Here is a 72,089-nt window from a genome sequence, read left to right as displayed (position 1 = left end):
GAAATAATGTACAACAAGTGTAGAAAACTTATACCAACAGCAACTGTAGTTAAAATAATGAATCTAAGCGAAGGCAGCAAATTTATGAATTTTAAATTTCATCCCATGCTTTCTTGTTTATGTTTTCGATCAGGTCCACTGTCGTTGACCTGATAGGAACCACAAACGAGATTGAAAGGCAAATAGAGTATCATTTCTTCCTTAGTAATATGGTTATAATTGATTGTGTTTTCTTGCCTTGACATGCTTTCAACATTCCTTGGAGAAGATTAGATGCTTGCTACAGTATGTGAATCCCGATAATTTTCAAGCTTACCTCCAGCTTGTTGATTCTGTATTCAAGCTGGTCATTGTCATCTTCGAAGTTGGTAAGGATTTCCTCGTCTCTTGTGAGCTCGATCAGGAACACTACCTTCAAACTTGTGGCATTCTAGAAGCCCTTCAGAAGCCTTAAAGGATACATGGAGGGTAACTGTGTTTGTTTTAGGTCAAAATATGTTGATGCACGTTGAAGATGTGGTACCAACAGTTGAATAACAAACTTTTATCGAGCGTTGCTCCATGCATCTTGCTTAACTAATTTGATAAATTAGTAAGCATGGAGTTATGTAGCGTGTGATCTAAATCAGCTCTACCAAGCCTATCAAATATCACGTAACTCTAAACTCATTACTCTATCAAAAAAATATGATCGAGTTAGTGCACAAATCAAACGAGCTCAATCTCTCAGCCTTTTTGCTGATCGCTCTTCTCCAATATAGATGACAAGATATCTACTATGCAAAAGTCTACACCATCGCCAGACATGTTTGCCTGGGAGCAATTCTTCTTCTGAAGATATTTGTTGATGTCTTCTAAAGAATTGCTCCCAAACAAGCATGTCTAGAGATGGTGTAGAATTTTGTATAGTAGATATCTCGTCATCTATATTGGAGAAGAGTGATCAGCAGAAAGGCTGACAGATTGGGCTTTTTTTAGTTGTGCACTAACTCGGGCATATTGTTTTGATAGGGTAATGAGCTCAGAGTTACGTAACACTTGATAGGCTTGGTAGAGCAGATTTAAATCATATTCTACGTAATTCCATGCTTACTAATTTATCAAATTGGTTGAGCAAGATGCATAGAGCAACGCACGATAAAAGTGTGTTGTTCAACTGTTGGGACCACATTTTCAACGTGCATCAACACATTTTGACCTAAAACAAACACAGCGACCCTCCATGTATCCTTTAAGGCTTCTGAAGAAAGTGTTCTTAAGGGCTTCTAGAATGCCACAACTTTGAATGTAGTGTTCCTGATCGAGCTCACAAGAGATGAGGAACTCCGTACCAACTATGAGGACAGCAACGACCAGCTTGAATACAGAATCAACAAGCTGGAGGCAAGCTTGAAAATTATTGGGATTCATATACTACAGCAAGCATCTGATCTTCTCCAAGGAATGTTGAAAGCATGCTAAGGCAAGAAAATACAATCAATTAATCCATACTGTTAAGGAAGTAATTATACGCTATTTGCCTTCAATCTCGTTTGTGATTTCGATCAGGTCAACGGCAGTGGACCTGATCGAAAACACAAACAAGAAGGCATGGGATGAAATTTAAAATTCAGAAATTGCCACCTTCGCTTAGTTTCCTTATTTTAACTACAGTTGTTGTTGGCGTAAGTTTTCTAGACTTAATACTATTTCTACCCTCGATGCCCGTGAGGCTGCTTTGTTAGTCTTCTCCTATTTTTTACCTAGGTGATAATCCCGACCATGTAGCTCCCTAGCAAAGTGTCCATCTGTATTGTTTTTCTTTCAGAGGCACAACAGATGAAATAACATTACCGGATACACTTTCATATTTGCACTTGATTCAGATTTCGCATCTGTTAAGATAATTCGATCGTCCAGATTTGTTAGAAGTTACTTTCTACCCTATGTCTCTTCTTCAATTAGCTCTCAGATGATAGTCTTCCATCAACCACCCGTTTTCCCTCGAAAGCATTCTTCTACCGCACCTTCTGGCATATAATCATCACCCCGAGCGAGCAACCCAACCATATAAATTTTGGCTAGGGCAATAACTATATTGGTTTTTCATTTTTGTTTGATGCAGTGCAAGGCTTAAAGGGCCCTCTAAGGGTCTAATTCACACTTAAAGTTAAGTCCAATCGCTATTGGTTCTCTGCAGTGACGACAAATATTGATCCCTTGTTAAAACTTGACACACATAAACACGAGCACCAACCGTCAGTAATTCGTAATAGGGTATCTGCACTATCTTCATGAGGTTCGCAGCCTTACCAATTTCGAACTCATCAAACTTAACGATACAATGCAGGATCTTGTTTGAATGATCAATGCCTAATCGGTTAAAAACTGCATTCACAATAACATTGTACTTTGTATGTGTTGCCCCGGTAACCTTATCAGTAATACATACTTAACTCCCACGCATATGATAGTGGATCCATCTGCACGGACCTTATTCTTTCTAGCCCATCTATGACTCCCGGTAACCTTATCAGTAATATATACTTAACTCCCACACATATGATAGTAGATCCATCTGCACGCACCTTATTCTTTCTAGCCCATCTATGACTTAAATTGAATAAACAGATGACTAGCTTGTTGCAACAGATGACACATCTGTTTATATTGTCAAATAATTGGAGACATCTGTAACGACAGTTGATCAACCTGTTGAAAAAATCAAACAGATATATTCATCTGTTGCAAAAGATTGTCAGTATGTTGTAAGTCATCTAACAGAAAGAATATATTTTGTAACAGATTACCCATCTGTTACATTTATTTTAAAGCAATTTTCTTTTCTTTTTGAGATACAATAATTTATAAATAGGTCCCTCCTTACAAATATGGATGATCCAGATTCGTACAAGAATATTCATATCAAGTCCTTGGGTGAACATCAAAGGTAGTTTGATGAACTCCAGAGAGATTTTATTGACAATAATAATAATAATAGTAGTAATGATAATTAGGTAATGTTTTTTATTTTAGTGATTATTTTTCTCCTTTTGTATATCAAATCTACCCAAGGGATTCAAAAATTATGAACATTCATTTCATTTTATTGTCGACTTTGAATTTTTAATTCTTATTTAGTATTTAATAATAATCATTCTGTTTATTCATTGTTCTCAACATGTCGACGGTTGGTGGTAAGGATTGAGCAGCAATTTGTGTCAACAGTTAGAGGTTAATCTGCTACGACAGATCGATCATATGTTGCACCTGACAGTTATTAATAAAAAGGGTTATTGTTATTGAGAGGGTGAAAATAAAAAGACATGACTTTCCATTCCGATAATTCAATATGAAAAATGTTTCGTAAATAAATAATAAGGAAATAAATGATAAATACAATTTATAACCAAAATTTTAATAACTGATAGTGACTTTTCACCATTTTTGTTTTTGAATTTATTTTTTTAAAATATTTATTATATAATAAAATAGTTATTATTTTATTAAGGAATTTGAAAAGGTATTTTTTTTATTTATAAAATAAAAAAGTAAGCAAATTTGGATTAATGATATGATGATAGTTATTATTTTTTTAAAAAAAAGTAGATTATATGTTGCAACAATTAAATTAGCTGATGCAACAGGTTCACTATGGTTGCAACAGATGATATATCTGTTGTCACAGATGATTTATCTGATGCAACCTATATCGAGTCACAACTCAATCAAAGTGGTTTTTGGAAAGAACTAATTAATAATAATAATCTGAAAAGTCATGACTTATCACAATATTTCTTAATTTAATTAATTTATTACTTTTCACATTAATAAAAAATGTAATTAATAAATGGAGGTGAACAGTTAGATTATATGTTGCAACAGATATGTTATCTGATGCAACATATTTTATATTTGTTGCAATAGATAATATATCTGTTGTCACAGATGTGTTATCTGATGTAACAGATATAGAATCTGTTGCCACAACTCAATAAAAACGGTTCTTCGAAAGAACTAATGAATAATAATAATCTGAAAAGTTATGACTTATATCACAATATTTATTTTCTTAATTTAATAAAAAATGTAATTAATGTATGGAGGTGAATAGTCGCGTCTTTTTGCCTCTCATTCAAATTCAATCCTCTATAAATAGGTCCCTCCTTACTCAATCATTCATTCAAATACACTTTATTTATTTATTGCATCTCGTCTTTCATATTACACTCTAGAAGATAAGATTATGGTTGACCCAGACGTTGTTTTTCTGCAAGACGCCATGAATGAACTTCGGAATCAAATTCATGATCTACAATGGGAGCTAGAAGGAGTTACATCAAGAATGCTCCGCGAGATACGCAGGCTGAGGAGGGCCTTGCTACTTCCAATTGAAGATTGGCCGGCTGGCAATGATGATGCTGATGATAATAATAATAATAATAATAATAATAATAATAATAATAATAATAATAATAATAATAATAATAATAATAATAATAATAATAATAATAATAATTAGACTATTATTTTTCTTTTAATCTATTATATGTATTTTTATTTGTTTTTATTTAATAAATAAATTATGTTTGATATTTGATGTTTTAATCCATATTTAATTTTCATTCTGTCTATTATCTTCTCAACAAACATGTCAACGATTCGACGTAAAAAGGAATAATTTAGAATCCAGTAGCAACAACAAGATTTATCTGTTAGGTTTGTGGCAGGGGTTGATGTGTTGTTCAAAATAGATTACTCATGTTGCAACATATAAGAAGTTGATGCAACAGATAAATAGTCTGTTTCAACAAATGACTAGTTTGTTGCTTTGTTTGGATCTAACGTTTTAATTCGTACTCCCTCCGTGTCAAATTATCCATCCCAAATTGAGATGCCACATTGATTAAGAAAAATAATTAATAACATGTGTAGTTTACCATAACCCACTGATCAGTTGTTGGGACATTAGACGTGTTTGAAATAACCATTGTTTGCTATTCAATCAAATTTCATAAGAGAAGAAAGCTTTTAACGTCGATCGGCGTATAGTCCCCCTATTAAATGATGTTTCAATTTTAATTTGAAGAAAAAGTTATTAATGCAAAGGGTAAACATGAATTTTTTTTAATCTTTTCTTGATTAATGAAAATAACAAGTAAAATGAGAAATTGAATTAGGAAATTTGGGATGGGTAATTGGAGTAAGGAAAATTTTAATCCAGTAGCAATAGCAAGTGTAGAAAACATATTGGTTATCTGTTGGGTTTGTGGCAGGGGTTGATTTGTGTTGTTTCAAACAGATTAATCATTTGTTGCAACAGATAATTAGTCTGGTGCAACAGATAATTAGTCTAGTGCAACAGATAATACGATGATGCAACAGATAAATCTTCTCATGCAACAGATTACTCATCTGATGCATCAGATGATTGATCTGTTTAAATTATGGGCACTTATACTGGATTCATAATTGGGTTTCTATCCATTGTTGGAAAAATAGAAGTGTACCCAGATGACAAATACGAATAAAAATCATAATTTTACTTACCAAAGTAATCTATGAAGTAATGCCAAAGTGGAAAGTGATGTAGTAAATAAAATTTGACCTAAGAAATTGGTTAGATCGCAGCAGTAGCGTTGTACCCACAACAACAACAACAACAACAAATGGTCGACAAGGAAAAGATGAAGATGATAATGAAGTAGAAAATGATGAATAAAGCAGCAGAAACAGAAACAATTAACAACAAAAATCGCTAAGAGAGAGAAAACAACAATGGGTGAGAAGAGAGAGAAAGACATCTTTTTTCCCTCCATTTTCCGTTATTTTAGGTATACATTGGGATCAAAGTGTAAATTTAAAAACTTGTAGATTATTTTCAAACTTCCCCAACTTTCTTAATCCATAATAAAGTAATTATCACCTCCAACTAATAATTAAGACTTGTGTCACCTACACCTCATTTTAAAACTCTTGTCACCTGTGGCCCAAATCCCCTACATTAATCTCTGTGCAATTTACTGATAGTAAATTGTTAGGCGTTCTTAGTACAAACTGCTCAGAAATCCTACAGTATGTATCTGAGACCAAATATAGATTAACATGCTTATATAGTGTTTATTGTCGTAATAGATTAAAAATTATTTTTAAACCAAATCACACTGTGTTTTCCCAAAATATTAATGATAGTTCACATTAAAATTTTTATTTAGTATTAGAACGTTGGGCGCTTCATATTTAATGATTTGTTGGATTAGTATAGTATAGTTCAACTTCTACTAGAATTAGACTTGGATATTTAATTTGGTTCAATTCTCTATTTTGGACGAGTACATTGAAACTGCCGCAAAATTGAAACATAAAATTATGTAGATGTGTGCTTTTCTTAGTTTTGAGCAGGATTTTCATCTCTGTTGACATAGAGTTGCTTACTGGTAATGGTAATTTTACTCACTTATAATAGCGTCTATCCCTTTGCAATTTGCTAATATTAAATAGTTGACTGTTCTTAATACAAAGTCCTCGAAAATTCTGTAATTGATATCTGAAAGCAAATATAGATTAATATGTTTATATGGTGTTTATTGTAATGATAGATTAAGAATTGTCTTTGAGCAAACTCACACTCTTTCTATTTTTCAAATTGTTATTCAAAATTTTCTTTAAAATCTTTATTTAGTATTGAAATATTGGGACATTTACTTTTTTTTTTTTCAAATTGTTATTCAAAATTTCCTTTAAAATCTTTATTTAGTACTGAAATATTGGGACATTTACTTTTGATGATATGTTAGATTAGTATATTATAATTCAGTTTCTGCTAGAATTTAATTTTAATATTCTGGTTCAATTCTCCATTTTAGATAGAAGTACATTATTAAGAACGGTAATAAAACCTATTGTACATCGATCTTTTGTTTATGGAGATTGAAATTTCATGCTCTTTTTATTTCAAGCTTTATTTGTTATAATGCCATGTTTCATTGCTTGGGCTAAAAATTATTTTTGATTAATAATTATATTTACAAAGTTCAAGATATAGATGCTTTATATTTTCAGCTTAACATATGTTTTTTTTTAACTCACTATCTCACATTTTGCATAAAATCGTTGTTGGTGAAGAGGTGATATAAATAAATAATTATCTCACTTTTTTGTTATTATCAATATTTGTATATCATTATTGAATATAATTTTCTTTTTAAAAATATAATATAAATACCAAATACCATTTCTTCTTTTTATACAGGAAAAAACCCACCAAACTCACACTCTGGACAAATTTTATCGATCATGATGGAAGCAAAATTTTGGAAATACTCTATAAATTTTCAATCATTCTCGCGAGAAAAATTGCAAAATCAAAATCAGGTACACATACATAGGTATTTGATATCGTTAACAAACATTAAACTACAAAATTAAAACTAACTATTTCAATACACGCAGGTTCAACAAGTAGATTCGGCACAATGATTCAGATCAATCCTTCGTACCCACAGGTTGCTGCGCTCAGAGCATGGTATCCTTCTCAACAAAAAAAGTTCACTTTTACATAACACAAATGTGCAAAAAAAAAAAATAATTCTTTATGTTTTTAATTTCTAGGATCAAAGCAAATGAGCAATTGTTAATGGATTATAAAAGAAAGACTACAACTGCAACAGGATCTCTTCGATTCATTCCCTTTCAAGATGAGATCACATCCATCACTCTTTCACAACCCCTCGGTAAAAATAATCATAAATTTTATAAATAATTTTACTAAACTTTTATTAAATTTTAAATTACAAAATAAAATTTCTACCGTTCAAATCTTTTAGGGTCAGATCTTTTATATAGAAGCTGCACTTTCGTTGCCAAATGAAAACCAAGAATTTGTTGTTATGAATTGCTCAGACTGTAAGCGTGTCTTCTTCAGAATTCATTCCTGCAGAGCATTTTACTGTGCAACTTGTTGTCAATCTACAAATCTTGTTCCAAAGTATAACAAATAACCTAAAAAAATTTCACATAGAATTTATAATATAAGATTTTCATTCATTTAATGAACACTTTCTTGATCTTTCTTATAATAGATGTCAATTTGAAGTCACTATGGAGACGATAGTGGTTCTGCAACGACACTTATAGATGATGAAGCGGCCGAAGCAATGTTGCAGCTCACTTCAGATGAAGTATATGATATTTGTTGTGCCAAGGTTTCTTTATAACTTTAGTGAATTTACTTCACAAAGTAAGTGTGTTCATATATTTAGCAAAACATTATTAATGAATATAATTCTTCTTTCAAAAAACATGACAACTTACCATTTTAGTAGTATAATTCTTTTCAATTCTAAAAAGGGAAAAATCATAGAAAATTATTCTTTGTTGTTTGCATTTTATAGAGGCAAATGCTACTTGTTGAAAATGCGACTACACTAATGACTGAAAAAATATTCAGTATCCAGGTCAAAAAATCATTTCCAAAATCCACTGATGTAAGTTCTGGAAAGTTAATCATTACATCTTTCGAAGAGAAGGAGACTTCAGTCAGTGCTCAACTTTCAGCTGTTGCAATGGACATTGAAGGAGGTGGTAAAAGAAAAATTGAAGATCATGACATAAATACAGAAGACACCCAGAGTACATCAACTCAAACAAGTTCTTCTCATACCAGACCTCCACCCCTGAAAAACTACCAGAAGGTATCTCACTTACTTTGAAATTATTATCGCAACAAAATTCATTGCAATCTATTTCCCTGATTAACTTCACTTTACCTTACTGTTATACCTTAATTTGATCAACAGTGAAACGTTTTTGGCTTGCTACTTTTGGGTTACAATTGGAGCCACTTTTTGATGCATCCTAAGGAGTATGTCTTTAACACCACAACATACAAATCTTTTGTATATAGAAGAAGACTGTTGTTCTTAGTTTCTAATGTACATGTATGTTTTCAACTGCTACCTTCTTCTAATAATAAGATTAGAATTTTGAACCCAGTAACACATTCTTGGATCATTGCAACATCTAAATAAATGATCTGAAATTGATTTTTAATAAATAACTCTTTCACAAAGAAATTGATTCTTAATAAATAACCCTTTCACAAACTCTATAAAAAAATTACAATTTTTTTTGTGTGTGCTTATATGTATTTTTCTGGGATTTTGTATATACAAGATACTACTCCAGTTTCATTATTAAGTTTTGATTTGGCATGTCAATAGCCGGATTATCAGATAAAATTGATGGGTCAAGTCTGAAAATCGTAGGAATACCAGAAAAAATATTGAACCATGAGCCTTTCTTTAATTGCTTACGTTGTTTGAAACATTTTTTGAAGATTAGCACTGCACAGTTCGATACGCACAACGCCTAGTATCCATCATTTATGGCTAGGACTACTGGGGTATCTAATCCCATTCGCTCCTCTAGCTTTCGTCTCTCAGTGTCGGCCCAGCTGATTGCTTTCGCCGTTGGTGTTCTTTCCGATCTCTACGCATTTCACGGCTCCACCGAAAATTCCCTCTGCCCCTACCTTACTCCAGCTTGGTAGTTTCCACCGCCTGTCCAGGGTTAAGCCCTGAGATTTGATTGAATAGTTGACCCAACCCTTTGTTGTTTGAAGAAACCCTCCACTTTAATTGGTATTTTTTTATGAAAAGCAGACATGAGATAAGAAATTCAGTGTTTCACTAAGATTTCGAATAGTGGTCCCGAATTCAAATTGATTCTATTTTGACTCTTCCTCAGAGAAAGACGACCAAACAATTCCTAATCATGGCCCTTGCGGATTGAATAATCCATATAATATACAAAAAAAACTTTAGATATTTGAGATCTCTCTCTTTGAATAAGATCTCAATTCCAGCGACGGTTTCATTAGATATCTTACAACTAGAATCCCTCTTTTTTCCGATCCAGTTCCTTCAGAACCAACCAAACTAACCTAGTGGATAAATCAGAAATACAGAAACAAAAACAGCAATTGGACCAGAGAATGGGATTGCATTATAAGGTAAATGTAGGTAAATATCCTCTCTTTCTTTTTCTATAATGTAAACAAAAAAGTATATGTAGGTAAAATACTAGTAAATTACTAAATAAAATAAAAAGAAAATGATTATTGCTCCCTTATTTTCAAAACCTCCTATAGACTAGGCTGGATATCTTATAAAAACGCCACATAACTTTCAAGATGGAAGTTATCCTATAGATGTTGTATTCATGCCTGTTCGAAACGCGAATCATAGTATTCATTCTTATGGAAATGAAAATGAAAAACAAGAGATACTTTTTATCGAAATATGGACAAATGGAAGTTTAACTCTGAAAGAAGCACTTCATGAAGCATCCCAAAATTTAATTGATTTATTTATTCCCTTTTTACATATAAAGGAAGGCAATTTATATTTACAGGACAATCAACACACGGTTCCTTTACCCCCTTTTACCATTCATGATAAATTGGCTAAACTCATAAAAAAAATAGCATTGAAATCGATTTTTATTGACTAATCAGAATTGCCTTCTAGGATATATACATACATACATATATACATATATATATATATATATATATATATATATATATATATATTATTGGACCTTTTGAATAACAACCAAGAAGATCTTAGATTGCATATAGCTTTGCAGTCCTCATCTTCAGATTGCCTTTTTGCAGTTCTTTAGAAGAGCGCCTACTTGCAATTATCGAAGGTGATAAATAGACTTAGTTTCACCTCTTGTTATTCTAACTTTTTTATTTTCTATTGATATGACATTTTCATATTCTTTACCACAGGTTTTTGTGTACTCTTATGGCTTTGCAGCTCTCATCTTCATATTGTCTTTTCGCTCTTCTTTAAAAGAACGCCTGCTTACAGCTACCGAAGGTGACAAATAGACATAATTTCACCTCTTGCTTTTTCTTTTACTCATTTATTAACTACTATCGTTGCACTTTTCCATTTGCAACTTTCTTTGTTAATTTGATCCTTAAATCATCTCAATGATATCAAATTACCAATTACAACACAAAGTAAACTGATTGAAAAAAGAAACAACTAAAATCGTAACTATGACTTTATCCATTTTAAAACATCATTTGTAATTGTTTAAGTTTCATACTCCTGAATAAATGTTCGCTCTGTGATATCATTCTATGATACTATGCGCTTTAGCTTCTCTGATATCTTGCGTTGTCTCCAATGTCATTATCTTTGACATTTTCTCTCTAACTCAAATGAAAGAGTTGCAACTATTTCCTCAGTCTGATTTTCGTGATATGTACTACTGCTATCGTGATCAACTTTATTTTTACTGCGTGAATACATTCAGATCTATTGATGTAATGAACATTTTTTTTATTTAACCGCTTGAAAACTAACTGAATAATAAATCTATGACTATCTGCATGTTTTGAAAAACTTTTGCTGAATTTTTAATAGCTATTTGTATGCTTGTTATGATGGAGAACGTTTGAAAACTGCTTTCCTTATTGAGTGTGTTGTGAGTTTGTAAAGAAAATAATTGGTTAAAACTTAGTTGATAAATATTGATGCAAAATCTTTTAGTTGTTGAAATTGATAATAATGCTCGAAATATTTCTTTTGTTTAATATATCTTGTGCTAACCTTAATTTTAAATTGTTTATTTTATGCACCAAGATTCAGTCTCAGACTCATGTTTGGGAATCTAAATTTGACGATGCATCAAATGTCATCTTATGTACATAAAAACAACGTTCAGAATCATTTTGTAAAACTTGGCTCCTTAACGTTTTATTAATATATTATATAATATGTGTGCATCTCTGTGTGTGTAATATTTTCTTAAGATTTGCATTATTTAGGTGAATTATTCATGATTACTATTGAATATAATAAAATTATATTAATTAGGATAAAATTATGTTAATTTTTGTAGGATTAATATAATTAATCACTCTTAATTAATTATTATGATTCATTTAGATATTAAGAAAATAAATAATATTTGATAAAAAATTAAAAATATAAAATACTTGACTCACTTTTGAAATTATATTATTGTCACTTAAATTAAAATAGAATAAAAAATATCATAAATCATAATAATTAAAAACTTAAATTATTTTAATAATTATTTTTTTAAATTTTATTTACATCACATAAATTAAAATAAAATATATATTGGGCCGTGGTACACGGGTCGTGTTCATCTAGTTACTCTATAATAGAAGCGGTAATGCTGAGCAGCTTGGGATCGTCCTGGCTACTCCAGCTGCCTATTTCAGCTGCTTCAAACGTAATTTTATTATATCACCTTTAATTAATTATTATAAATTATTTCATTTAAGTATTATAATATTAATAATATTTAATAAAAGGGTAGTTTTCAAAATGACTACTAAATTCTTCAAAGTTTCACTTATTATTATTTGGAAAAAAAAAATTAGCTACTTTAATCGTAATTTTAATGTATCACCTCTAATTAATTATTATGAGTTATTTACGTATTAAAAATTAATAATATTTAATAAAAAAAGACAACATTTTTGACATGTCTGCTTTGGTTGGTTCGACGTAATTTTATTACATCACCCCTAATTAATTATTATGAGTCATCTAAGTATTAAAAATTAATATTAAAAAATTATTATAAAGTCATTTAAGTTTTAAAAAATTAATAATATTTAATATTAAATTAATAATGTTACTTCTAATTAGTAGAATAGAAAAAAAATATTATAAATCGCAATAATTAAGAACTTAAATTATTTAAAAAATATAATTGACTGTCAATGTCACAAAAGTTTTAACAACTTAAAATATCGTTATGCAAATTTCATCAATCTAAATATAATATTATATGTCTAACTTAAAATTTATCAACCAAACAAATAAAGCTTTTAATTAAATGATAGAATTATACATAACGTAAAATTTTTAAAGATCAACATTGGGCCGTGCGTAGCACGGCGTAAGCTAGCTAGTATATATATAAGTGAGACTTCTTGGTACGACGAAGGGTACTTTTGGAATACTGAAATTATTTTATGGACATTTTAGGGCCCGTTTGGCCATGGATATTTTTTCTTTTTTTCCTGAAATTTTTTTCGAAGTTGATAATTATGGTGTTTGACCATAAAAATTTGGAAAATAATTTCGGAATTAAATTTCGAAAAGGGAAAACAACTTTTTGTTGTTTTTCTTTTTTTCCACTTCCAATTTTTATTATTATTACATATAACCCAATCTTTAAATTTTTACACAAAACCCTCTTATTAACTAAATTCTGTAATTTTTTTAGAAAGACCAAATTCAATAAAATAATTAATTCAAGTGAAAATAATTAAGAATTTTCATCAATAAATTTAAGAATATATAAAATATATTTGTATCTATCAATCATATTTATCAAAATATATTTTTTCTCTATTAAGAATTTATCAAAATATATTTTTTCTCTATTCAAGTAATATTATTTACAGTACATATTTATAATATGCTCTTTATGCGCTATTTCTATAACGTCTTTCTGCGTTTTATGTTTAGACTTAAAAATATTATATTTTGGTTATATTTTATCTTTGTTATTTAAAAGTTAGAAGATTAAAAAGAAATATGATTTAAAATTTTTATTTTTAAAAAATAGCAATTATGTCAGGAAGTAAGAGAGGAGGAAAATGTTGAAAGATTAAAAAAGAAATCATGTTTTAAACTTTTGTTAGAAAATAGTAATCATGTTTTAAACTTTTTTTATATATTTCTATATACTAGTTTATGAGAACGTGTCATGCACGTTTATCCCTCATTACTTAGTATAAAATTTATTTTCTAAATAATGTTTTAAAATGATTTATATATTTTACCAATACTAAATATTATAATTTTTTTATCTAGATCAAAATACCATCTATTTAAGAAATTCTTAATTTTTAAATTATATTTTTCTCTTCTCATATAATTTAGGACTCGACATATTATTTTGATCTTTTTAGACATATCAAAATATATTTTTTTCTATTCAATCGATTATGGTTAGATAAATTTATTTAGCTCGTGCTTGTGATATTTTTATTTAAATTTTAGAAGAATAACTATCATAATAATTAGTTTGTTGTTAATTATTTTATCAATTGAAGACATATAAATTATTTTCTCAACATCATTTGATTGTATGTATATTAGTAAATAAATTAGTAGTTAGATGATTTTGATAATTTTAAAAAGTTGAGGACATAAAATCCTATTTTAAAAAGTTTTTTTAAAAAGTCTTAAATTTATCTTTTTTATAAAAATAATTAAACACAACTCCAATTCTAACTTCATTTAACTCCAACTCCTCGGGAGAAAAGTAATTTGAATGGCCAAACCGCTGCTTAGTATTTCTTCTATATATTTCACTTCAACCTTCTAATCTTCATTTTTATTACACTGTTTTGATATGTGAGACAGCTGGCTTCAACTTCTACATGTCTTCACTTTCCCCCTAATTTTTACTATTTTCTGTCTTCTTCATTCCTCATTCTTCTACGGATGTGCATATATTTTTATACCCCTAAAATTCATCGGTGAGTTTTTCCCGTACAATTTTTGTCGTTTTGTTTTTTAATTCCTTCCTTGCTTTTGTATTTGAGTGATTGACATATATGTGTATGTAGTTCTCCAAGTTTCTTTTTTCCTTTGTGTTCAAAGGATTATATTTTGGCATGTTTGCTCTTATTTCTTGATGCATGTTGGCTTTGTTGTTTAATCATATATCCTTTTTCTGGGAAAAATTTTGGGTGTTAATTTTTTTTTTTAAAAAAATGATTACGAAAGGTGAAAACTTTGTGCAACAAAGGTATTTGACAGTATGTCTGAGAATATTCAATAACTTTTTAATGGGGGTTCTGTAATAGTTTAAAGAATAATCCCAAATTAGTTTAAATCAAACTTTAGTAGTTAACATATTTTTCTATGATCTTTTAGTTTGTATGAATCAAACATCCAGTTAAGTGCTAATTTTTACTTAAGTACGTGTTCAAATATTTAAGTATTGTTCAAAACGTAATTCAACAAGCTTTGCAGTCTTGCTCACCTTCATTTTCATGATTGTTTTGTTAATGTAAATGAATTCGTTATTTAATTCTTGTTTGTTATTTTTTATAAGAAAAAAGTTAATTTTTTTTTTTAAATATTTTTTTTTCTTTTTAGGGAAGGGAGGGGAGGGGTGGTTCGTGGGATTTTGGGTTGGGGGTAGGAGGTGGAGTTAAATAATAAATATAGGGTAAAGGGTAAAATAGGATTATATAATGTTAAATAAGAGCATAATTGAAAAAACAAAAATGAGCAAATCATGGGATACCACCAAACCGGTGGTTATAAAATAAGGGTTTTCATGGTTTCCAAACCATGAAATTAAACCATACCATACTATTCATTTTAAGAAACAATCAAAACAAACATGGTTCTCTTAGTAACCATACCATACTATGCCATGGAAAACCATCATCTAAACAGTACAATTAGTTTTTGAAGGATCAGGAGGTCTTATGTATATGTTCATACGTAGTCCTACTCTGTCTTTTATAAACAACTTGGTACTGCAGCTAATCATGTTTGATTCGTAACCGCTGAATAAGTAAAGCCTATGGCGTGCTGCAACTAAACCTGCTTGATTCATTAAGTGCTGATATGTAGTGTCATCAAGAAAGCTCATGAGTCAGTTGTGCAACTTCCTAAGCGGTTTTAGCTCCTTCTCTGGTCTTGCCGCCCTCTCTTCTTTTTCGCTGCCATGTAATATATAGCTGGTTGTTCATCAGCTTTGATTAGGACATTAGTTGTCCGAGCTGGTCCCACCATAAGAACCGACATTGTGAAGGGTTTAACATAAGAGGCATCTGCTCCAAGGACTGTAAATTTGTAGTTGGCCATAGTGAAGAAAAGTTGCTGGCTCATTCCAACGTTGATAACTCGAAGAAGGTTGGAACTTAGTGAAACTCACTTGATGGTGATCGGAATCTTATCAGCGACGTTCCTTCGGAGTAAGTTATTATGCTACAACATTTTATGTTAAACATCTAAAATTAGAAGACAATATTATAATTTGTAATTGCATTCACTCATTGTTCTATTTGGATGTTACAGAGGCAATTGTACATTATTGGGAAATATTACAACTCCTTTGATAGCATGATTTGGACACAGAGAGAGATATGTTTACTGGTGCAATACATGCTTCTGCTCTTAAACACTTTGCTATTCTAATATTCTGTGTCATTGTTCTTTGACTATATGAAAACTTAAAGATGGTCACAATCATACCATCTTCTTTTGCAAAAAGAGGTATATTTGGCATTCGCAATGCAAAATTGTTCTATCTAGGTACGATCGAACAATAGCTACGTCATTATTATTGGGCCCGCGCTAGCGCAGGCTTCACCATCTAGTATATATATATATGCATGCTTGTATGTATGTATGTATATATAAGTACTTATATATAAGTAAGTAATAAGTAATTGTAACTCCCCGAGTCTAGTACCCCAGACGCTACACGGTGTTAACAATCTCGAAGGACCACTAGCAAACCCATGACTGGTACCTGCTGTAATAACTGTATAATAATATGAAATATGCGAAAAATGAGCTGAAATGCCATAAGGTTCAAAATTGAATAATAAAAATAATAATTTTGAATGTGGTATAACAATACCAAAACAACTGAAATAACTGAAGATACTGAAGTCTGAATATCTAGTCTGAATACTCTAAATTGTTTGAATAGAGAGTTGATGGGACATGTCCCTAACTAACTCCAACTGCTGAAATAGACTAAGTACTAAAATACTGAAATGATAAAGCATCCTCGAATGATGAGGACTCACTGCTAGTCTACTGCTGCTGACTGAAACTTGAAGCTGCCTATGCACAGTCGGGAACCTGAGCGTCCGAACCTATGGTATAAAACACCATAGCACAAAAGAAAAGTATGCGTCAGTACGTGTGAATGTATTGGTACGCAAAGTGAGGTATGACTGAATGCATGGGGTTCATATGTATGAACTATAATTGACTAATACATAAATATGACTGCGTGAGGATACATGCATGAAAACATGACTGTAACTGAAACATGGGGATTCTGAATACTGAATATACTGATAACATATATCATAGATTACTGATAACTGATATAACTGATACTGGATGACTGTTTCTGACGGTCTTGATTCTGATGGAACTAGCTGAGTTCCGTACTGAGCTGAGTGACTGTATTTGACAGTCTTGAAATCTATAAAGCTATCTGAGTTCTATTCTGAAGATTGAGACTGAGACTGTGGGAGGTAGTTATCTAACCGGCATGCCCCGAATAAAGCAATATAGCTGAGTTGGGGTCCAATCTGTAACCCCAATTGGAAAGGTATCAATACCGCGCCACTGGTAAGGACAAGCTGTGAGTGACCCTCATCTGGCAGGTACTCTAAGGAGAACAGTGGTACCTTCATCTGACAGGTGAAGCCACCTCATCTACCCTTATCTGACAGGTTTTGATGTCTTAACCTACGTTGGCTTTGTAGTTCTGGAATGCAAGGACTGCTTCTAAGAATCACAGCCTCTGCTGGCAGGTGAGTCCCATCCTTGGGTTCACTCGGTGCTAAATTCTACTCCCAACTGAATAGATATTGAACTGATTATACTGAGTTGAACTAGACTGAGTTCACTGAATTCCGTTGACTGACGGAATACTACTGAGTTCTGTTTAACTAACTGAGTTTACTGAGATTACTGAGTTGGACTGGATTGATACTGAATTTACTGAGTTTTCCGAGTCATGTGACTGACTGACTGAATGCTACTGATCATGGCTTGACTGAGAAACATCTTGAAAACTGACACTGGCCCTAGGCACACAGCTAAATTGTCGGGTACGAATGAAATTGACAAGACATGACACTTCTTGGCACATGACCATAGTCAACAATTCATAGTTCAATCATTGGGGATTTTCATGAAGCATTTGATATTCATAATCTTGTACATGTAGAAGAATACATATAAACATGCCATAATTGCATAACTCTAATATCATGATTATTTCATCAAAACAATTACAACACACATCAATAGCATGGGAGTCATTTTTTAGCATAAGGGTAAAGCATGAATTCATCATTTAGGCCCTATGGAGTCATAAATGCGTAATTCTTGTTCTCTTAGGCATTTTATCAAACACCTTGCATGCATAACTTTAGGCTTAGGCATGAACATTAGATCAATAGATCATGATTACATTAATTAACACAATTTCATAGATTTCAACCCACATGCTAACCTAATTTCATGAATTCACATTAAAGGTTCCAACTTGGGATCATACAACAACATCAACATGGTTAAAATCAATTCGCAACATGAATATCACAATTTATAATTTAAAATTGGATTCTTGAGCTCCAAGGATGAAAGGGATCCTTGGATGAACACTTTACATACCTTAGTGGATGATTTCTTGAAGATTGATGGAGGAAAGTTTGAATTCTTGCCTTGAAATTATCCACCTAGGGTTTCTTGTTCTTGAGGAATAGAGAAATAATGAATGTATTTAGCCAAAAGAGGGCTAAATTTCGTGTTATGAGGGCTGAAGATTGGGGAAAAATGACCTAATTACCCTTAAGGATGCGGACATTTAATGACTGGAAACTGGGCATCGACGCAATTGGCGACGCGGCGCGTTGATGGCATCGACGCGATACCCGATGCGTCGCGCCATGATCGCGCCAAGCCTCAGTAGTTTACCATGCTGCAAGCTCTTATGGTCTGAATAAATATCCACATGCACCCCATACAGATAATGACGCTAGATTTTCAAAGCAAAGATCACAATTGCCAACTCTAAATCATGAGTCGGGTAATTCCTCTCATGACCTTAAGCTGCCTCGAAGCATAGGCTACAACCTTATCATGCTGCATCAAAACACAATCTAGTCCCAAACGGGACGCATCACAATACAGGACAAGCCCATTAGTTCCTTTGGGTAGGATCAAAACAGGTGCAAAAGTCAACTTATTCTTCAACTTCTCAAAACTACCTTCACAAGCATCGGACCACAAAAACTTAATTTTTTTCTGAGTTAACTTCGTCAGCGGAGCAACGATAGATGAGAAACTCTTCACAAACCTTCTATAATACCCAATCAAGCCCAAGAAGCTCTTAATGTCGGTTGGAGTCGTGGGTCTAGGTCACTTCTTAACTGCCTCAACTTTTTGTGGATCCACCTTGATCCCTTCACTAGAAACAACATACCCGAGAAAAGTCACAACACTTGGCCAAAATTCACACTTGGGAAAATTTAGCATATAATTTCTGGTCCTTAAGAGTTTGCAACACAATTCGGAGATGATTGACATAATCCTCCTCACTTTTAGAGTGCACCAAGATGTCATCAATGAAGACTATAACAAACAAATCCAAAAACTGCCTAAACACCCGATTCATAAGATATATGAATGCAGCCGAAAAATTAGTCAATCCAACTGACATAACCAAAAACGCATAATGGCTATATCGTGTTCGGAAAACAGTCTTGGGAATATCAACCTCCTTAATTTTCAACTGGTGATAGCTCGAATGGAGATCCATTTTTGAGAAACACCTAGCACCCTCAAGTTGGTCGAAAGGACCATGAATCCTAGGAAGAGGGTATTTATTTTTTACTGTAATCTTATTCAACTGACAATAGTCTATACATATTTGAAGAGATCCATCTTTTTTTCGCACAAAAAGAACAGGAGCACCCCATGGAGAAACACTAGGACGGATGAAACCATTATTAAGAAGATTCTTTAACTGCTCCTTTAGTTCTTTTAGTTTAGCCGGAGCCATTCTATAAGGAGAAATGGAAATGGGATGAATTCCAGGAAGATCATCAGGAAAAACTTCAGGAAATTCATTAACCAAAATGGAACAGATTGCAAAAAAAGACTCTCAGAGTTAGAATTCTTAAGCCGAACTAGATGATACAGACACCTCTTGGAGATCAACTTCTGAGCTCTAAGATAGGAAATAAACCTCCATCGGTTCATTAGGAAAATGAAAACTGACCTTTCAGGTGCTACAATCCAACAATCCAGAGAAACATAGCATGAATGGAGCTAATCCATCCCCAAGATTACATCAAAATCTACCATGTCAAGTTCTATCAAATCCACCAATGTGTCCCTAGGGAGAATGGACATCATACAACCCTTATAGATTTTTCTAGCAACAATAGTCATCCACTGAGTAGAAACAAAGAAGGTGTCGAAAATAATTTTAGGACCAAAACCAAAGTGTACAACTACATAAGGGGTCATATAAGACGGGGTAGAACCCGGATCAAGCAAACAGTAAACATTACGGGAAAAGAGCTGTAACATACCAGTAACAACATCTGGGGATGCCTCATACTCCTGGCGAGTAGCAAATGCATAAAGGCGATACCTAATGTAGCGCCCTTAGGTGCAAGAGCTTAAGAAGTGGCGACCGAGACTTTATTAGCTTTAGTGGTAACATTAGCTATAGGATAATTCCGCTGCAGGTAATTATGCAGGTAATTAGGCTGACCACAATTAAAACACAAATTCCTCCTCTCTTCACAATACCTACAATGAAGCTGTCCACAAAATCGACAAGGAGGATAGGGTAGGCCTGACTGAGCTCTACTGACGTGAGACTAGGCACCCTGTGCCTTAAGACCACTACTAGCATGAAAACGATGATCACCCGAAGGGTTAAGATAAGGAGCTCTGGCTGACGAATAAGAATTTCTCCAATTTTTTTTCTTAGTCCACTGCCTATCATTTCTCCCACTGTTCTACTGACCTATACCCTGCTCCGTATATCTAAACTTCTTGTTTTGCCTTTCTTCCATCTCTACTTGCTTCTTTTTCTCATCCTTCACCTGCTGCATATAAACAGTCATCCTGGATATGTCCTTATCATTATTCAACATAGCAGCCTTGCACACTAACACCAAGTCACGGGATAAACCAAAAGCAAACTTCCTCATTCAGGACCTCGTATTAGACACCAATTCCGGAGAATAACAGGGCAACTGTTGGAGCTTCAGTGCGTACTCTTTAACACTCATCTTACCTTGCTTCAAGTTCACAAAATCTTCACCGGCTCAGCACCATCCCGTCATCTCTTCCCACTCCTCGTAACACTGGTAAGCTACCTCCTTTAATTGATAAGCAACAAACTCCACACCTTCTGAATCAGTAGCATGCATCACCCTAAAGATCTTCTCCATCTCTTCAATAAACCCCCGAGGATCTTCCTCAACCTTAGAGCTTATAAAGGTTGGGGGATTCAACCTCATAAACTAGCCAAATACGGGTAACCTCAGATGAATTAGCAACAAGACCAACATAATCAGATCGACGAGACTGTGATGCCACCAGTTGGGCAAACATATGGATAGACTGACGGAACTCTGCATTAGAGATCTCCCTGAGGCGACTGAGCATAAGTATCACCAGTCTGAGAAGTTCGAGGAGGACTAGTAGGGACCAGTGGAACCCCAGGTGGAGCGGCACAGTCAGGAACAAGACCCTGGATCGGGTCTGCACTCCATAAGTAGGGCGAATTCCCTCCACATTTTCCCCAGGTGGGACAGAGGTTTCAACAGAGTTTCTATGATCGTTAGATCTCCAGGGAGACATGATTTGAAACGTGAGTAATTAAGGAGTTAGAGAAGTTCCATAGCAACTAAACTCTATAGCCCGAAATAGAACACAAGAAAGGGAAACACTCCTAAATGTCTTGTAGCCTACCCCTTATAAGTGTGGCGCGCTACACACCTATAAAAAGAATGTTACTTAACATGGTTTTGTAGACATCCAGAGACCTTAAACCTGGCTTTGATACCAAGCTTGTCACGATTCGAAATCGGGCTTGGCGGTGACGGGTAATCTCAAGCCCACCATGGCCAGAGATACCCTCCTTAGCCTTACCTCAAGAGCACATAAATGTAAACAACGGAAGTCACACAAGTTTATAAAGGATATATTAATCCAAAAGAAAGATAAAGAGTCAAAACAAAACATCTATGTCATCCCCAAAACTGTCCACAAAAGCCTCTAAATCAAAAATACCAACTGACATGCCCTCAACTATGACAAAGAGAATCCAAAAAGAAATACTAAGGCAATAATAAAACCAATGAAAGGACCAGGCATTCCGAAAGATGGAGGCTCACTACTTCACAATAGACCAATAGACGTACCGAACCACCTAACGCTGCACAGGAGCTACAGAATAGTCCTCTAAACCTACATCATGAAATGATGCAGCGTCCTGGGGTGGTCAATGGGGCGAGCACTGACATATAACTCGAGGGAAAGTGATAAAATAGTGTATTTATCAAAAACTAGTTGAAACCACATGCACAACATTTATATAGATGTATATAGGATGCCGGGATAGGGGTAAGGGCCCATTACCATGATAGTTTAAATCATTAGCCTGAACTACGTAGCTCGCTCCGTCCTAAAGGCACCCACGGGCTATATGGGTTTGGCTCCCCTGCCGAAAGGGCCTCAGTCCATGTTAGCCACATATACTGAGGAAATGGTAAAGACACCAAGGTGATAACCATCCAAAATATAATGTGTATCCACACACATGGTCATATAGACTCCCAAAGTCGGCAAACGTTGTTTCCAGTGTTGCTTCCTCGGGCTACACCTTCATGGTGAACTACACAATTTCCTTTAAGCCTAAAGTTAAACAGTTTACACATAAACCCAACCATTAACCAAAAGTCTTTATTAAGGCATTTTCCAACATGATATCGTCATACCAATATGCTTGTAAGCTAATTCAATTATGTCAAACCAATCCATTTAACCTTTAGACTTCTAAGTTCCATTTAAAATCCAAAATCATGGCCACCAAGGTCATCCCAAAATTATTGTTATTCATTTATCCTTTAATGCAATGCAATGTTTTCAAAGGATAAGTTAAACTATATGAATATTCATATTAAAAACCTAGATTGTAAAGTGGATTAAGGTTAATGTCATTATTAAGCTAAGATTTCATCAATTTGGGAAAACCCTTGTCCCCCATTCCAATTATTATAATTATGCACCAATTCAGTCTCCAAAACAATCAATTATAGCATGAATAACATATTTAAAACATGGAAAAAACAATTCACGTAATAACTATCAAAATCCCTCAACCTAATTTCAAACCCAACAATTTAAATCACGAATGTTCAATAAATTGATGCCACAATGTAAAATTCAAGTTAAAGACAGAGAAACATGCCTGAAATACCAAAGAATTTGAAGAGAAATCAAAGTTTGGAACCTGAAGTGGTGATTTCTTGTGAAACCCTTGAACTTTCTTGGGTCGAGAGTTAAGAAGGAAAAGAATGGTGTTTGATCGTGATAACTGAAGGGAAAAAGGTCAATTTGGTGTTTTAAAGTCGTTTAAGGGGGTAAAAGACCAAAAAGCCCCTCACCTCAATTGAAAAATAAAAAACTAGACGAAAAATATATAGCAGTGTGGCGCGCCGCAAGAGCGGAGGGTAGCCAACGTGCCACGCTCTTTTCGCGAAGCTAAGTGGCGTGGCACGCCACTATTGCTGACCCCGCCCTTGGGTCCCAAAATGGCCTCGAACCCCTTCCAAAAATTTTGAAACTTTTTCCAGACATTCTTTTAACATCCCTTAACATAATTCAAGTCAAAAATATATGTTACGTACACGGGAAGTTCAAAAATAAAATGGTTGAAATTTTACGAGGTCGTACACACACAATTTCCCTTTACGTCAAGAGTCACATGATAATCTCTAAAGCAAAGTGCAATGTTATGAACAAGATCATTCCAACTAAAGACTTTACTCAATGCACTAGCTATCTCCAAGAATGAGATTACTTGCAAATCATCACTGGGGTCAAATAAGAAAGTATCCCCTATTGAAGTTAACAAACATATTGCATTTAAGCTCATAATGTTTTTTCCTTCAAAACATTCCATGTTCACATAAGATGTTGATTCAACACCATTATGAATAACATCATAAGCAAAAAGGTAATACAGAAAGGTATCACATAAATAGAATTCATCCATGGTGTTTTCAAGACAAGACTCACTCTCCGGCCTACAAGTAATAAAACTTTGTTCAAGATTGGAAACACACAATGGAGAATTCTTTTGGTTTTTTCCATTGCTCTTCTTCTTTAAAGAACATTCATCTTTGTTGGAGATCTTTCCCTTACACAACTTTGGTCTTTCAAGTGGATTAGAAATCCTCAAGAAAGATTCTCCGTCATAGAGAATAGTACAGACAACTCTATCCAAACCTTGCTTATCATCTTGACCAAGCACCAAGTGGGTTGGCTTACAACCACCACATTCCAATGGGTCACCGGGGTCAAATGGGTAGAGTGGCCATAGACATGGGTTTAGAAACCACCATTTTTCCTCAAAGGTGCCACCAACACAAAAAGATATACTCTCTTCACAAGCATAAGTGTTTTCATAGACAAATAGAGAGTAAAAAAAAGGTGTCAAGCAAATTGATTTCATCTAAGGTGTCCTCTAGTGCATGGTCACTACTATGTTCAAAAACTTTTTCAAGAATATGCTCATTGGAACACTTGAAGAAGAATAAACAATTGGTATACAAAAATCACTTTTAACTTCCTCAAAATCCTTTCCTATAGAGTATTCTTATCTTCTAAGAAGAGATTTTCATTTTTAGGAGGAATGTTGTCATCATAGTGGGTTGTTATTGAAGTTTAACCCTTAAGAAGAGCTACATCATTAACATGATCTACACCACTAGTTAGTTCAGTAGGAGTGATTTTATCATCCTTAAATAAGAAATTGTACCTAAAGAGAGAAGGATCAATCCAAGAAGGTGAATTGGAACATGTAAGTTCACTCTCAAGAAAACAATTATCAAATTTCGAAGAAGTTTCAAACACATGATCATCTAAATGAGCCAAGCAAGTAATAGTATTTTCACTAGAAGGTATGCTCAAAGGGTCACTCTTATTCAAAGTATAAATATTATCAACATCATCACTAACTTGAGGTTCACTAACCACATCACAAACACTCTCAAGTAGTGGACTAGATTCACAAGTAAGTTGATCAATACCATTTTCATAAGAAATGTACTATCATTCAACACAACGGCTTCAACACTATATGGACTCAAATCGACCTTACAAGAAGAATCAATTCGGTCATTAATAGGATCAACTAGTGTATCCACACCCTCAACATGTACATTATCAACACATGCAAATAATCATTAGGCTCACATATAGATAAACTATCACTCAAAGTCAATTGGCTACTAGCCATACAATGATCTTTCACATTTACTAAAGTTCAAGAGTTAGCTTTTTTACCTTGAAGTTCTTGAGAAGATTCTTCTTTACCTTGGTGCAAGGTTCCTTTTCAAAGTGTTGGAACATGCTTCAAGCCGTTCCTTGAAAGAGTCCACCCTTTGCCTAGTTTGGTTAAGAAACTCATCACTCCATCAAAGTTAATCTTCTCTTTGGGAGTTGGTGCTTCTCCATTTGCCATCGTTGTACCTACACATATATCCTTACTAAGAGAAGGACAAACAAAGTTAGATTGGGTTTGTGGTAACCCTTTCACTTCACTCCTCACAACCTCTCCTTTTTCAACTGTTGGGTTACCACTTTGTACTCACTTACTCCTCTCAATCTTGTCTCTCAGTTTGGTTGGGTGTGGAGTAAGTGCCATTTCCTTGACGATTGGGAAGGGCAGGTGGAAATAGATGATTTCTCCATTGGTCCACAACGATCTTAGGCCAATTTTACTCATTTGGAATTCCATATCTTGCAAACCCGTTGGCACCCAAACATAAATGACTAGAGTTTATGGGAAGTACATCACATCAAACCACCTCGTAATACCCTTTACAAGTGAAAGAGACCTTCACATTCTCGGTGACCTTATATCCATCCATGATATATGGTTGACGGTTTGACACTTATGGCATTCTCAAGTATTCTACCGTATAATGAGTGATGTAATTTTCATAACACCAATCATCTAAAGCAAGATCAAATCTTGGAATTCCACGAAAAGCAACTTTAAGGTTAAGAGTTTGTCTTCTCGAGTTAGCATTGTAAAGCTTCATGTATCCTTTCGGAACATATTAGCTTCTAAGGAATCCCTTGAAGTCTTTCCATGGCACTCTCTTTATATAACCATATACTAAACATAGAGTCACACTATAGATTTTCCACTAAGCGGAAACACTCCCTTTAAGGTGTTCAACATCATATTGGGTCTTCTCTTTCTCGTTTTCGTTCAAGTTATGGTCTTGGAAAACCAACTTACATTGCCATTCCCGATTGAGATAAGTCTCGGAATCACACTCTCTTTTTAAAATAGGAAGAGTGACCTTGATAGCTTCAAGACCTATATCAACTCTTTCTAGCTAGCCTTTGGTTCCTACATCCCGAAATTGGTGCATTGGAGCGAGGAGTATAGGATGTAGTTTCCCTTGATCTCGGAGGTGTACACTCTCTTTCTTCCCATTTGACGACTTCTACTAAAGGTAGTATAACGACTCATAATTCAACTTTGATAAGAAGTTCCATAAGGTAAGGCATATGAATCTTCGAAATCCTCATGCATGTTCTCACTATGATTCTTATAAGGTGCATAAGAGAAAGCGTTATACCTTACATCACCTTCATTCCTGGAGTGGGAAGTGAAACTCTTCATATGCTCCATTGTCATAAAAAAAACCATCACAAGGCTCTTCGTCCTCTCCATAAGAGCTAAACTCATTATTGGCCTCATATCCTTCTCCGGGATAGTTGCTCGTATTCCCAGACGACTCTTGATGATGGCTATATTTATAGCCTCCATAATCTCCATCTTTGTCATAGCCGTAGCCTTCCTCTAAGTTGCTTGGTCTCTTCAAAAATGTCTATGGGTGCATGTCGGATCCTCTAACAATAGTGTATTTATGAAGGATTTGACACGGGTGTGGCAACATTTTTGGAGAATCCAAGCAACTTGGCGTTCCTCACCACAATTATAGTATATCCTATGTTGTGGTCACAAGTATCCGAAGTTACCGACGATATACTTCCTTATAACTCCTTGTACCTACAAAATGAACAAAGTAGTAAAAGCTCCTCGCCACGCTCGTAAGATTCTTACCGTTGTCTTCCTTACAATAGGAGTCGCGTTGAAAGATCGTTTCCACTTCAATGGAAGACGTGGTGTCAATTGCTAATCGTGGTCGGAATGGATTCTTGTTTTGAAGAAGAATATATGACTCAAACAAACAACCACAGACTTGAATAAATAAATAACAACGAAACAAAAACGAGAAAAGCATAAAAGAAATGGGACTCGAGACTTAATCAACCGAGTAGATGAATTACTAATTGTTAACTAGTTTAGGAATTAAAAAATGAAATAAGGAATCAAGAAGTGAGACTAAGATCTTGGAACCTGAGCAAAATGGAATTTGAGATGGTTGAAGTGCGTTTTGGAGGTGTGCAGATGCATGTCATGACTTGCGAGCTCAGGTGGAGGTTGCATGTCAAAACAAGTTGCTGGAGTGACCTGCGCTGTCCACATGCAGCTGCATGTGGGACCTGCGTGCGTAGATGGCGGCGCAGGTGCTCCAGACAGCTTAGCTAGAACTCCAAATTTCCCCTTTTTGTGGGCCCTTTTGGGTTCTCTCTCCTAAAATATTCCTTTTTCTTTTGAGATATTCTTTTGTACCAACACCCAAACACGTTTCTCTTTCTTCCTTTTTTGGAACTAACACACTTTTTGGATGAATCTTCTTCTTGAATATCTTCAAGAACAAATCTGAATATCCAAAAACCACAACTTTTTTTTTGCTCGGAATTCAATAAATTTGAAATCAAAGCTCTCTTCATCACGGGGAACACCATCCAACAACATTTGGAACCTTTAACCTTCAAATCCTCACCAAAATTTTCAGATTTCCAAACCTATTTGCATATTTCTTCAAGCTTTAAATCTAAAAATGGTGGATTTTTCAACACTTCTCCAATCGACACCAAATTTTAGCTCTAGGTTCCCTTCAAGATAGAGAACACTTTCCAACAATTTTATCCTTCAAATCAACAATCAAAATGACTAGATCTAAAAATTCACTTTTCAAATTTCTTCAAACACAAGCCCAACAATGGGTTTTTCTTCAAAACTACTAAAGCCAAGTTTAAAGCTCAAGATTCCCACTCAAATATACTAAATGAAACAAAATCTAGTATAGAAACTACAAAGAAGACTCAACAAAAAAATATTTTTGGGGTTTTTCTCAAAAATGAAAATTTTCTACGTAACAAGTCCAAGATCGAATTCGTGGGAACGAACTCAAGCTCGGCTCTGAAACCAAATGATAACGCGCAAATACTAGAAGACGAAACAAACACAAAAACTAAAGAAATGATAGAATTGAAATTGCAGAAAGGTAAAGGATAGATAGATAGATAGATAGATAGATAGATAGACACAACAAAATATAGGAAAGGACAATCGAAGAATGTATCATATTCTAAGACCTCCTTTTCAAATACATTCAAACACCTATCTCTTACGTAAACCACAAGGGAATCGAACTCCCAAGTAACTCACGTTTCGAAACATGTTCAACACAAGCTAATCCTAGCTCTCACACTCACAAGTGTATATTCAAAATAATCATCAAAAGCTAACAAAACTAAAAATGAAGAAATCTACTATTTATATTCATGAGCTATTTATTACATTTATGGCCCAAAAAGTGACCCAATTTTACAAAATGAAGCAAGCTGACTGCTTTGGACCACATGCCCACATAGACGGCCATCTGCTGGTACAGTTGGAGGGCGCAGGTGCCATCTGCGGGCACAGGTCAGTCACCTGTGGGCGCAAGTCAGTCACCTCCGGACGCAGGTCAGTCACTTGTGGGCACAGTTGACTTCGTAGGTCACTCCAAATTGTCTTCGAGCTCCTTTCGATCCTTCAACGACCTCTCTAATGGCCTTCGATCCTTCTTGAATGCATTGGGAAACATACAACACTCCTTAAATGGTATCAAGGTTGTTTGTAACACATCTAGCTTCATCAATAATCATTGGAATGTTGGTCGTTCTCGAGCTTGCTTCCTAGTAGAAGTTTTGAGGTGAATTTGGCTCCCGATTACAAGCTATACTCCACACCCGGGGAGCTTGAAAAGGGTCCTCCAAACATATCCTTGCATCCTTGAGATGATCGTGGCTTGGGTCCTTTTGTATTGTCCTTGAATTATAGTCCTTGAACGGTTAAAGCTAATTTGGCTTGTATCACCTTGAGTGTAACCAGTAAAGTTGTCACGTGATCAGGAGGTTACGGGTTCAAGCCGTGGAAACCTCTTGTAGAAATGCAGGGTAAGGCTGCATACAATAGACCCTTGTGGTTTGGACCTTCTCCGAACTACGTGCATAGTGAGAGCTCTAGTGCATCGAAATGCCCTTTTTAGGATGATGATGGATAGTGTTAAATTATATGTCTGTAATGATGAAATTGATTTTTTTGTAGGCTTTTGGCTTCTTTCCTCTTTTAGAGTTACCGCAACTCAACTATAATACCTTATAGAATAACTAATTCCGCCATTTTGAGAAATACTAAAATGAGGACTCCGAACGCCAAAAGTTATGAGCCAAATTATTTAATCCTTTCTTATTTGAAATTCTTGTTGCAATAGTTGTGTTAAATCCATTGAACTTGCGAAACACGGATTTCAGCAATCTTTTCCTAAAAATTTAACTATTGAGAACCTTTTAAAGTCTTTAGTTTAAAGAAATCATTACTATTGATGAAGTAATAATGATAACTTATAACTATGTGCATGTGAAGATTCAAATAGTCAGTCCGAAGTCTGGGTAAAGGAGGGGGTTGTGTTAGATTAAACTCAAGCCTAATAATGGCCATAGTGTGATATGTATAAAGGGAGCTTTATATCTTCGTCAAAAATAAAGGAAGCTTTATATATTGTGAAACATGATCTAAAGATGCTGGCCCCTAGCAAATTGAGTTTTATGTTGGAAAGCAAATTGCAAACGTTCCTTCCACTTGAACAGATCTATTGTAATAGTTAATGTCGATTTGCTTGGTTCCTCATTTTCTCCATAAGGCTGGCTTCTCATTTGGTAATGTGAAAATTCTCTCTTGCCAGTATTGAAATGCTTAATTCAGGGGATTGTCCTACTATGCTGTGGTTTTGCTGACCTTTCAATGTCTATTGGTTGGCATGCCTAGGGAAGACCTGTCTAACTTGTCTCTTGTTTGTTACTCAAGCTGGCAGGAATAACGAAGCTGTAGTGTATGATCGAAGGCAGTCTACAAAGAAGTCCAATATAGAAACTACTGCTCTGCCCTTCACTTCCAGTCATGAAAACAGAAGAGACAAAAGGAAGGAGATTGATGCGCCTTTCCATTCCCTGCCTCCTACAGTTATGAAGGATAAAGGGAAAGCAATTGCTGAGCCTTTCAGTAGCTTATCTCCTGAAACTAAGAAAGATAAGGGGAAAGGAGTAGTTATTTTGTCTAACCCAGTTTCAGGAAATAAAGCTGTAGTCGACAATCGAAGGCAGACTGCAAAGAGGTGTAATTTAGAAGTTACTGCTCTGCCTGTCACTTCCAGTCATGAAAATGAAAAAGATGAAAGGAAGGAGAATGATGAGCCTTTCGTTTCCCTGCCTCCTACAATTATGAAGGATAAAGGGAAAGCAATTGCTGAGCCTTTCAGTATCTTACCTCCTGAGACTAAGAAAGATAAGGGGAAAGGAGAAGTTATTCTGCATACCCCAGTTTTAGCAAACAAGAAGAAGAAAGGTTTTGATGAGCCTTTCATGTCTTCATCTCCTCAGAAGGTAAAAGCTAAAGCTCAGACAATTTCTCATAAGCACTTATCTTCAGATGAAAACGCAGCTGAAGAAAAATTTGGTGTTTTGTCTCGGAGTTGCTCATCTTTAAAGAAAACAAGGGAGAAAGGGATGTCAGATGCATCAGTTTTTAGCTGCCCCACCTTGCCAAAGAGGAGAAGAACCAATAGGTGTCTCTGTCTCTCACTGCTTTTCTTTTCATGTATTCATCTTGAGGGAGCATTTTTTTCCCTTATTTTTTACATCGTCAGTTTCTTTCCTTTTTTCTTAGGCTCGTCACATGAGATATGAAGCTTGTGATGATGCAATCTGCTCATATTCTGTACCAAATATATTTAGTTGATTTAAACTTTTCATGCTCCTAACATGGAGCAGTCAAAGCTTTGTCAATTAGTTGCACCTCTAAGTTTCATCCTGAAAAATTGTCACTGGCGCTTCTTCATGAATGTCTATCCTTTTTACAGCTTGGTTCTGGCTGAAAATTTCTATCTTGGCAATGCACTCAACCTAATATATTTTTTTTATCTACCTGAAGTAGCATAATCTTTAATAAATTGGGCATCTCAAAGGCTCCATAGGTGCTTAATATATAAGATAGGTCTGACGTATGCACATTGGCAACAACTTCCATTAACCCCCTTTTATTTCCTGCATCATATCTAAAATTGGGGCGGTTATGTATAGCATTGAATAAATACATTATAAATGTGAAATATGACAGCCTATGTAGTCGATGCTGATGCCCTCTTAATTCTTGTTTCTTCTATGTAGGACTGAAGTCAGCGGAGCTGGTGATATTAAACCCTCTGGATCACGGACGGATCCTATTGGAAAGCGTAATAAGGTTCGTCAACAATCATCTCTTTTTCTACTAATCTCTAATGACAAGTATCTTTCACTGGCCTTCTTAGACCATCCTTCTCATTGCTGTTAAGATCTTAAGGACTTTCACTAATAATGGGTATTGACCCTGTTCTATGCTTTTTGTAGGTTTAGTTTCATAGCCACAGGATATAATATGCTAAATGTTCTTTCATTCATATATTTGCACAGTTAGCTTGTGAAAGATATTTGTAGGTTGCATGTGAGAGACATTTATGATACGGTGTTCAGTTAACATTCTGAGACATTTATTTCTAAGAGGTCCTAATAGCAAGCCTAAGCGTACGTGGCCACCCCCCTGACCTGATTTTCCTTCGCCAACCATGAAAACCTAATATTAGGGGAAAATGTACTAAATATGACTCGGTGCGATGTTTAAATCTAGTAGTAATTTTTTCTAATATTGCTGATATCTGCTTGTGGAATGAATCTACCATTTTGGTGGCTAATAACTAAAATGTTTTCCTCAGAGGAGGTGCACACAGCAGAAACTTGCCTCTGAAGCGGCCTTGCCACAAGATTTTGTCAACTACTGGCGAGAGCATTTTAAAGAGATTGATGAGTTTGAACTGCCAGAAGAGGAAGCATCATACAGTGATTTGGACTAGAAAGGAGAGGAATAGTGCTTGGCAGGAAAAGCAAATCTAGTCTAACCAATTGACCCTTGTGTATAGAAATGTCCATATACTTCATAAACGAGGTGATGTAACTGATTAACATAGTTATCAATGATATCTCTTTATAGTTCTTGTAACTTATATGCGCATTTGTTGTTTGAAGATGTCTAAAAAGACCTTTTCCATGGAGCATCACTTTCACGGCACAAACTCACTTTGGAAAAGCCATGAAATTGGTGCATTTCTTGATCAAAATAGATGTAGTTGAAGGAGGCGGCATAGCTTTATACTCTTTTTTGACATGAGAACCGTATCTATTTAGGTCGTGCAAGCGAATTCATTTGCCCAAAGGAAAAAAACAACAAATCATTAATGTACATTCAACAGTTACATGCACACAACTGTTTCATGTACGTTTTGTTATCTTTGCAACGTGGATGGCAATTTTTTTTTATTTGGTAAATAAGATATATAGATGTAAAAAGTTAGTTCACAGTGCTGCCTTGTCTAAAGACAACAGGCGTATTAGCGGTCATCATACAGACAGTTTGGCCAACATCCCGTCCCTGGGAAATAGAGTTTATAGTACTGATCTATCTAGCAAAAGAAGTTCCCATAGTGTGTTCTATTGCCTTCCCCGCAAACACCGGCTAACCAACAAAATGGTTGGGGTTCCTGGGACTGCGTTCTTCACTCCATCCTTGGTCAATCAATGTTTCTGCCACTCTATTCTGCGTTTCCCGACCTGCACTCAAGAGCGATGTATATTACGCGTATGATCTTGTTTGAGCATGTTAATAACGTTTAAAGAATCTGTGTTAATTTCAAGAGGGGTCAGGTTATGTTCAATAGCAACCAGCAGTATTCTTTTGAGAGCTTGAAATACAGCAAGAATGGGGGTGGCATTGCCCCAAGCCCACCAAGCCCTGGGCTATTTTTAACAGAGCTGTCAAACATTAAGCTTGAAGCTACCAGCAGGTGGGGGAGCGACTCCCACTTAATGTGGATGCCGACTTGGTCCACCTTTCTGGTATTCTTGTGGACAATCATTAGATGGTACTCAGTAGCTTGGGATATCGTGTGCTCAACTGGGATGGCATCTTTTTGTTGTTGAAGAGATTGTTAATCCTAATCAGCCAGATATTCCACAAACAAAAAAGGAATTACGATTTCCCATGGAAGCCAATAATTATAAAGGTGGTTATGGAGATCTTTCCAACACTTCAACCCGCTGAAGGAATTGATGGAGTAGTAGTCAATGACATGCACTTTAGGCCAATTGTTCCTAATTTGGTTCTAGAAGGAAATGGTGTTGGGAAATTGGAAGAATATGTGGTTGACATTTTTGTAACATCTCGGACTTCTAAGCTAAGATAGGAACTTATACATGTGTAGCAACCTGAACTCGATGAAACTTCCTGTAATGACTTGATTTATGAGAATTTTCTTTTTTATATGATTTGGCCATTTTGCCCTTTTCCTTTGTTGCTACAATGTTGATTTTGGAGTGTGGGGATGGTTGGCACAGTTTTCAATGCCTTCAGGAAGGTTTTGGGAGACTTTGAGGTTTTAAAAGTCCTATAGTTGACTTCGGTCAATATTTGATGTTTTGAGTGTCGGATGGAGATTTGGATAGTTTCAGTAGATATGGAATGTTGAATTTGAATTAGTAGCAGGGTTGGTTCAGGTTCAAAACCTTTAGTTTGCATTTCGATCCTTCGTTCGAGAGCTAGTGAAATTTGCCTAAAAGGGGGCCCTGAAGCTAATTTGTTGAAAACGATCCTTTTTTGAAAATAGGATGTTGTCATTGAGTTCAGAACGTTGCAAAAAAGCCTGATAGTATATATAGTTTGTTTGAGTGGGGTCCCGAAAGAATCTCGAGGGTCCGTTCGAAGGAATTTCTTCACTTGGAAAATCTGCTGGTGCAACATTTTCTGGTGCATTAGGCCCTTCATTGTGATCACATGGCCACGTGTTGTGATAACGGGCCTCGATGACAGCATGTATCGTGATCGTGTGGTGCTGGTGTCGCGAGCGCGATGGTTTAATTGAGGGACCGGGCTGGGTTGACTCATTGCCATCACGAGGCCCAGCTATGCAACCGCGATGACCACTCCGATTGTTGATCAATGTTTAACTTTGCTATCATGAGTTAGGGGTCCGAGATAGCGCGTCGTTGTTCACAGAATTGTATAAATATTTCTTTTTTGCGAATTCCACTATTTTTAGAACTTAAAGCTTCAGATTTTGGCGATTTTCAGGGTTTCCTTCCCTATTTGAGCTTGGGTAAGCTCCAAACTCTTGTTTTCATTAATTCCTATTGTTTATGTCTTTAAAAACACTCTTTACTCTTGATTTCAAAATGGGCTTTTGAGGATTTTGCTAGTAAAGCTTGATATTGATTTTTCTTCAATCTGGACCTCGTTTTAAACTCATTTTTGCATGAATTTTAAATTGTAGACTCCTATAACCTTGAGGAATGATTTTCTAAAATAAAATTTTGGTTTTACCCCTCTAGTTTTTGAGTCCATTTTAGACTCGTCTTAAATATGGTCAATATGGGTACCGTTAGCTTCCTTTTTAGCATATAGATGCTATATTTGTATGTTCTAGTTGATTCTAAGACCGTTCAAAAGAGGCAAGATCCATATTGAAGGACTTTAGGCTTGAATTTTGACATTACCCGGTAGGTTATATTTTACACTTCCTCACATTGGGTTGTGTAGTTAATAAAGACGTAAATCAAGCTATGGGTTCGATAAAATAGCTATGAAATTTTATTTTAAGATTATTATTAATGTTGTGTGCCCGTGTGAGGGCTTATAGTCATGTTGTTGTTGACTTAAAACATCTTGTATTGTGTGTTGTCGTGCGGGGTTTCATTTGACATCATTGACCTTGTTTGTGCATTTAAATGCCTTTATCATGATAAAATGCCCAAGTTTGTGGGTTCTTATGATATTAATGATGTCTTACATGCATATTTATTTCCAATAATACCAAATTAGAACTGATATCATGAATTATTAACATATTGAGTTGATTTGTGATCTTACTTATATGCGTATTGAATGAATTAGTGATTCATACTGATTTGATGTGAGAATATTATCCTTATTTTATACATACGCATTCGTGAGATATCAGTATCACTGAGAAACACTGATTTTTTTTAAAAAAGAGATACTTTTAAAAATGCCTAGATCGAGGGATGTGTCGGTCGGGTAGATTGGAATATGAGATTGAGATTGGTGGAAATTCTGTGATACTATACAGGTTGTAAAACCCCTATAGGTACTATTTTCGAAGCATTGAGGCTCGCTAAGTGTATACAGAAAGTCATGCGATGACTTTTAAAACATTCATTGCATTTTCCCTAGCATATGCATTTTACATGTTGCCTATATGTGTTAGTTGATGTGTAATAAGATTTTGTACTTTTGTATATTCTTGTTTCCTTTGATTTTATATATACTACGAATGTTAGTTGAGATGGTGAGAGATACCATTTGGAAACTTTTCTAGCTGCAGGTGACGTGCTCATAGTATTTCCTTACTTATATTATTTTATGATTTGCTCAGTCAGCCTATGATTACTACTGGTTACAAGTGAATCGAACACACTCTTGTTGTTCCCTTTCGGTGAAGACCTTAGTATGAGTACGACACACGGAGGTTGATTTTATGCGTTTTAGTGATTTATGAGGTACTGGTCCACTCTAGATCTTTAGAGTTGACTTCAGACGTCTTCTTATATACATCTATGTCTTTACTTGTGTTTGGAAACAAAGAGTTGTACATTTTGATATTTTAGTTGTATTTACTAGATGCTATACACATATGACACCAGATTTTGGGGATGATATGTATTTTGTTCATACTTCTGCTAAATTTTGCATATATGTGACCTGACTTCATTTTAGAAGTCTCATCTTGTTGTGTTTATTATTATTATTTTCAATTTTCTTTCCTTTTTAGATGTTTGAATTATCTACCAAGGTTGGATCGAGGCAGATGCCATTATGACCTTAACCTTTGAGTCATGACAAATTGGTATCAGGGCGTCAGGTACATCGGTCTCATAAGTGTAAGAGCAAGATCTCGCGAATCGATACTAATGTGTGAGCAGATGTTAACACATTTGAGGCTTTTAACTTGGAATAATTACAAAGTCTTAAGCAAATTTTGTTAGTTTTGATTATTTTTATTGTGTTAATGCAGATGTGAGTGATAGGGGAGGAAACAAAAGGAAAGAAGAACAAATCAGTTAGAATCTGGTGCAAATAAGCTGAAGTAAAGCCGACGACATTTCTGAAGCGCCGTCAGATATGTGAAAGGCTGTCAAAGTTACCGTCAAGCATAGACAAAATTTGAAGAATTGAAATGATGTGTGACGAACTTTTTGAAGCGTCGTCATAACTGTGATAAGGCATCAAAATTGCCGTTAACTCGAAGCAGAACATAATGATTTCCAATGAAGACGTGACGACATTGTTCACGCGCCGTCACTTAATTGACACGCCGTCAGATTTGCTGTCAGAAGACTCAGAAGATAAAAATTCACTGGAATCTTTGACGATCTCTTGCACACGTTGTCAGACATCTGACATGCCGTCAAGATCACCGTCGACTATTCCGAAGAGAAAACTGAAATCTTAATTTTTGTTTTCTTATTTAGAATTAACTATTTAAAGACTTGTTTTAGTTTTTTTAAAGGATCTTTTTTGTATTTTTATGATGAAGAAGCTATCAGACAATTAACTCGGAGGGTGGGACGTAAAATTGCTTCATCTTTTTCATCAGATATTTTTCTTGTTTTCTTTCAAACACTTATCAATTATTGTGGGTTTTTATATTGTGATTGAATTGAATAAATACTTGTTGGGTTTCATCCATTAGTAAATCTATCCATATTTTCATGAATCCAACTTATTACTTCGTTCATCAAATCATGAGCGGTTAATTCCATTAGTCCGAGTTATGGGATCCATGGATTAGGGTTTGATATGATGCTAGGTATTTAAAGGATTCAAAGAGTAGTAGGACATCTTGAAATTCTGTTGCTTTAACTTGAATCTATTGGTTGCAAACAATATGTTATGCCTTAGGCTTATTTGCTTTTAACAGAGAAATAAACTAGAGAACGTGAATTATCAACAGAGACTCGAAAGCCACCAACCTTCTGTTTAATGATTGATACCATAACTGGATTAATCTACCTGAGATAAAATCCTATTGGAAATAGATAAGTTATCTAAGTTCGAGAGAATTAGATAATAAATTGTCTGGTGAGGTCGAGAGATAAGTCAGATAGTATCGTCGTCAGGAATATTCTCCTGTTTCTACTTACTTCAAGAGTCTTAAGCATTACCTAGTATCTGTCAATTCCCCAAACCCATGGTGAACATAACTCTGGTCTCCCATTTATCTTGTTTACAAACACTAAAATATTGAAAGTGACAATAGTCTCTCTGTGAAACTTAAACCCCCATTTTCGGAAACAGTAAACTACCAGTAAAGTATTTTATAAATAAATCAAAGTTCACACCCTATTCCCTGTGGGATTCGACCCCAATCTATTTGGGTTTTATATTGACAACGATTGCTTACACCTATTCAAGAGTGTAGTTTGGGCGTTATCAAAAATGGCGTCGTTGTCGGGGAATACGGTTGTAGACTAAAAGTTTGTGCACGAAAATTTACTGATAGTTAAGTTTTCTTGATTTACGTTTATTTGTTGTTTTTGTTTATTTTAGGTGCTGTGTTGTTTATGCCAAAAATAAGAAGTTCTGGAGAACCGCTATTACCATTCAGCCCGGAACCTCAGCTGATAGGGAGAATGGCTGAACAACAGAAAGTAGAGAGACTAGCTGCTTTGGCCAGGGCTTAGGTGAATGTGCAGAATTTAGGTCAACAAGCACATCACTAGAACCCTGATGATGAAGACTTGGGTAATGAGGAATTGCTGAATCCTCAAAACCCAAGGAGAGCCGAGCAAGTTGCTGCACTAGTGCAATGAAATGTCAATAGAAATCGTCCAGTCCGAGGAAGATATGGTCAACAACCTATTCAATATGAGGTTGATAAAGATGATAATGGAATGGATGGAGCTGGTGCAACGGGTGCTATCATTCCTCTACCGTTGGCACCAGGTGTAAAATTCAGCATAATAAGTACCATGATCCAACTCCTAAATCTGAAGGGGTTATTTGGAGGCTTGCCTGGTGATGATCCAAACATGAATTTGGTGAACTTCATCACCACTTGCAAATCCTTTGACAATTCGGGAGTGAGCCAGAATGCGATCAAGTTGAGATTGTTTCTGTTGTCTCTGTCTGGAGAGGCAACAATGTGGTTGAATGAACTAGAGCCTGATTATATAACCAACTGGAGACAGTTGAAAGATGCGTTCCTAGAATGGTTCTTTCCACCCTCCAGAAGGGTATAGTTGAGGGATGAAATTAGTAACTTCAGACAGCTCCCGACTGAAGCATTACACGAAACCTGGGAAAGATTTAAGAAGAAACTTGCACAATATTCGAACCACAACATGACAGAATTGCACTTGATGGAGGCTTTGTACTGAGCTTTCAACTCTGTGACAAAGCTAATTGTTGACAACGCTGCAGGTGGTTCGTTCATTGACCTCTCTTTCCTAGATGCTTCTGACATGCTGAATAGAATGACCAAACAGAGTCGCACTTGGCACACTAGGGATTCTATAGTGGCTAGCCCGACTGTTGCTGGTGGTATAACTGCAGAGCAGCATAGAAGCGATGAGGAGGGAGATCAGGACATAGCCCATTTGAAGACGCAGATGGAGTTGCTATCCAAGCACTTGCTATTCGGTAAGACTGAAATGGTTAAAGCGGTGGAATCTCAGGGTACTGTTTCTGCAGGTGCTGATGCGGAGGCAAACTATGTGAGTAATCAAGGGGGTTTCCGAGGCAATAGACAAGGGAACCAAGGTCAGACTTTCTATGACAAGCCTGATTATAAAGAAGGGAGCAAGGACACTGGAGAAACAATAATGACAGGAGTGGTTTGTATGTTCCTCCTGGAAGTCGGGATACTGCAACAACTAGTTCTAGCAAGATGTCCATAGAGGACATGATGAAAAAACTGTTAAAGGGAGTTGAAGCTACCAACTCGGGGGTAACTACTATGAAGAGTGAGTTTTCTACCCTCAGTCAGTTGGTTAGCTCACACTCTGCTTCTATTAAGCAGTTAGAGCAACAGATGAGCCAACTTTCTGCTACACTGAACCAGAGAAAATCTGGTACTTTACCTAGTGATACGATTCAAAACTCGTGGACTGATGGCTCTTGCATGGCGATTACCACTCGAAGTGATAAGATGTTATGTGGCCCTTCTGTGGGCAAATCTGTGGGGAATGGGTAAGTGTTGATGAATCAAAAGAAAGAAATCCAGTAAAGTCTGAGAAGCTGGATGGTTTTGTTGATATTTCAGAGAAAGAAGATGAAAAAGAAGGGGAAGTGGTATTGAAAGAAATACCAAGAGCACCACCTCCCTTTCCTTAGAGATTGAGGAAAAAAGCAAATAACAAAAAATTTAGCAAATTCATGGCAATGAAACAACTGACAGTGAATGTGCCATTGATGGAGGCACTTGAGCAAATGCCAAACTATGCTAGATTTATGAAGGAATTGTTAGCAAAAAGCACAAGGTAAGCTATGATCCGGTGACAACATCCACCACTGTAGTGCTATTTCTTCACAATCCTTAGCGCAGAAAAAGCCTGACCCTGGAGCATTTACTATACCATGCATAGTTGGGTCCATGAAGTTTACCAGAACTTTATGTGACTTAGGAGCAAGTATTAATATGATCCCACTTGATATCTACAAGAAACTTAGGTTGGGGGAACCTACCCCTACAACGATGCATCTTGTGATGTCAGACAAATCGGTGAAACGACCAGTTGGTATATTGCATGATGTGCCGGTGAAGGTGGATGACTTTATTCTGCCTACAGATTTTGTGATATTGGATTGTGATGTTGATTTTGAGGTACCCATCATTTTGGGTAGACCACTGTTAGCCACGAAAAGAGTACTTATTGATATGGAGCTCAATAAGCTAAGGTTCAGGTATGGAAAAAGGGAGGCCAGATTCAAAATGCATTCTCCTATGAAGCAAGTGAAGGAGATGGATATCTTCTCTATTGTAGATGTATTCCAGGAAAATGGTAATAAGGTATCGATACGGTATCTTGACGAAGTTTGAGTAGTCGAGATAACCAAGTCATGCCGCGATGTTAAATCAGACGCTGTTTGGGAGGCAACCCAAAGTTTAAATTTTGTTGCACTAGTGTTATTAATTTTTGTAGCTAAGAGTTGTACAAAAGAGATGAATTGGTTGCAGTCAGCTTGATAAGGTTGATGTTAATTTTGATGGGCTGTCACAAGTATGACAAGCTATGAGAAACGTCGTCAAGACAATCAAGTCAAAGCCTTATACTGTTAAGGCTGATGATAATTTTGAAGCACCGTACGATTTCTGACGGACCGCAAAAACTGTTGTCAAATGAGTTAGGCCCAGCTTAAAAATTTGAGCTAGCCCGGTCCAGCAGCAGCTGTTCACGGTCCCGCGTACTACAGATACTTTTTTTCTAGTTTTGGTTTTCTTTCCTTAGTGAATTATTTCTCTTATTTTTTCAAAGTTATTTCCATATAAGGCAAAATTTTAATACTTTCCTTGTAAGTTAAAGCTTGAGAGTTCAGTCAAGAAACCCTCCCTCTCTCTTATTATAGTCTTCTCTCACTCACAATTCTAAGTGCTCGAAGTACATCAGCTAAGAGTCGACATTCAGGTATGAGAAAAACTTCAACTTCATCTTTCTTTGGAGAAATTGTGAACTTCAAGAAACCTTGGTTTCAAAGGAATGACCTGAACCCATCAACATGTTTCAAGCTCCTTAAAAAACTAGGGTTTGTAAGGTCATGCGGTATAATTTCATTGAAATTTCAGTTGAATCACGTGACCTAAGTTGAAATTAAGAATAATGGTAGATGAAAAATCAAGTAAAAAGGAACTGTAAGTGGTAATTTAGTCTGACGACAACTTTTATGGACTTGCACCTGTGTGACGGCTTTTCAAAAGTGCTGTCAAAATTTAGGAAATATTATAGATTCTAGATATGGTTGATGACGCCTTTGAAGCGCCGTCACACTTGTGACGGCAAATCAGAAAGGTCGTCAAACCTTCGAACTAAAAATAGTAATGAGGTTAAACTGAGGTGATCCTTTTCTTCTCTTGTTGGATTATGGACACTAATTGAGGATTTCTATGTTGCTATAGAACTGAGCATGCACCCAAGAAAAATAATCCAACTATACCAAAGAAAGCGGCTAAAGAGAGTGTACCTCGGTAACTTGTCAATGAGGACTCTGATTTTGAAGACGACGAACCATTGCTCAGATGGACTAGAAAGAGGGGTGGTACAAAGACACCACCTCCACCTAAGCCTATTGAGGTGGAGGATACTGATGATACTGAGGTAACAACCTCATTTGAGCAAACATTGGAGGAACAAGGATCAGAACACACTGAGCAGGAGTCAGACGACACCAAACAAGAATATGAAAATGAGGGTTTTGAGAAGACTGCAGCTGAAAAAACTGAGTTTGAATCACCATCATTGGAGCAGCAAGGTGATAAGGATTCTCCAGTATGGGGAACTTTGGTGAAATGGAAAAACCCCAAGATTAGGAACAATGTGAAATGGCAAATCCCTGGAGCTAAAACAATCTTTTGGGACAGACTTCACAGAATAAATCAAAGAAGTGCTCGAAGGACAATTTTAAAGGAGAAGAAGATTATCACTACAGGTTTGATCAAATACCCTGAGGTGATGCAAAAACTCAAGGATTATGGCCTGGAGTGGAATACTAGGGGAAACGGTGTTTACTGTCCTTCGTTAGTTTGGGAGTTCTATGTGAACTACCAGGCTACGGTGGAAAATATGTGCAAAGAAAGGGATAGAACTTCAGATAAGCCTCTACCTACCAAAGTTGCAGTACATGGAGTGAGGGTGGATGTATCAGATGCCACCATAAATAGGTTTCTTCATGGGCCAACCTTCGTCCTATGAGCCACGCCACTTACCTTCTATGCCCGGTTGAAGCATCGAGAAAATCAGTGCAAATTACTAGTGACTCTCATAGCAGATGAGGAACCTGAGTGGCTGAATAGTCCTGTAGAAAAGATCACCAAAGCGTCTCTAAATTCAGAGGCAAGATTTTGGTAGGGTTTAGTACCGATTCATCTGATAACCATCGAGGGAGACAACATATTCGGGGATGATCGAACAATATTGGTTGCAAGCTTAATAGATAGAATTCCCTTGGATTTCGGAGAAATTATAGCGGAAGAGATCAAGATTTGACTCGCAAGACCCGATGCTGCATATCCATTCCAGTCTAATTACTAGGTTATGTGAAGAAGCTAATGTACCTGAGATTTTAGGTATTGATGTTGAGTTACATGCCAATAAGACCCACAACCCTATAAAAAAAGATAAAATTCAACCGGGCTTGCGACTTGATTGAGATACAGTTGGCACAGCAGATCCTCCAGTCACTGAGACTGTTTCAGCACCAGATGTGGGGGTGAAAAGCTATAAAGCTATACCACCACCACCAGCATATTCAGCCCAGGTAGGCTTAGTGCCTCAAAGTAAGCCGACTACCTCAGTTCCTTCAGCAGCAACAAGTTCTGCATTTCAGCTGATTGATATCAGGAAGGTGGCTAGGCAAGAAAATTGGTGTGAGGTACAATTATAGGACTTCGAAAAATAGTTTTCTCCTACTGTGGATAAAAGAATCAAGGCTGTACTTGAACCTTTCATGACTTTGACTGTGCGGGTGGCAAATCTTGAGAACAAATTTGATACCGGGGCAAGAAAGATGATAGGTGTTGATCTTGACACTTTTAGGGCTGCATTGGACAAGGTGAAGGCTGAGGTTAGGATACTGCAGCAGCACTAAATTATGGTGCCAACAGTATCAGCCATGCATGATGTAGAGAAAGAAATTCCTATCCTTGATCTTATTATGGATTCCCCGAAGAAAAAGAAGAAAAAAGGGGAAAAGAAAGGCAAGAACAAGAGAGATGAGCCGGATAGTAAAGATGAGAGAAAACCTAAAAAGAAAGCAAAAAAGAAGGCAGAGAAGGAAGACTTGAAAAGGGAAAGATTGGAGTCTCTGGCTGACACAAAAAAATAGGAAGCAGCCATCAGAGCTAGGGCTGCAGGTGCTTCATCGAACCAAGATCCATCCACTGCAAAGACAGATGCTACGAGTGGGGGAAAGACTACAGATGATGCAGTAGCAGGGTCTGAGACCCAGGATCCACAGACTTGACTGTTTTTAGGTATATCCTAACCCTTAATGCTTTTTTATTTCTTGATTTTAAGTTGAGAGTGTAGGGAAATTGTTGTTGTAACATGTTCTGTATATAATTCGGAGTTGTACAATTACTTAAGGCAGTTAGCTTGTTTTATGATTTTTGAGTATCTCTCTAGTGGTCTGATCTGTTGTGTACTGTGTGGATTGTATCCATTGTGACCACTGTGTATCTGTTTGTGGCATTAATATGGCAAATGAATAACCTGTAGAATACAAATGCATAAAATTAATGAGTAGTGATATGCGATATACTTGTGTGCCATGTGCGTGTAAGGTCTTACTCAGTTCCCATTGTGCGTTAAATCCAGAACTTGCCCAGTTAGTCATGCCATAGTCATAGGATAAGCGTTAGGAAAGGATCATAGGCCATTTTTGCATGTTAACCCATTTTAGCTTAAATGACCATCCAATTGTGAATAATATCCCTTGATACCTTTTTGAGCCTAAATAGCCTAGTTCTTTCTTGTACGCCTTTCACCTTCCCATTACATCACAATGAACCTGTTTTGGCCCTGGCCCTCCTTGGACACTATGCACCTTGACTTAGGAAAATAACCTAAGTTGAGGGTGGCTACTATAGGGGTGCATGATGCAATATGAGTATGAAGAGAGTTAAAATAAGGAAAATTAATAACAAGTTGGGTGCAGTGACAAAGAAAATAGAAAAAGAGAAAAACTGAAAAAGTTAATCTAATGCTTGAACAGATAGCTCCCATCTTAAGCATGCTTGACAAATAAAAGAGGGAGGAAAAGAAGGTCAAAATTTGAAACCCTAAGATTGAATGTAGTGCCAAGGAGGTGTAGTCACTATGAAATACCCACAAATAATATACCAGCCCCTAGCCTACGTTACAAGCTTAAGAAAAGCTCTATAATGATCCTAACTGCCTTGTTTGAAGACTTAGGTACTAACTAAAAGGGCAAGCCTATGGTATTTGATGCGCAATGTTGGAACTTCATTCTGAGAGAGAGTCTTATGTTCATCCCTATGTCTATACATATGAATCTGAGTGAAAAAAAGATTCCTTTGTTGTGAGGGCACACTAGGTATGTTGGTAATAACTGCTTTGTTCGGATAATGTAATTTGGGTATGTGCTAGGTTATTATAGCTGAGATTTTTGCCATATCTAGATACTATTGAGTTACATGGTCGTTTTTAAATACTAGACACAGTTAATTTTGCTTTGATTGATCATGGAGATGGTGCATGTATTCTAGCCTGATAAGAGTAGTTAGCTGCAGAATTGTACTTTGTATACTCCTAGTTATGTTTTTGTTGCTTGAGGACAAGCAATTGTTTTAAGTTGAGGGTGTTGATGTGTGAGCAGATAATAACATATTTGAGGCTCTTAATTCAGAATAATTACAAAGTATTAAGCAACTTTTGTTAGTTTTGATTATTTTTATTGTGTTAATGCAGATATGAGTGATAGGGGATGAAACAAAAGGAAAGAAGAACAAATCAGTTAGAATTTGGTGCAAATAAGCTGAAGTAAAGCTGATGACATTTCTGAAGCACCGTCAAATATGTGAAAGGCTGTCAAAGTCACCATCAAGCATAGACAGAATCTGAAGAATTGAAGTGACGTGTGATGACTTTTTTGAAGCGCTGTCACAACTATGATAAGGCGTCAAAATTTTTGTCAACTCGAAGAAGAACATGATGATTTCCAATGAAGATGTGACAACATTTTTCACGTGCCATCACTTAATTGACACATCGTCAGATTTACCATCAGAAGACTCAGAAGATAAAAATTCACTAGAATTTTTGATGATATCTTGCACACGTCGTCAGATGTCTGACACGCCGTCAAGATCGCTGTCGACTATTTTGAAGAGAAAATTGAAATCTTAATTTTTGTTTCCTTATTTAGAATTAACTATTTAATGGCTTGTTTTAGTTTTTTAAAGGATCTTTTTTGGATTTTTATGATGAAGAAGCTATCAGACAATTAACTCGGAGGGTGGCACATAAAATTGCTTCATCTTTTTCATCAGATATTTTTCTTGTTTTATTTTGAAACACTTATCAATTATTGTGGGTTTTTATCTTGTGATTAAATTGAATAAATACTTGTTGGGTTTCATCTATTAGCAAACTATATATATTATCATGAATCCAACTTGTTATTTCATTCATAAAATCATGAGCGGCTAATTCCATTAGTCCGAGTTATGGAATCCATGGATTAGGGTTTGACATGATGCTAGGTATTTAAAGGATTCAAAGAGTAGTAGGACATCTTGAAATTCTGTTACTTTAACTTGAATCTATTGGTTGCAAACAATAGGTTATGCCTTAGGCTTATTTGCTTTTAACAGAGAAATAAACTAGAGGACGTGAGTTATCAATAGGGAATTGGAAGCTACCAACCTTCTGTTTAATGATTGATTCCGTAACTGGATTAATATACCTGAGATAAAATCCTATTGGAAATAGATAAGTTATCTAAGTTTGATAGAATTAGATAATAAATTGTCTGGTGAGGTCGAGAGATAAGTCAGATAACATCGTCGTCAGGGATATTCTGCTGTTTCTACTTACTTCAAGAGTCTTAAGCATTACCTAGTATCTGTCAATTCCCAAAACCCATGGTGAACATAACTCTGGTCTCCCATTTATCTTGTTTACAAACACTAAAATATTGAAAGTGACAATTGACTCTCTGTGAAACTTAAACCCCCATTTTCAAAAGTAGTAAATTACTAGTAAAGTATTTCATAAACAAATCAAAGTTCACACCCTATTCCCTGTGGGATTCGACCCCAACCTAGTTGGGTTTTATATTGACAACGATCGCTTACAGCTATTCAAGAGTGTAGTTTGAGCGTTATCAGATACGTAGACACCCATATCTATGTTCACAAGACTATAAGATGTCTAGAAAACTTATCTAATTTGATTTCTTATCATGTGGGTTGTTCATACCTAACATTCTAAACTTGTCTTCTATTTTTTTTCTACACAGATGGTGAGGACTAGTTCTAAGAATGCTGAGATAGCACTCAATATAGGAACCTCGATTAGAGAATGAGCAACGGTCATGGTCGACCTAGAGATAGAGGACGAGAATCAGGAGCTGCCTCATCAGAGAAAATTCTAAGGAGGAATTTCCCAAGCCTGAGGTTAAGTATGCTAAAGAGGACTATCAGACAGGGGGTGTGCTCAGGTCCTTTGAGTTCAGTTGACTCCCAAATTTTTAGGATCTATTGATTCATCTCTTGAGTCATTTGGACAGTGTTCCAATGAGTTCATCTAGTATTCTTTAGACTTTGAATGGTGTTCTACTGTCTACATCAATATCTGCTTATGGTATTCCTGCTTCTAGGGTACAACCATTATCTATGGTACCCCCATATGTATATTCATTTTCTTCCAGAATAGCTATTCCTCCAGTTGCTTCGAGGTAATGTGATGTTTTCTAATGATTAGAAGAGGTCTAATAGGTTTATCTGCTTGGCTCCTTCCAAGCTTAGTGGAATGGTTGTTCAGAATGCCTATTAGTTTTTGATTGATTGCCAAGAGAAGCTTCATAATCTTGGACACTTTGAGTCTTATGGAGTTTCTTCTACTACCTATTAGTTGATGGACGTGGCCAGGGATTATTAGAGGTCTCTAGCCACTTGTATGTCTTTGGGTTTGCCTGCTATGACTTAGGCTTGGTTTTCTGAGACCTTCTTATAGATATTTATGCTGTACAACTTCAGAAGTCAGATGTGGGATCTGTTTGATCTGAGGCAGGGTTCCATGATTATTATTGAGTATTTGCATGCTTTATCCAGATATATAGTCACCAATATCTCCACTCATTTCTGATAGGATTCAAAAGTTTATGAAGGGTTTAGAGGGTCCTTATCTGTTGGACAAATGATATTTTAAGGGCTTCTTTTTAGAGTATTATCCATCATACCAAGTTGAGGTAGAGATTTAATGGGCAAATTTAGTGGGCATTCCTCTCGAGGTAGAGATTTCTCTAGCAGATGTTCTCATAGTTATCATTGTAGGACGATGAAGGATACTTTACCAAGATTACGTGGTAGAACTTCAATTTTTGCGGCTTCAGATGACATAATATTAGATTATGCCTAACAGGGTTCTTAGCTTCATCTTTTCCCTACTCTTATATATGTGTCAGAGGTGGTTTACAGATGGTAGAGGTAGTGCTAGAGGTGCTTAGGGTAGAGGCAGGGGAGCTCATGGTAGTAGTCATAGGGTTGACTAATTTGAGAGCGAATGCAGATGGTGTTATGCTATACCTGGAGCCCCAAGGTAGAGGCCTCTGATACAATCATTATAGGTTTGTGCCGATTTACTGCAAATCCACTTTCATATTATTTTACCCTGAGTCTAAATTCTTTTATGTGTCTATATATTTTGCTTTTGGTTTTGATGCTACAAGTGACTAAGTAAGTCCCTTGCTATACATTTACATGTATCTAGACCCGTAGGAGATTCTTCAGTGGTGGATTGAGTGTACCAATCTTTTTAGTCACATCTAAGGGGTGTGTGACTTGGGTAGAATTGATTATCCTATAAACACTTGACTTTGATGTTATCTTGGGCATGGATTGGTTAGCTCCCCATTATGTAGTATTGGATTACTATTCCAAGACAGTGACCTTAGCTACGCCAAGTGTACCAAGGTTAGCTTAGAAAGGTACTCTTAATTCAAGTTCGATGGAATTTATATCTTTTCTATATGCTTGTAGCATGGTAGAATGAGGGTACTTGTCTTATTTGGCTTATATTTGTAATAATGATATTGCTTCATCGCCTCCTATTGATTTTATTTGAGTTATTCGGGGGTTTACGGATATATTTCCTATGGATTTTCCTGGTATGCCTTGAAATTATGATATTAATTTTCTACTTGATGTGGAGATAGACACCAATTACATTTCCATTTCTCTCTATAGGGTGGATCAACCGAGTTGAAGGAATTTGAGGAGAAGTTATAGGATTTATTGAGTATGGGTTTTATTAGACCTAGTGTATCTCTTGGTGGTGCTCCTATTTTGTTTGTGAAGAAGAAAGATGGTTCTATGCGCATGCTTATTGACTATAGGCAAGTGAACAAACAGTTAAGAACAAATATACTTTTCCCCACATTGATGATTTGCTTTACCAGTTTCAGGATGCTTTCATTTTTTCCAAGATTGATTTGAGATTCGAGTATCACCATCTAAATATTAGAGCTTCAAATGTCCCAAAGACAACTTTTCAGACTCGACATGGTCATTATGAGTTTTTGGTCATGTATTTTGGGTTGATGATGCCCTAGTAACGTTCATGGAGTTTTGGTTGGATTCTTTCTCTTTATTGGGTTATGTGATAACCAAAGATGGTATTATGGTTGATCCATCCATGATAGATATGATTCGTGATTAGGATAGGCCCACTATTCCTACCAAGATTCAGAGTTGGCATTCGTAATATTTATGTTGAAGTTGTGGCGACACTACTCATATAAAGTCTATTGTGAGATTTTCTCAGATCATCGTAGTCTGTAGAACTTCTTCAATCAACAAGATCTTAAATGAAACAATGGCATTGGCTTGAGTTACTTAAGGATTATGATCACACTATTCTTTATTACCTGAGTAAGGCTAATGTGATTGCGGATGCCTTGATCCATAAGACAACTAGCATGGGGATCTTAGCTCATCTCATGAATCAGAAGTGGCCTTTAGCCTTGGAGGTTTAGTCATTAGTTAACCAAATGGTTAGGCTTTATATTTCCATACCAGGGCATCTTTTAGCCTACGTTGATGCTAGATCTTTTCTGATGGAACAAATTCAAGCTCACCAATTTATGATGATGGTTTGAGGGTGATTTAAGATAAGGTTTTGAGTGGCAAGGATAATATCTCCTGATTCGAATGGTATTTTGAGGATTAGTGGCCAATTTTGAGTGTCGAGAGTTGGTGGATGGGTGATATTGATTTTGGAGGAGTCACATGTAACGCCCCGAATCTAGTACATAGAACGCTACACGATGCTCGTTACCTCGAAGGACCGCAAGCTAACCCATGACTGATATCTGTAACTGAGCACTGTATAATAACTGTATAAATATGGAATAAGAGGATAAAAGGTCATAAGGTTCAAATATATGATAAGAACATAGTATCTAGAAATACAGTTTATCAATACCAAAACAACAGAAATAACTGTTTGAACATGCTAAAATCTGAAAGCCTCTGAACAGTCTGAATAAGGAGTTGATAGGACATGTCCCCAACTAACTTTAACTACTGAAATAAACTATGTACTGAAAGAATGAAATAATTAATAATAACATCCTCAAATGATGAGGACTCACTGCTAGTCTGTCTGTTGAACGTCTAATCTACTAAGGATGCTTTGGAGCTCGTGCTTCTGAACCTATGGTATAAAACACCATAGCTCAAAATTAAAGTATGCGTCAATACGTGAGAATGTACTGGTACACAAGTGAGGTAAGCTGAATGCAAAGGTTCATATGCATGAACTATAACAGACTGACATAAACATGAACATGACTACGTGAGAATACATGTATGGATACGTGAACTGTAACTGAAGTCATGATAATACTGAATCTAAATACTGATAACATGAGTTTCGTGTTAACTGAGTGATTGTGTCTGACAGTCCCGATTCTAATGGAATTAGATGAGTTCTGTACTGAACTATGTGACTGTATTTGACAGTCCTGAATCTGAAAAACTATCTGAGTTCTTTTACTGAGATTGAGACTGAGATTGTGGGAAGTAGTTATCTAACTGACATGCTCCTAATAAGCTATTATAGCTGAGTTGGGGTCCAATCTGTAGCCCCAATTGGAAGGCTGTTAATACCGCACCACTGGTAAGGACAAGCTGTGAGTGACCCTCATCTGATAAGTACTCTAAGAAGAATGGTGGGAACCTTATCTGACAGGTTAAGACACATCATCAACCCTCATCTGATAGGTTTTTAATGTCTCAACCTACACTAGCTATGTAGTTCTAGAAATCAAGGACTACTTCTAAGAATCACACCCTCTACTGATAGGTGAGTTCCCATCCTTGGGTTCACTTGGTGCTGATTCCTACTCCCAACTGAATATACACTGAACTGATTATACTGAGATGAACTGGACTGAGTTCACTGAGATTCGTGGACTGATTGAATACTACTGAATTCTGTTAACTCATTGAGTTCATGAGATTACTGAATTTTCCTGAGTCATGTAACTGACTGAATTCTATTGAGTACTGAAACTGATTGAGAATACTACTGATCATGGCGTGACTGAGATTATCATGAAACTTACACCAGCTCTAGGCACACAGCTAAATTGTCGGGTATAAATACTCCCAGGACTCGATAGCACAAAAGTAAATCATGGCACAAGTTCAAAAGCACAACAATGGCTATATATATATATATATCCATAATTTATTGACAAAGACATTTCATCAAACACTTGGCATGCATTAACTTGTACATACATGGGAATTTTATATTAACATGCTATAATGACACTTTTCCTTCACATAGGCATTTTATCAAACACATGGAGAGCATACTTTGGTTATACCATCATCAATGCATTTAATTATCATGGTTCCATAAATCAATTTGCAATTTGAAGGGTTTATGATGAATATTATGCAAATAATCACATACTAGGATTAATCATTGGAACATGTACTTTAAAACATGAATCAAAATCCAACAATAACATGAATATAAATTTTAATTCAACTAAATCATGAACATTCATAAATACACAATCTTGGAATTTTGAAAAAAGATTCTTAAGCTTCATGGGTGAGAGGGACCCATGACATACCTTAGAATGTAATTCCTTAAAGGTTCTTGGAGAAATTCTTGAGCTTGACCTTGATTCTTGAGAGCTAGGGTTTTGTTTCTTGGGAGAGAATATTCTTGATTTGGGAAAAAATTGAGTAAATAATAATTTAAAACATTTTTAGGGATTAAATCCCACACCTGGATGTGTTAAAACCTTGGGAAAAGACCAATTTATCCCTGGATGAAATATTTAATTTTAGTCAAAATTTCCTAAATTGGCAGGCTGGCGCGATGCGGCACTATCACTCCATGTTATTAGAAATTGACAACTGGGAATTGGGCTGACGGTGCAATGCGGTGGAATCGCGGACCAGCACTGGATGCGAATTTCACCCATGGCGCGACACACTAGGATCACGTTGCCTTACTGGAATTGGAAAATTATGAACTGGCTCTTTGACATGACACACCACTATCAGAAATAAACACTAAAAATTTACAATTGCTATTTTGACACACTCCGCGATGCGCTACTGGCCTGAATGACGGTGTTTAACGATTGAAACTTTAAATTGCCATAACTTCTTACCCGGTTATCAAATTTTGGTGAATTTGGTATCGATAGAAAGCTTATTCAATTTTCCACACAACAAAATATCAAAATATTGAAAATTCCATATTTATAAAAGTGGATTCATCTTTTAAAGTAAGTCTTTAGTATTTTTGGGATGATTTTAAGCTAGGTAGAAGTACGGGGTATTACAACACATTGTTTTGATGTTCTATTTTACCATGGGTAACCAAGATGTATTATGATTCAAAGAAACATTACTAGTAGGGTGTCATAAAGAAGGATGTAGTGGAATTTGTAGCTCATTGCTTGCGTTGTCAGCAGGCAAAGGCTGAACATATGAGACTAGATGGTTTACTTTAGAGATTGCCCATTTCTGAGTGAAAGTAGGAGAAGATACTATAGATTTTGTGAGTGGGTTGACTTAAACTTCTCATGGGTCTGACAATATTTGGGTCAATTGATTGACCAAATCAAACTATTTCATTCCTATTTATTTTTTTTAGTGCTAAGAGGTTGGATCATATCTATGTTTGGGAGAAAGTTTGTCTTCATAGAGTACTTGTGCCTATTATCTCCGATAGAGGATCTGTGTCCACTTCTAGCTTTTGGAGGATGTTTTAGAAGAAGTTAGATATTCAGGTTGACCTTAGCAAAGATTTTCTCCTCTAGATTGATGATCAGCAGGAGTAGAGTATTTAGGTCTTGAAGGATATGTTTCGCGCGATTCTTATGGACTTTGGAGGTCACCCAAAAAAGCATTTAGCCGTAGCAGAGTATGGTTATAATAATATGTACCATTTAAGTATTGAGATGGCACCTTTTTGGGCATTATATGGTAGGTGTTGTCATTTTTTGATTGGTTGGTTTGAGACTTTAGAGGCCAGAACCCATGGTACAAACTTGATTCGTGAGTCTATAAATAGAGTTTGGGTGATTCGGGATAGGCTTCAGCCACCCTAGAGTAGGCAAAAGAGCTATGCTGACCGCAAACTTCATGGCTTGAAATTTGGGATTGGTGATTGAGTTCTCATACATGTGTCTCCCATAAAATCCATAATGAGATTCAAGAAGAAGGTAGAGCTTAGCCCCACATATGTCGGGCCATTTGATATTCTTTGAATAGTTGAGAAAGTTATTAATTTGCCTTGCCTCCAGACTTTTCAGTCGTTCATTAAATTTTTCATGTATCAATATTTTGTAGCTATATTCTAGAGGGGTATTATGTGCTTCACTAGGATTTGGTTTAGTTGGATGAAAGGTTGACCTTTGTCGAAGAGTAATTTTTTATATTTTCCAGGGATGTTAGAAGGTTGAATTCAAGAGATATTTCTATGGTTAAGATTTAGTGGAGACACCGCCCTATCGAGGAGGCTACTTGGAAAGTCAATTCCTATTGTGTAGTAGATACCCCCCCCCCCCCATTCTTCATAAATTCAAGTATTCCCTTGTCTTTTAGTTCGAGGACGAGCTGGAATGTTAGTGGTAGATATTCTAAAGACCTGATTCATGAGATTTTTCTTTTTATGTGATTTGACTATTTTTCCCTTCTCTATAGTTAATATATATTGGTTTTGGGGTGTGGGGATGATTGACATAGTTTCAATGCCTTTGGAAGGGTTTGGGAGAGTTTTGAGATGTTTTGAGGCTTTAAAAGTTCTATATTTGACTTCAGTCAACATTTAATGTTTTGAGTGCCAAATGGCGATTTGAAAAGTTCCATTAGATCTGGAATTTCAAATTGGGGTTAGTAACAGAATTGGTTAGAGTTTAAAACCTTAATTTGCATTTCGATCCTTTATTTAAAAATTAGTGAAATTTACCTAAAAGAGGGTCCCGAGGGCTAATTTGTTGAAAACAATCTTTTTTAAAAAATATGATGTTCGCATTGAGTCTAGAACATAAAAAAAGCCTTGTATCATATATGGTTTGTTCCAGTGAGGTGCCAAATGAATCACGAGTGTCTGTTCGGAAGCATTTCTTCACTTGGAAAATATGTTGGTGCAGATTTTCTGGTGCATCAGGCCCTTCATCGCGATTGCATGGACACGTGTTCAAATGTCGGCCATAATGGAAGCATGCATTGCGATTGCATAGTAGTGGTTCCACGATTGTAAAGGTTTAATCAGTGGACCAGGTCGGGTTGACCCATCGCAATCACGAGGCCTAGATATGCGACAACGATGACCAGTTTGATTGCCAATCAATGTTGGCCCTCACGAGTGCAAGGTAGGGGTTCGCGACTGTGAGACACTATTCGTAAAACAATATAAATATTTTTTTTATCAAATACGATAATTTTTTGACCTCAAAACTTTGAATTTTGGCAATTTTTAGGGTTTCCTTCGCCATTTGAGCTTGGATAAGATCCAAACTCTTATTTTCACTAGTTTCTATTGTTCATGTCTTTTAAAATACTGTTTAATCTTGATTTCAAAATGAAATTTTTAGAATTTTGTCCATAAAGCCTAAAATTTGTTTTTCTTCTATTTGAACCTCATTTTAAACCCCTTTTCACAAGTATTTTCAACTGTAGACTCCTATAACCTTAAGGAACTATTTTAAAATAAAATTTTGACTCTACCTTCTTGTTTTTGAACTCATTTTCTAGTCCTTTTTGAACCCATCTCAAATATGGTCAATATGAGTATTGTTATCTTCCTTTTAATGCGTAGATTCTATATATGTATGTTCTAATTGATTCTGAAATTGTTTTAAAAGAGGAAAGTTATTTCTTAAAGGACTTTAGAATTGAATTTCAACACTTTGATGTAGGTTATGGCTTACCTTCTTCAGAATGCGTCGGGTAGTTAATAAACACGTAAAACATGCTATGGGTTTGGGGAAATAACTATAAAAATTGTTTTCTGAGATTTTTATTAATGTTGTGCGCTAGTGAGAGTCCTGTATTCTTGTTGTTGTTGCCTTAAAATGTCTTATATTGCGTGTTGCCATGCGGGGGCTTTATTTGACATCATTGACCTTGTTTGTGTATTCAAATGCCTTTATTATGATAAAATACCCAAGTTTGTAGGTTTAGATGATATTAGTTGTGTCTTACATGCATGTTTATTTCCAATGGTACCAAATTAGAACTGATATCATGAATTATTAACATATTGAACTTATTTGTGAGATCACTTGAATACGTATTGAAAGGATAGGTGATCTTCATACTAGTTTGATTGTGAGCATATTATCTTTATTTCATACATACACATTTATGAGATATCAGTATCACTAAGAAACACAGATTTTTTGAAAGAAAATAAGACACTTTTAAAAATGCCTAGACTGAGGGATGTGTTGATCGAGTAGATTGAGATATGGGGCTGATATTGTGGAAATTATGAGACAGTATAGGGGTTGCTAATCCCTCATGGGTCTTATCTTGAGAGAACTGAGGTTTGACAGGTGTATATAGATTGTAATGTGATGACTTTCAAAGCATGTGTATATAGATTGTAATGTGATGACTTTCAAAGCATTCATTGAATTATCCCTTGCATTGTATTGCATACGTATTTCACATGTTTTCTTTATGTGTTAGTTCACATGTAATGAGCTTTTATGTACTATCTTATATGAATGTGTCCTTTGATTATATATATATGTATATTAGAACTAATAGTACAAATATTGTGAGCTACCATTTCGGAACATTTCTGTTTGCAGGTGATGTGTTCAGAGTATTTATTTACTTATATTATTTTTTGCTATGCTCAGTCGGCTTATAATTTTTACTGAGAGTAGGTGGACCGTACTCTCTCCTATCGTGCCCTTTTGGTGCAAATACTAGTATGAGTACAACACATGGGTTGGCTTATAATTTTTACTGAGAGTAAATGGACCGTACTCTCTCCTACCGTGCCCTTTTGGTGGAAATACTAGTATGAGTACAACACAAGGATATTGATTTGTTGCTATTTAGAATTTTTGAGGTACGAGTTTGCTTTAGGAGTTCAAAGTTGACTCTAGACCTCCTCTTATCTACATTCACGTCTTTATGTGTTTTGGAGATAGAATGCTGTATATTTTGGTATTTCAGTTGTATTTAATAGATGCTCTACAGTTATGGCACTATATTTGGGTATGACATGCATTTTGTTCATACTTCCACAATATTTTGCCTATGTGTGATCTGACTTCGTTCTAGAAGTCGCGTCTTGCTTTATTTATTATTGTTTTCAATATTTTTCTTTTTGGGTGTATGATTGATTACCTACTAAGGTAGGGTCGTGGTAGATCCCATCATGACCTCAATTATTTTGGATCATGACACTTCCTCTTTACCTAGGTGGTAAGATCAATTCTTCAGTGTGAGAAGAGCTTTAGAGGTGAATTAAGGTCACAGAAATCCTCTAGCTCAAAGTTTATTTGGAAACTTATTTAACAATTAAGTTTCAATATAATGTTTTACTATGGTCAATTTTAAACAAGAATTACTCTTAGAATATAAAGAGTTACGAGACTCAATAACTACCAAATTAAGGGCCTTCGGGTCTTGTTTCCAACACCCTAGACAATTTGTAAATCTAAATTCTATCCAACAAGTTGTGCACATTTTAATAAGCATTGTGCAGGATGCACAACCAGCTGTAGGAAGACAAGAAAACTACTTTTAATGCAAACCCATCTGTGCGGCAGCACAGAAAGGTGGTGAGACCACCATGTGTTCCCAATTGCATGTCAACACACAGGGAAAACATTATATACACTAAAAAGTCATTTTTTCTAAAAAAATTCATTCTTTTTTATTTCTTTTAGCCCTAGGTTAGTTTTGTCTCCTCTTTTCATCCTCAGACATCAAGGATTCTCAAGGAAACCTATCTCCAAAAGTCAAGTATAGTAATTATGGTCCTTCTTCTTCCAAGATCAAATTTTTTGTGTGAATTTGGAGTAATTAAAGTGTGTAGAACATTAATGAATTTTTCCTTTCATTCTCCACATCCAAAACATCTAACTTTCCATGTTTAAGACTAAGGTTAGGATTCATAAACCCACTTTTACACTCATCTTTTTACGAAACGTATTCCATGATTCCTATAAACACTAAAGTTATGATTCTTAAGCATTGGTTTTATGGAAATCAACATCTCAAGCATGATTTTATAAGCTTTATGACATTTTTGAAATTTCAAGAAACTCAAATAACCCCAAAGAAGGGAAAATTCCATGATAGTTATGAAATACGAATCATTTTCAAGATTCAAGCTTTACGCATGAATAAGAATGATTTATGTATCTTATAAGCATATGTTATGAACTTGTTTTGACAGTAGTATTTATGACTAAGAGAACAAAGGTTCATAATAAACCCAAGTTCTACAACTACTTGCCACGTAAGATAAGGGTCTTTCATTAGTTATGGTTGATACCTTTGTCCCCTTTTAGGCATATTTTTGGGTTCCTTACATTTATGGTTCTAACTTTGGTAGATTAGAACAATCTTTTTCAGTATGAGTGTATGAAACTGGACTCCATAATGTTCATATGGCTTATGTCGGTTATAAGAAACTCACATCTATGAGATTTAGCTTCACTTTTATGGTTTTCATGATATGATCCTTATACGCTCTCATATGATATGAATATTAACATGTATAGTTTTAAGAAAAGTCTTATTTTTAGTCTTTAAACCATTTTACCTTCGATTGATATGAACTCTTATGAAATCAACAACTTCGTAAATTTTATTAATGCACATTAATGCTATGTCCTTGTGCATTCGATAATTTTCCTACATTTTAACAAACTGATCACATACCTTTTTTTTCCTTTCATGTGATGTAAATTTTAGTGCTCTCTCTTACGTACGTGGCTAGTTTTCCACTAGCTCAAACTCAAGTATTGGTGAGTCCTCATCTTTCTAGGACTTAGTGTAGTTGTTTCTTTGTTAGATTAGACATTGTTTTAAGGTTAGTTGGTGCCTTGTCTTGGTATAATGTGTTATTTAATGTTAGATGTTTTTCAACATTAGAGTATGGTTTATATTGGCTATTCGAGCTTGGTACTTGTTCATTCAAATTTTTCAGAAATATGTTAGAACTTATCTTATGATCTCATTATAGCTTTCGCTCAAATTTTGTATAATATACTTAGTTATGCTATGCCAAGGGTTAACTTGAGGCCACTTGTAGTTCTAGAACCATATCTTGATTAAGGTATCGAATCGAGTCGTAACAAACTTTGTATCAGAGAATTTGATTCAAGTGTCCTAGGATGTCTAAAAAGTTGCATTCGATAGAGTCCTTTTATGGTGTGAAGCTCGCCACACTTTTATGAGGAGGCTACAAAACATTTAGGAAATACTTTATTATTTTACTTGCTTTAGGATCCTGTAAAAAAGTTCAACTCTATAAGTGTAAGACCCCACAAAATTTCTAAGCTAAATTCAGTCCTTTAAGCTTGCCAAGGGGTCCTAGACTTAGAAAATTCTATCTAAGTTTCCAGACTTAGTTTATTTTGGCCTTCGAAAGTTGGCAATCTTATTTCACAACCTTAACGTCCTTTAATGGTCCATATTTTTGATGATTCATGATCAAGGAGGTCAATAGGTATTCCCGAAAAAGTTTTGGATTTTTTGGAACTCATTTAGACCAAGTTTGGTGTCCCAAAACAGTGGACCAACGCGATCTTGGCGCGCCACATTGCCTATCGCGTTGGTTAGCATTGTTGTAGGGACTGCCAGTTAAACAACTGAGGCTTGGTGCAATCATGACACAACAGGTTAGGTATCGTGTCGATGCCCAGTTTTTAGTCATTAAATGTCCACATTTTTAAGGGCAAAAGGGTTAATTTCCTACCCCTATGTATGCCTATAACACGAGATTTAGCTAGGTTTTCACCAAAATATAGTTGTTTCTCTCAAATTCCCTCAAGAACAAGTCTAGGGTTTTCAATTTAAGGTCCTAATCCAAGAGATTCCACCAGTAATCTTCAAGAAAATTTCATCCAAGGTATTTCAAGTGTTGATTCATGAGTTCCTTTCATCCATGAAGCTCAAGAAACCCTTTTAGAAATATAAACTTTGAATTCCATGGTATGAATTGAATTATATCCATGTTTTTATTAATATTTGATTTCTAAGTTGAAGTCCTTAATAAATATCATGAAAATATGTTAGTATGTGGCTTGAAATTGTAACGCCCCAAAAATGGGCCCCGAGGCGTCACATTCAACACTTATAATCAAAGTCATCATAATCAAAACATGTAAACATCCTCCATAATATCATACTGCAATACGAATGACATACGGAAAGTAACAAAATACGACATCTCTGACAAATCTGATCAATCTATCCATCTAGTTTGACAAGCCTCTACTAAACTGTATATCCATGAGCCATTGGGACAAAACCCAACTGACCCAAACTCAGGAACTAAACTGAACGACTCAAAGTAAATGAGGAAATCTGAATAACTAGTCCTCGAACCATGAGGACTCACCACTGCAGAGGATGTAGATCAACATGCTCGGATAATCACGGTCAAACCTGGGAATTAGCACCTAAACTTACATTATAGAGAAAATATAGCCCACATGCGAACATGTGGGTCAGTACCATGGAATATGTACCGAGTACATGGGGGTGCATGAAATAAACATATTTATATGCATATATATATATATATATATATATATATATATATATAAAATGATCATGTCATAAGTTTTCTTTCCAAATGATGCAGGACATTTGTAAATGGCTCATAAAGCTTGAAAGAAATCTAAAATCTAAAATCATACACAATGAATGGTAAAACATGACAATCTGGATATCATGAGCCATTACACTTAATCCAAATATCAATATTCTTTTCTTATTCTCTCATCAAGCAATCTTAGTGAAATCTGGAATATTGAATACATCAAAATCTACATTTCAAACCTCTTTTAAATTAGTAAAATCAATCTAAGAATGAGGGATGACTCTTTGGGAGGTTTTTCTAACCGACATGTACACTATGTGAGCACCCATGATGTCCCATGACTTGCCCCCATAAGGTTAGGGCTGTCCTACCCTTGCCATCGGTGTAGAACAATCTCATCTCAGTAATCACTATCTCAATTTTCCACATATAGTGGAAGTCAATGTCTCAACCTATGGTGGCACGTAGTTCTGGAGTATGAAACCGTAGTAACTACCCAACTCGGTGCTAAATACTACTCCCAATACTATGCTCAAAAATCTCAAGAAAAACCCACTTTAAGGGTAATCTCATATTTCTCAAGTTAAATAAATGATAAAATCCGTAACTCGTTTCATAAAGTGAATTTTAACTCTGTTGTGACCAAAAGATCAAATCTTTCTATACTTCATCAAAATAGTCTAAACATGGGTGCATGTAGCACATAAATTCTCAAAACAATAATCTCAATGTGGGTTAATGACCCTTATAGCGATACTTAATCAAAACATTTCAACATTTATGCTTTATATCACAAGCATGCATAATTTATACGGAAATCTGAAAAATTTCAGCCTTTAATAACAATAATATCAAACTCATGGAGTTTATTTTCTAAACATTCAAAATAATCATAGTATATTCAACAACAACATAGGATAAGATTTATCACTTCAAATTCATGAAAAAACATGTAAAAATCATATATCTTTGTAAGATAATGCAAACTTTGGGCACAAGAACGAAAGGGTGTTCTTGTTCATAACTCCACATACCTTTATGGTAACAGATTTGTTGAAAGATTGGACCCTCAATGTTGATTGTGTAACCTTAGTTATTTTTGTCCTTTAGTTCTCTTGGATGATGAACTTAGACTGATAATAGGGTTATGATGTGTTTAGAATCTATTAAATTCGTAAGGTTAAGTTTAGGGGTCTGTAAGGAGTGCCAAAAGACTTAATTGCCCTCAAAATAACCCAAAAACGGAGTGTTTAAGTCACTTGAAACCATAAGATATGCGCCGCATATGATATCACATATATTTACATAGGCGCCGCATATGATATCGCCTATATTTACATAGGCACCACATGTGATATCGCCTATATTTACATAGGCTCTGCATATGCTATCGCATATGCTTTCCAGTGGCCATGTGCGATTGGTTAGGCGACACACTCTACTTTGCAAAGTTATAACTCCTAGCTCGGGTGTTGGATTTTGGTGAAATTGGTATCGTTGGAAAGCTAATTATATTCTCTATAATTTTGTGGGTAGAAATATGCAGAAATAACATATATTTATCAAGTTATTCTCATTCAAATATGACCCTTACGAATTCAAATACTAAAACTTGATGGATTTTGAAACTCTTAGCTTATACTACCTTAAGTGACTCATATAACCACACTTAACACATCATAAGCTCTCTTATAACCAGGGTACTCTTTGTAATTTAGGTTCTCAAATATGGCTTACAAAATTGGGGTTTTCAGATATACGAACAACTGTTTATTTTCTAGCTTAGGAAAGTGCGGGGCATTACAGAAAACCTATCAATTGAGTTGTTGTATGGAATTATGATATGTTAATTGATGATAATGCCTATTCCCTAAGTTATGCATCATAGGTGTTTGATAAAATACCTAAGAGAATAAGAATTATGCCTTATGACTCAATAGAACCTAAATGATGAATCCATGATTTACTCTTATGTTCAAAATGACTCCCACGCTATTGTTATGCATTGTAATGGATTGATGTAATTCTCATGAGATTAGCTTATGAAATTATGACCTATTTATATGCATTCTTGTTCATATATAAGCTTATGGCATGCAAATACTTCATGATAATCCCCAATGATAGTACTATGAATTGTTGACTATGGTTATGTGTCAAGAAGTGTCATGTCTTGTTAGTTTAATGCTATCGAGTCCTGGGGGTACTTGTACCCAATAATTTAGCTGTGTTCCTAGAGCCAGTTTCAGTTTTCATGATACTCTTAGTCAAGACATGATGAGTAGAATTCAGTCAGTCATATAACTCAGGAAAACTCAGTAAATTTAGTGTCAATCTAGTAATCTCAATAATCTCAGTAATCTCAGTAGTCTCAGTTATTTATCAGATCTTAGTAGTGTTCCATCAGTCTACGGAGCTCAGTGAATTAATACCAGTTTAGTCTAGTGTAATTAGATCAGTGTCTATTCAGATGGGACTAGGATTCAGCACCGAGTGAACCCAAGAATGGGAACACACACTGCCAGATGAGGGTGTGATTCTTAGAAGCAATCCTTGAATTCTCGAACTATGTAGCTAGCATAGGTTGAGATATCAACACTAACAGTTGAGGGTTGGTGAGATGGATTAACACTGTCAGATAAGGGTCCCACTATTCTTATATGGGGACACTACTAGACGAGGGTCACTCACAGCTTGTCCTTACTAGTGGCATGGTATTGACACCCTTCTAATTACGATTACAAATTAGGCCCCAACTCAGCTATAATAGCTTATTAGGGACATGTCGTTTAGATGACTACTTTCCACAGTCTCAGTAAAAAAATTTAGATAGTTTTTCAGATTCAAGACTGTCAAATACAGTCACATAGTTTAGTACAAAACTTAGCTAGTTCCATTAGAATCAGGACTGTCAGACACAGTCACTCAGTTAACACAAAACTTATGTTATCAATATTCAGATTTAGTATTATCATGATTTCAGTTACAGTTCACGTATTCATGAATGTATTCTCACGCAGTCATGTTCATGTTCATGTTAGTCAGTTATAGTTCATTCATATGAACCCTTCCATTCAGCTTACGTCACTTGTGTACCAGTACATTCTCACATACTAACTCATACTTTTATTTTTTGCTATGGTGTTTTATACCATAGGTTCAGAAGTAGGAGCTCCAGAGCATCCTTAGTAGATCAACCGTTCAGTCGATAGACTAGCAGTGAGTCCTCATCATTCAAGGATGTTATTATTTAATTATTTCATTCTTTCAATTCTTAGTTTATTTCAGCAATTAGAGTTAGTTGGGGACATGTCCCATCAACTCCTTATTCAGATAGTTTAGAGGTTTTCAGAATACCATGTTCAGATAGTTATTTCAGTTGTTTTGGTATTAATACACCATATCTCTAGATGTTATGTTTTATTAGATATTTGAACCTTATGGCCTTTCAGCCTTTTATTACATATTTATACAGTATATTATATAGTGCTCAGTTACAGAAATCAGTCATGGGTTAGATTGTGGTCCTTCAGGATCGTGAGCACCGTGTGGCTTTCGAGTACCAGATTCAGCGCGTTACAAACTTGGTATCAGAGCCTAAGGTTCAATAGAGTCCTAGGAAGTCTGAAAGCCACATCTAGTAGAGTCTTATACATGGGTGTGTTGCATGCCATATTTATGTACATGAGGCTATGAGATATTTTAGGAACAATTTCCCTTCTTTCAGTATTTATGTCATGCCAGCGAGCATGAGCTCAAATCTAACTCTCAGTCTAATCTATTTCCCCTTTTTCATTTAAGAATATGCCTCCCAAAAGAAGAAATGGAAACCAGTCAATCCCTCAGCCCGTCCAAGCAGATCCCTTGGACGAATATGCCTCTCATACAGAGTTCAGAGCTATAGTCACTACTTCTACTAACTCATTTGCTGCTCAGAATGAATGGTGAGCTGCTATTCCAACCAACCCAGTGGCCAATACTGCTGCAGCTAGGATTCAGGACTTCACCCGAATGAATCCTCCATTCTTTTTTGGGTCTAAGTCAGATGAGGACCCTCATGAATTTCTTAATCAGGTTTAAAAGGTTACATATATCAAGATGGTTACCACTAGTGAGAGTGATAAGCTAGCTGCATATCATTTGCAGGATGTGGCTCACATATGGTTCAAACAGCAGAAAGTAAAGAGGGCTAGAGATATAGGGCCTATTGAGTGGGAGGAGTTTGCCACTGCCTTCCTTGATAGATTCTTTCCCTTAGAGATGAGGGAAGCTAATAGTGAAAGAGTATTCTCATAAGTTTACTCAATTAGCTAGATATGCTTCTTATGTAGTGGAGGACAACAGGGAAAAGTTGAGCAAGTTTATTTCTGGATTAAATGATAGTGTGGTCAATGAGTGTAGATCTGTAATGCTGATTAGTGAAATAGACATACCCAGGCTTACGATCCATGCTTAACAGATAGAAGAACAAAAGATTAAGATGAGAGAAAAGCAGAATAAGGGAGCTAGGACAGGTAGCTTTAATTTTAATCAGCCTAAGTCAGAGGGTGGAAATCATTCTCAGTTTTGCCTAAAGTTATCCATTACAGCTCCTTCCTCAGCCAGTGCTCTAGCTTCTAAGTTCTGGGATGGTAATAGAGATAGAGCTCTAGGCTCTAAATCTCAGGGCAGTGTTAGCAGTGCCCGAACCAATTCCCTTTATCAGACTTGTGGTAAGAGCTATAAGGGTATTTGCAGAACTGGCAGTGATATGTTTTTTAGATGTGGTAAGCCAGGCCACCGAGTCAGATATTGTCCCCAATTAGGTTTTTAGGGTCAGCAGAACCATTTCTATGCTCAGTTTGGTCACCTAAATTAGCAGGGCACCACTTCCAGTTCTACCAGTGGGCAATGCCCAAATAGACTTTATGATCTTCAGTCCTGATAGGATTAGGAAAATTCTCTTGATATGGTCACTGGTACATTATAGATCTTTCACTTACATGTTTATGCTTTTCTAGATCTAGGAGCTTTTTTGACTTTTGTTACTCTTCATATAGCAGTTGATTTTGGAGTCAGTCCAAAAATTCTAGCAGAGCCTTTTCCGGTATCTACCCTAGTGGGTAAAACTATCATAGTCCGATGGGTATACAGGAACAGTTTGGTTATGGTATCCCAAAAATTCACTTCAGCAGACTTAGTCAAATTAGAGATGACTGATTTTGATGTCATTCTCAGCATGGATTGGTTTTATTCCTGCTATGCCACGGCCGATTGCAGAATCAGAGTTGTCCAGTTTTAGTTTCTAAATAAACTCATCCTAGAGTGGAGGGGTAGTACTTCAACTTTTAGAAGTTAGCTTATTTCCTACCTTCGGGCATGAAAAATAATATCTAAGGGATGTGTCTATCATATTGTTCGAGTTAAGGACACTAGTTATGAAACTCCCAGTTTCAAATTAGTCCCAGTAGTGAATGAATATTTAGATGTCTTTCCTGAAGATCTTCCAGGAATTTCTTCCGTAAGGGAAATAGACTTTGGCATTGATCTTCTACCAGATACTCATCCTATATCTATTATGCCATACATAATGGCACCAACAGAACTTAGAGAATTGAAAGAACAGTTGAATGATCTCCTAGATAAGGGATTCATCAGATCTAATGTGCCCCCGTAGGGTGCACCAATATTATTTGTGTGCAAAAAAGATGGTTCTTTCAAAATATGTATTGATTACCATCAGTTCAATAAATTCATGATAAAAACAATTATCCACTTCTCTGAATCGATGATTTGTTTGACCAAGTTCAGGGTGACAACTATTTCTCCAAGATAAACCTCAGATCAGGCTATTATCAGCTCAGAGTTAGAATGTGACATTTCAAAAATAGCTTTTCTAACCTGATATGGTCATTTCAAATTCTTAGTCATGTCCTTTGGTCTTACCAATGCCCCATCAGCTTTCATAGACTTGATAAACTATGTGTTCAAGCAGTACTTTGACATGTTCATCATAGTTTTCATAGATGATATTCTGGTCTATTCCCATGCAGTGAGTGTGATTATGCATACCATCTCAGAGTAGTATTGTAGACTCTCAAAAATAATCAGTTGTTCACCAAATTCAGTAATTTTGAGTTTTGGCTATGGTCAATAGCATTCCTTGGTCATATCATTTTTGATGATGGCATTAGGGTTGATCCCCAAAAGACTAAAGCAGTAAGAAACTGGCTTTGCCCTATCTCTCCATCAGATATCAGGAGTTTCTTGAGGTTGACTGGCCATTACAGATAATTTGTTAAGGGATTTTATTCTATTGCATCCCCTATGTCTAGATTGACTCAGAAGAAAGTCAAGTTTTAGTGGTCAGATCCATGCGAGAAGAGTTTTCAAGAGTTGAAGACTCAACTTACCTCAACTCCAGTCTTGGCTCTTCTCGATGGTTTAGATGGGTTTGTTATGTACTGTGATGCATCCAGAGTTGGTTTGGGTTGTGTCCTCATGCATCATGGTAAGGTCATAGCCTACGCCTCCAGTCAACTTAAACCCCAAGAGAAGAATTATCCGACTCATGATCTTGAGTTAGCAGTCGTAGTATTTACCTTAAAGATTTGGATGCACTACTTGTATGATGTTCATATAGATGTGTTCAAATATCATAAAAGCCTTCAGTACGTGTTCTCTTATAAAGATCTTAATCTTCGTCAGAGAAGGTAGTTAGAGCTCTTGAAAGATTATGACATGAGTGTTTTTTATCATCCGGGCAAGGCCAATGTAGTTTCTGACACTCTCAGTAGACTGTCTATGGGTAGTGTTGCTCATGTTGAAGATAGTAAGAAGAAGTTAGCTCAGGAAGTTCATCAGCTCGCTAGACTAGGTGTCCACCTAGTTGATTCAGTAGAGGGTAATATATGGGTTCAGAGTAGTTCAAAATTATCTCTAGTTTTTAAAGTTAAGAAAAAGTAGGATAGAGATCCCAGTCTTGTTAAGTTTAAGGAATCAGTCAAAGATCAAAAGGTTGAGGCTTTCTCCCAAAGGGGAGATGGTGTTTTCCATTGTTAGAGTCATCTCTGTGTGCCAGGTGTAGATGAATTGAGGCAATGAATTCTTGTAGAAGCGTATGGTGTGTGCTACTCTATTCATCCAGGGGCCACTAAGATGTATCGTGAATTGTGGGAGATCTATTGGTGGAGTGGGATAAAGAGAGATATTGCAGAGTTTGTGGCTAAGTGCTCTACATGTCAGCAGGTTAAGGTTGAGCATCAGAAGCCTAGTGGGTTTATGCAGGAGTTCAATAATCCTACTTGGAAGTGGGAAGAATTGAACATGAACTTTGCGATGGGTTTACCTCATACTCGTCATTAGCATAATGCAGTCTGAGTCATTGTAGATAGGATGACCAAATCAGCTTATTTCCTTTCAGTCCATACCTCTTATTCAGCTGAGGATTACGCCAAACTCTATATTAAGGAGTTGGTCAGATTACATGGTGTTCTGTTGTCTATTATCTCAGATAGAGGTACCAAGTTCACCTCTTATTTCTAGAAAGAATTCTAAAAGGTTCTTGGTACCCGAGTTCATCCCAGTATAGCCTTTCATCCTCAGATAGGTAGTCAAGCAGAAAGGACCATTCATACCTCGGAAGATATGCTAAGGGTGTGTATAATTAATTTCATGGGTAGTTAGGATGAAAACTTGCCTTTGATTAAGTTTGCATACAATAATAACTATCATTCCAGTATTTAGATGGCTCCATTCGAAGCTTTCTACAGTATGAGATACAGATCTCCAATCGATTGGTTCAAAGTCAGTGAGGCTACAATAGTAGGGCCTGACTTGGTCTTTGATACCTTAGAGAAAGTCCAGTTGATAAGAGAAAGGTTTAAGATAGCTCAAAGCCGACACAAATCGTACATAGATGTACGCAGGAAAGATCTCAAGTTTGAGATTAGTGATCACATTTATTTGAAAATCTCTCCCATAAAGGGAGTGATGCAGTTTGGCAAAAGGGGAAACTTCAGTCCCTGATATGTCGGTCCCTTTAAAATTCTCAGTTGCTTTGGCAAAGTAGCTTATGAGATCGAATTGCCTTCAGATCTTGTTTCAGCCCATCCAGTTTTTCATGTTTCCTTGCTTAAGAAGTGCATAGGTGGCCCAGCAGTCGTAGTCCCTATTGAGGGTGTAGACATTTAGAATAGTCTCTCATATGAAGAGATTTCAGTCAAAATCCTTTCCTATCAGACCCGCAGACTGAGGAACAAAGAAGTCCCTCTAGTCAAAGTTCTTTAACAGAATCAGTCTATTGAGGGAGCTACTTAGGAAGCAGAAGCAGACATATAGACCAAGTATCCTCACCTCTTCTTTACAAACTCAGACTCAACCCAAGGTAATAGCTTGTCTTAAAGCTTATTCAGTTTCATGTTCAAATTCCAGTTACAAACCAGTTTCATGCTCAGATTCCTATTATTAACTTGGTATCCATTTACCATTGCATATTCAATCTTATGTTAATGCATCAGATCAGTCATGTGTTCATGCATCAGATATGTATTCTCATTGTAAGAAACTCAGTTTATCAGAAATCTTAATCATGTATTCATGAGTCAGTTCAGTAATGAAATCATGCATCAGATATGCATGCTCAGTATGAACCCCAGTAAGTCAGTAATGTCAGTCATGTAGTCATATTTCAGTATGTACTTCATCTTATCATTTCTCCCATCCTAGTAAGTCTCATTCGAGAATGAATGTTCCCAAGGGGGCGATATTGTAAGACCCCACAAAATTTCTAAGATTAATTCAGTCCTTTAAGCTTGCAAAGGGGTCCCAAACTTAAAAAATTCTAGCTAAGTTTCCAGACTTCGTTTATTTTGGCCTTTGAAAGTTGGAAATGTCATTTTGTGACGTTAATGTCCTTTAATGGTCCGTATTTTTTTGATTTATGATCAAGGAGGTCAATAGGTGTTCTCTAATAAGTTTTGGATTTTTTGCAACTCGTTTAGACCATGTTTGGTGTCCCAAAATAGTGGACTAATGCGATCTTGGTGCTCCACGTCACCTATCGCATTGGTTAACCTTGTTGCAGGGACTTCCAGTACAATAATTGAGGTTTGGCTCGATCATGGCGTGATGCGTTAGGTATCGCATCGATACCATCGATGCGCTACGTCACCAATTGAGTCAATGCCCAGTTTTCAGTCATTAAATATCCGTATTTTTAAGGGCAAAAGGGTCAATTTCCCACCTCTATATAATTCTAAAACACGATATTTAGCTAGTGTTTCACCAAAATATAGTTGTTTCTCTCAAATTCCCTCAAGAACCAGTCTAGGGTTTTCAATTGGAGGTCCTAATCCAAGATATTCCATCGTTAATCTTCAAGAAACTTCCATCCAAGGAGGATTAACACTGTCAGTTGAGGGTTGATAAGCATAGGTTGAGACATCAACACTGACATTTGAGGATTGATGAGGTTTATTAACACTGTCAGATGAGGGTCCCACTATTCTTATATGGGGACACTGCTAAACGAGGGTCACTCACTACTTGTCCTTACCAGTGGAACGGTATTGACACCCTTCCAATTAGGGTTACAGATTAGACCCCAACTCAGCTATAATAGCTTATTAGGGGCATGTCAGTTAGACGACTACTTCCCACAGTCTCAGTCTTAGTAAAACAACTCAGATAGTTCTTTAGATTCAGGACTGTCAGATACAGTCATACAGTTCAGTACGGAACTCAGCTAGTTCCATTACAATTAGGACTATCAAACACAGTAACTCAGTTAACACGAAACTTATGTTATCAGTATTCAGATTTAGTATTATTATGATTTTAGTTACAGTTCACGTATTTATGCATGTATTATCACACAGTCATGTTCATGTTCATGTTAGTTAGTTATAGTTCATACATATGAACCCTTCCATTCTGCTTACCTCACTTGCGTACCAGTATATTCTCACAAACTGACTCATACTTTTCTTTTACGCTATGGTGTTTTATACCATAGGTTTAGAAGTACGAGCATTAGAGCATTCTTAGTAGATCGGCCATTCAGCAGACAGACTAGCAGTGAGTCCTCATCATTCTAGGATGTTATTATTTGATTATTTCATTCTTTCAGTTCTTAGTTTATTTCAGCAGTTGGAGTTAGTTGGGGACAAGTCCCATCAACTCCTTATTCAGATATTTAGAGGTTTTTAGACTAGCATGTTAAGATAGTTATTTTAGTTGTTTTAGTATTAATACACCATATCTTCATATGTTATGTTTTATTAGATATTTGAACCTTATGGCCTTTCAGCCTTTTATTCCATATTTATACAGTATATTATGCAGTGCTCAGTTACAGATATTAGTCATGAGTTAGCTTGTGGTCCTTCGAGGTCATGAGCACCATGTAGCATTCTGGGTACCAGATTTGTGGCACTAAAATAAGGCTTTCCTAACTCTAATTTTTGTAGATCATTCAAATTATGCCTCCATGTAGAGTCACCATATGTCCACAACAAGTTAGGAATGAAAACCCTTAGGTGCCGCCAATTCCACTTCAGATTGATATTAATGATAAAGAGTTTCAGAATATGATCCTAATGGTTGCTCAAACTATGACAATCCAAGTTAGCCATCAGGGTACAACACCTATAGGTACTCAGGGTGCTCTAGACACTATCAAGATTCTTGAGTTTCTTAGGTTGAATCCATCCGAGTTCTTTAGGTCTAAGGTGGACGAGGATCCATAGAATTTTCTTAAAAAGGTCCAGCGTATTCTTCACTTGATGCATGTGAATAAAATTGAGAGTGTTAATTTTGCTGCTTAGTGTTATGTAATACCTCGTACTTTTCCTAGCTTGAAAAGTTTCCCAAGAATATTACAAGCTTTCTCTTAAAGATGAATCCACTTTTGTACATGAGGTATTTTCAAGATTTTCACTTTTAGTCATATGGGAAATTTAATAAGCTTTCCATCAATACCAAATTCTCCTAAATCTGACACCCGGGTGAAGAGTTAGAGCCTTTTTAGTGAGACAGTGTATCACCTGAGCCTTCAGTGTGTCGCAGAGATAGCTCAAACGGCAATTGTCAATTTCCAGTGTTGCTCTGTGATAGTGGCGCATCATGCCAAATTTTTAGGTTTCAAACAAGGTGGCAACACGATAGCTCCGCGTCGCGCCACCATGCAGATTCCCAATTGTCCAGTTCCAGTGACTTGGCACGATAGTGGCGCATCGCGCCAAGGATGAAAATTAGAAAATTTTCTCAAAAATTAAATACGTGTTCTAGGGTTAAAATGGTCAATTTCCCACCCTATATAATCCTTATAACACAAGATTTGGCCATAATTCAGAAACTTATACTCAATTACTCTAAAAAACTCTCAAGCACAAGCCCTAGGGTTCTCATAGTAGGTTTAATTCCAAGGGAATTCACCATCAAATTTCAAGAATCTCTCCGTCAATCTTCATATAATCACAAGCTAAGGTGTGCCTAGTGTTCATTCATGGACTCCTTTCATCCATGAAGCCCAAGAATCTCTTTTCTAAGTTTAAGTTTATGGATTTCTTTATGAATTTCATGTTGGGTTTGTTTTGTTTATGCTGAGAAAGATCAATTGAATCCAAATCCATGTTAGGTGATCAATTTTATGTGAAAATTGATTTGTACAGATGTATATTCATGTGAACCTATGAATAAACCCAAGATGATGAAATTAGAGATGAATTATGATGATTAATTGTTTATAATGTTGTCTACATGTGCTATGCCTACCATGTGTTTGATTAAATGCCTAGATGAAGGAACAGTACCCAACTAGTATGATATCATGAAATCCCCATGTATGTACAAGCTTATGTATATCACATGTTTGATGAAGTGCTTCAATATATGAATTATGAATTGTGTTGTTGGTCATGTGTTCAAGTAAGGCGCTATGTCAGTTTCTTCTCATCAAGTCCTGGGGGTACTTGTACCCGAACATTTAGTTGTATGCCTTGAGCCATTTCATGTTTTTATGATTTCCCTATGAATCATGACATTACTTTTAAAGTGGATTTTCTTGTGATTTTGAGCATAAGACTGGGAGTAGTTTTTAACATCGAGTTGGGTAAATTACTACAGCTTCATACCCTATAACTACGTACCATTGTAGGTTGAGATATTTATTTCCACTATATGTGGATGACTGAGATAGTGATCACTGAGATAGATTGTTCTATTCTAATGGCAAGGGTAGAACAACCCAAACCTTATTGGGTATAGTCGTGGGACATTATGGATGCTACA

The 72,089-nt window shown here is 35.9% G+C and overlaps 1 protein-coding gene across 10 annotated transcripts; it reads left to right on the top strand.

The window, feature by feature from the left end:
- Positions 1-14,372: 14,372 nt before the first annotated feature.
- LOC107876167 lies at positions 14,373-32,698 on the top strand. Of its 10 annotated transcripts, none has more exons than XM_016723204.2 (5): positions 14,373-14,530; positions 15,764-15,985; positions 30,295-31,051; positions 31,653-31,725; positions 32,234-32,517. In XM_016723204.2, exons 2-5 carry the CDS (start codon positions 15,949-15,951, stop codon positions 32,369-32,371), a joined length of 1,005 nt encoding a protein of 334 aa, XP_016578690.1. In that variant the 5' UTR covers positions 14,373-14,530; positions 15,764-15,948; the 3' UTR covers positions 32,372-32,517. The 10 variants fall into 10 exon arrangements, 9 of the variants coding, with proteins under 9 accessions (XP_016578690.1, XP_016578691.1, XP_016578689.1 ...); XM_016723203.2 differs by having other exon boundaries at positions 14,376-14,530; positions 15,642-15,985; XM_016723202.2 differs by having other exon boundaries at positions 14,376-14,530; positions 15,551-15,985.
- The last annotated feature ends 39,391 nt before the right edge of the window (positions 32,699-72,089 follow it).

The sequence above is a fragment of the Capsicum annuum genome, chromosome 6 (genome assembly GCF_002878395.1).
Source record: "Capsicum annuum cultivar UCD-10X-F1 chromosome 6, UCD10Xv1.1, whole genome shotgun sequence".
NCBI lineage: Eukaryota > Viridiplantae > Streptophyta > Magnoliopsida > Solanales > Solanaceae > Capsicum > Capsicum annuum.
The sequence above is the reverse complement of the archived record's forward strand: the minus strand, read 5'-3'. Positions and strand labels throughout refer to the sequence as shown.

Excerpts from the sequence above, each read along its gene's own strand:
- LOC107876167 (XM_016723204.2), top strand. The coding sequence starts at position 15,949 with ATGGTGATCGGAATCTTATCAGCGACGTTCCTTCGGA. Across the intron at positions 15,986-30,294 it reads ATCAGCGACGTTCCTTCGGA|CTGGCAGGAATAACGAAGCT; the intron begins GTAAGTTATTAT and ends TTGTTACTCAAG. Across the intron at positions 31,052-31,652 it reads AAGAGGAGAAGAACCAATAG|GACTGAAGTCAGCGGAGCTG; the intron begins GTGTCTCTGTCT and ends TCTTCTATGTAG.